Source organism: Diaphorina citri, unplaced genomic scaffold, assembly GCF_000475195.1.
Source record: "Diaphorina citri unplaced genomic scaffold, Diaci psyllid genome assembly version 1.1 scaffold663, whole genome shotgun sequence".
Classification (NCBI taxonomy): Eukaryota; Metazoa; Arthropoda; class Insecta; order Hemiptera; family Psyllidae; genus Diaphorina; species Diaphorina citri.
Genome location: NW_007378096.1, coordinates 63,093 through 128,377, shown reverse-complemented (window position 1 = coordinate 128,377; position 65,285 = coordinate 63,093). Strand labels below are relative to the sequence as shown.

At 40.8% G+C, this 65,285-nt stretch overlaps 2 protein-coding genes and 1 pseudogene across 2 annotated transcripts; 2 read left to right on the top strand and 1 right to left on the bottom strand.

Annotated features, from left to right (window-relative positions):
• Positions 1 to 257: 257 nt before the first annotated feature.
• Positions 258 to 2,452, top strand: LOC103511008 (annotated as a pseudogene).
• Positions 2,453 to 5,376: 2,924 nt separating this feature from the next.
• On the top strand, positions 5,377 to 6,615 carry LOC113468168 (gustatory receptor for sugar taste 64f-like). Its single transcript, XM_026824890.1, has 3 exons — positions 5,377 to 5,508; positions 5,758 to 5,847; positions 6,226 to 6,615. Exons 1-3 carry the CDS (start codon positions 5,377 to 5,379, stop codon positions 6,292 to 6,294), a joined length of 291 nt encoding a protein of 96 aa, XP_026680691.1. The 3' UTR covers positions 6,295 to 6,615.
• A 1,261-nt stretch (positions 6,616 to 7,876) lies between these two features.
• Positions 7,877 to 46,256, bottom strand: LOC103511005 (dynein heavy chain 6, axonemal-like). Its single transcript, XM_026824889.1, is given in 33 exon segments — positions 7,877 to 8,671; positions 11,705 to 11,847; positions 14,035 to 14,188; positions 14,889 to 15,064; positions 15,581 to 15,737; positions 16,361 to 16,624; positions 16,789 to 16,829; positions 17,687 to 17,914; positions 18,319 to 18,421; positions 18,935 to 19,161; positions 19,495 to 19,549; positions 19,588 to 19,712; positions 20,270 to 20,459; positions 20,462 to 20,589; positions 20,951 to 21,289; positions 22,981 to 23,283; positions 23,668 to 23,830; positions 24,710 to 24,894; positions 25,187 to 25,359; positions 35,993 to 36,183; positions 36,347 to 36,371; positions 36,791 to 36,972; positions 37,421 to 37,664; positions 38,070 to 38,325; positions 38,640 to 38,851; positions 39,352 to 39,575; positions 41,732 to 41,935; positions 42,349 to 42,562; positions 42,839 to 43,065; positions 43,873 to 44,127; positions 44,544 to 44,736; positions 45,345 to 45,508; positions 46,224 to 46,256. Coding segments are annotated over 33 exon segments (6,126 nt in total). The 3' UTR covers positions 7,877 to 8,323.
• Between the last annotated feature and the right edge of the window lie 19,029 nt (positions 46,257 to 65,285).

Genomic DNA, 65,285 nt, shown 5'->3' with positions numbered 1-65,285 from the left:
GGAAAAGAAAAATAATAATAATAATAATAATAATAATAATAATAATAATAATAATAATAATAATAATAATAATAATAATAATAATAATAATGATAAGAAGAAGAAGAAGAAGAAGAAGAAGAAGAAGAAGAAGAAGAAGAAGAAGAAGAAGAAGAAAAACACCTTTATAAACAAGGAATATTCCCTTTGATATTAGTCTACATTCGTAAACACCAAAACATCAGGTATTCTAATCTATTTCAACATTCTCCCCTAGGCATCTCGTTGGATTCGTAACATGGAGTCACCCAATGGTCTCAAGATACTCAAGCTAACAGATTCGACCTACATGCGTACCATGGAAGCTTGTGTTCGACTAGGTCTTCCCGTACTACTGGAAGATGTCGGGGAAACATTGGATCCTGCTCTCGGTCCTATACTGCTCAAACAGACCTATACTAAAGGTAAAACACCTCGGTAAAACACTTGAATAAAACCTATTCTTAAAGTAAAACACTTTGGTTAGTAAGACCAAGTATGTAAAACTTATACTATAAAGTAGGTAACACCTCGGTAAAGTCTTAATTACTCTACCACTGCACCACCTGCCTCGATAATATAATGATTCGATTGGTAATCATTAGGACACAGGTTCAATCCCGACCGCGGTATGAAATTGTTATGAATTGGCCAGAAAGTAGGCCACTTCTGAAATAAGAGAACTTTTCAGTCCTATTCCTATTTGCGTTGCGCAGGATGAATGGGCACCATTATTATGTTCTTTCTTCTAACAACACAAGGGCTATTTTTTAAATGTATTTGACACCCACAGAGAGAGCTGTATAGGTACCTGATAAGTAGGTATATGTTTTTCACTTGGGAATCAAAAATCGAACGCAAAACCCTCTCATTTTCTCCCCCATCAGGCGGTCGTACGCTGATCAAGCTTACATACACGGAATGGTTTTTACTAATCGGGCATGCAAAATGACGAAAGGTTTTTTGTCCGTTTGTTTTCTCTCGGAAATCAAAATTTGGACTCGGAATTCTCACCATGGGAGCCTCTTTTACGACGAGACAAGGTATTGTGCCTTGTCTGAAGGAGGGCACATCCTCTTCAGTTTGTGCACCTCAGGCCCTCATTCTCCGCCCATGAATCTCACTAATTTCTTCTATCCCCCATCAGGCGGTCGCACGCTGATCAAGCTCGGTGACACAGTGGTGGATTACGATCCGAAGTTCCGTCTCTACCTGACCACCAAACTGCCCAACCCCCACTACCTGCCCGAAACCTGCATCCAAATCGGCCTCATCAATTTCACCGTAACCTCCTCCGGCCTCGAGGAACAACTGATGGCCGATGTGGTGCGACTAGAGAGGCCAGATTTAGAACAAGAGAGAAACCAGGTGATTGTGACCATGAATAAGGACAAGAGTATGCTGAAAGAGATCGAGGATAATATTCTGCGACTCCTGTTTACTTCAGAAGGTGAGATTCTAGCATAGAATACGAGTAGAATATGATGTATGGTTAAATATTTAAATTGGAGACAAGATTTAGAGAGAGGAGATAAACCAGATCGTTTTCACCAATAATAAGGCCAAGACAACCTCCGTGACCGAGTGGGTATCACACTAGGCGTGCACTCCGGAGATCCCGAGTTCGATTTCTGGAGGGGTTGAAGTTTTTGCGACTCTGTTCTTGGAGTCCGGAGAGCACTCAGCCTCTTGAGGACAATTAAGTAGGTAGCTACTAACCTCCTCCGGCCTCGAGGAACAACTGATGGCCGATGTGGTGCGACTAGAGAGGCCAGATTTAGAACAAGAGAGAAACCAGGTGATAGTTACCATGAATAAGGACAAGAGTATGCTGAAAGAGATCGAGGACAATATTCTGCGACTCCTGTTTACTTCAGAAGGTGAGATTCTAGCATAGAATACGAGTAGAATATGATGTATGGTTAAATATTTAAATTAGAGACCAGATTTAGAGAGAGGAGATAAACCAGGTCGTTTTCACCAATAATAAGGACAAGACAACCTCCGTGACCGAGTGGGTATCACACTAGGCCTGCACTCCGGAGATCCCGAGTTCGATTTCTGGAGGGGTTGAAGTTTTTGTGACTCTGTTCTTAGAGTCCGGAGAGCACTCAGCCTCTTGAGGACAATTAAGTAGGTAGCTATTTTCATTGAGTAGCATTACCAGAGTAAAAAGAAAAATTATAAAAATGACAGAAATAGTGAAAGATCATCATAGTAATGCTATGGTTGATATCCACAAAAATTGTACAGAAGCTTTCAGCTTCACCACAAATTCCACAAATGAATCATGAAAGTAAGATATCTGTCCAGTGTTCAATTGACATGGATTTTTCCCTCCTTTTAGGCGCTTTAAAAAGTTGGATTCTCTGTTGCAGGCAACATTCTGGACAACGAAGAGCTCATCAACACCCTGGGTAGATATTTTACGTAGAACCTACCTACTCTGGGAAGATGATAACGAAGGCTTGTTCCCTCTTTAAAACTAGATTGACACAAAGTATGTTCCTACATAAGTGCGTGGCCACAACGGCGACCATAGACCATAGACCCTCGTCGAGACCATCGACCATCGCAGAAAAAACACTCAGCCCAATTTCTTGGTACTATGGTCAAGGCTCCGTTGAGGACGCTTCTGTTCATTAGCATGGTTTATTTTCTCTTGGGTCGGTACTAGGCGAGGGTCGATGGTCGGTTCTCCCGTTGTGGACGCCTACTAAGGGAATGTGATTTGGATCTATTATTACAATATTTTATTCGTCCTTCCTCCATTGTTCTGCACTCGTCTTCCTAGAAAGGGATTCGCGTATTTCTTGTGATTTGTAATCGTAACGTGATGATGATTTGCTGTACAGTTTTCATGCTTGATGGTAATTTTCGAGGAAGAAAGTCCATCTAATCAATCAATAAATCAATAGGTGCTAAAGCCCGGGGTGAGTCTAGGCCTCCTCAACAATTCGCGTCCATATGATACGGTCATTTAATACATGTAGGTATGTTAATGATATTTTTTTTTTTAATATACCTTATTTATACTGTCGCCTAAGACTAAAAAGTCCCATTATGCCAACAGTTTAAACAGGCCTCATTTATTTACATCAGACATAAGTACATACATAGGTTTAACATTGAAAAGGATGGAGAAAATTATAAATATAAAAAAGATATTAATGGTAATAGCCACCAGGTTCGCCCGGAGCGGATTTTATCCTCAACGGATAATGTTCGTTCTAGGAACGGGCTGCTTTCTAGACCTTAGCAGTTACAGTTCCCTCTATCGAACCTTTTTGGGGGGNNACCTGACAGGTACGGCTGAAAAGGTCCGTCTGTCAGGACTACCTGATGAGCACACTCACTATCAGGTAGACATGATCAGGTCTATCTGATAGTGAGTGGCTGGCCTAAGACAGGGAACATCTTGGTGTCCGAGTTTAATGGTTTTGACTTGTGATGACCACAGCACTGGGTTTGTGGCGTTTCCTTGCATAGGCCAAGACTCGAGAAGATTTTTATTGACCGGAAGTTGGGATAATAACTTGCCATTCAACTAAGTCTAGTGTGAACCATTAGACGAGGTATCTCAGGCCACTAAGTCCACATTAGTGCATCAGACAGTGTGCGTGGACCTTAAAGATCTCGTCTTTAAGGTCCGAAAGAAAGACACACTATCACGTCACGTGAGCTGTGGCTACTATCAACGGATTTACCTAGCTACATTATTAAGGGAAAACTTTGAACTACATCTTTCTTACTCCCCATGAGTACACGTAACCTGCCGTGACGTGATGTGATAGTGGTGTGTTTCTACGTTTAAGGTTCACGCACACTTATTCGTCACGTATACGTTCGGTCACCTTAGTTCATATTACTCCATATCTTGTTCAATATTACTTTACAGTCCGTCTCTGTTGTGGATAAGTATGTTTCTACTTCAATATCTCCACTGGTATATCTCCACATCTTTAAAGATTTAAAGATTTGGGTTTTTAAAAGATGAGTGTTCCACCGCCGTTTTTTTTTCGTAGCAATGGAACAACTGCTACATTAGACGCATGTGGCCTGTGTCGTAGCATGTCCATCCCGTAGTATGCCTCTCATCAGATGGGCGAGAAGAGACACAATACTTCCCATTTAGGTGCTGGGTCAACACGAGAACACCAGAAAGTAACCCGTTGAAATATTTGCAATCGAAAAACGAGTACAAATTTTTGTCGATGTTGGGATTCGAACCCGGGACCTTCTGCATGGCAAGCAAGCGCGTTACCACTGGACCAACCGTGCCCCCGTGACCAACCGTGTTACCTTTGAAATTCATCTTCAAAGCACAATGGAAAGTGCAAGTTTTTGTTCGTACGAAGGCCTAATTATAAAAGTTAGTAGGAAAGTAATAGATTCGAATAAGCTTAACCCATCCCTTAGGGCAGTTGCCCGAACACCTACGCCTCAGAGTGGGCTTTTTTTGTAGGAAGGTGACAAGTATTTTTCCATAGCAATCGTCCACACTATTTGGAACGCCTACGTTTTATTAAATTTAGATTTCCATACATTTTAGACTTACTAGATTCCTTTATTTTATTGAATTTCGTGAATTCCCTTTTTATTTATTTAAAAAAAAAAAAAAAATTAGAAATATTCTTGTTATTTCTCCATTGACACTAAAGGTGTTTTTGAAATGTGTTTTGAATTATCTTGTTTTATTTGCAGACTAGAAGTTTTTATACGTAGTCGTCAATGACCTCAAAAGTCTCAACAAACCTATATTTTACAGCAAAAGAGAACGGCTACCTAATAGATAAAGATACCCAGGTGTGTATCTCAATACGCATTACATACGAACGCTGTATTGTCCCTTCGCTGGTACCTAGTACCTACATTACTTATGTTTCTAAAACAGGTGTATGTGTTCAACATAATTGGCCATTCCTAGCCTCGTATGTTTTGTTTCCTAAACTCCGATTTTATCTCTACCTAAACAAAGGCTATAAATCTGGATTCATCAACAATTCATGCAGACCACAGGGTTAAAGGTATCCCATGTTAAAAGCTTTCTGTAACTTGTAATAGAAGCTACTAAAATCACCTGGAATGTGTATCGGGACATCTATATTAACGGAGTAGGAAGAAAGCACAAAAGAGAGCTTTTAGTACAGGCTTGTCCAACCCGCGGCCCGCGAGCTCATTTTTGTGGCCCGCGAAGGCTTGCTTAAAAAAATGAACAATGGGAAATAACAGTAAATATACTAAATAAAATAATTAATGCATGAAAATTTTCAAATTTATAAAAATTATCCCAGTTTACCTTACAAATTACGGACGAGTCCCTATCACACCTTCTACGTTTGTGTACCGAAGACGTGAATGTCGATATTCACGCACTTGTGTGCAGAGCGTCCACAGAAGATCTGCTGGAATACAGTGAGAGTATATGAATATAGCAAGACACCTCTCAGTGTACTGTATGGAGTACATCAGAGATCCTACTGTACTGAGGTAAGTATTGCTATTCAGTCGTTGGAATATAGCCACTGACGTGTCGTGTTGGGGGTGGTCTTAAGCTGGTTCCACTTTCCACACATAGTCGACACCGTCGATGGACGACCCTTGACTATGTGTGGACACAGCTTTAGAATCCATGTTTCAAAATGTTTCACTCTTGGTCTTGAAAGTGGCACTTTTTTGAGCACATTGTACAAGTGCTTACACATTGTACAAGTGTTAACATTGTCCCACTTTTTACAGGTGGAATTATTCACTCAGCAAATATTGAGAACCAACACGTGTCTCTCGGGAAGTCATATGTTTTCCATGAACAGAAACTTTCTTCTGACGGTAAGTAAGTTATTCTATTTTTAGGAGGGACCCGTCCATTTCTACTTTCCTATCCTATAGGAAGGAAAGTAATGTAATCGGGTTATTTAATTTTTTGCTCCCTCCCAAAGAAAAAAAAATCTGCTTTAGCAGATCTCTCGGGAAGTCATATGTTTTCCATGAACAGAAACTTTCTTCTGACGGTAAGTAAGTTATTCTATTTTTAGGAGGGACCCGTCCATATATACTTTCCTATCCTATAGGAAGGAAAGTACCTAATGTAATCGGGTAATTTAATTTTTTGCTCCCTCCCAAAGAAAAAAATCTTCTTTAGCAGATTTTTTTCTACTCAACGAATCATTTGCCCCTTTCCTAATTAGATATATCGGTTCATTTCAGATTGCTGGGACCATTATCACATTTGAACTTGTTCTGATGCAGCTTAAAGAAATTGCAGCCAGTATCTAAAAGTCGAAGACCAGTGAGGACTTTGTTACCAATCAAGGTCTCCAAAACTGCAAATGTAACCTCTAACCTCAAAACTATGACAGATACCTACCTACTACCCACCTATTTATTTATTTTACCTTGTTTAGACTGCGGAAGTAAAGGGACTTTTCAGTCTCATTCTGGCAGTATATGCAGGGTATATTTCATTCTATTGTATTCTATACGAATCTCGCACCTGGCAATAGGTCAACCTATTCTATGAAATTTGAAAATCGTGAATACGTCACTGAAAATTTCACGTCAATACGCCACTGGAACGGATCAGCCAATCAGAATCGAGGAAAATTTCTACGCCACAAACAGCTTTTGCCTTCGATGCATTTGGCTTGGAATCGGCTAGAAAGTTCAGCACCAAGTACAGTCAGTTCTATGTGGTCAGCCGATCGGTAAAGATTACATAAGCTTTTTGGGGAGTCGAATTTTTTTCTCCAATATAAATTTTCCACGTTTATTTTTTTAACTTTTTAGAAAACAGAAGAGGTAAATTAAATGTTCCTTTTGTGTTTTGTTTTAATTTCTTATTTTGTGTACCTTTATGTATTTTTCGTAGGTCTTTTCATAATACTATGTGTACCTATTTCAATAAAATTTATCGGTCTGTTCTGTAGGTAAGTAAATTTGATCCTTTCATCATAACTATCGAACGGTTTGTCCAGTTTTCATGAAATTTTTGCAAAAATGTCCAAAAATATTTTCCTTTAAATTTTGGTCTCGATTAGGCATTTGACGACCACGACGGCCTCTTCAAAATACTTTGCAGCATCAAACTTCCAAACGCTTTGTATTGTACTGATTTGATTTAAATATTCCCTAAGGGCCGTCTGAAAGCCTGATCAGCCCCAAAATTCCAAGGGAAAAATTGGAATAGTGAACATTTTTACCAAATATCTCATTATTGGACTAACCATTAGGCAAAAGTCAATAGAAACCTATTTCCTTCGTTTTTTTTTTTTATAATGGGTGTCGAATCTGGAAATTTCTGCCTGCCAGAGTGTTACCTCTGGGTTGACAGTGTTTATGTGTCTGCATATTTCTGTACCTATCTACTTTTTTCACCTAAAAAAGGCCCCAAACGATACCCTCCTAGCCTGTGGTGTAGTGGTCAGGACGCTCGCCTGGTAAACAGGAGGGCGGGGTTCAATACTTGTTGAGCATTTGTTGTACCTGTGCTCTTTTTCTTGTATTAGCTACCTAGCTTTGCTCAGAAAATTTTGAATTTTAAGGGGTGGAAGGTGTCAACTCATGAATGGCCATAACTTGGACAGATTGGGACAGATTGTGTTACAGATACCTACCTGATTTACTTTTTTTTTTAGCAACCGAAATCCTTGAGTGCAATTTTTTCCGATTATGGGTGTCGAAGCTGGACATTTCTGCATGCCACCGTGTTACCTGTGGGTTAACCGTGTTTCTATTTACCTATGTGTCAGCAATCTGCATGTTTCTGTAGGTACTTATTTATTCAATGTTTTTTTTTTTAAACTCATTCCCGACTGCCCACCCAAAGTACCTTACTTTGTCAGCATACTGAAAAGTTAAGGGGGAGGAGCCAAGTCTGAGTCAAGAGAGGGGGAAAAGTTCTCCTACGCATGCGCAAGAACATTGAGCTAGGAGAAGCAGAATAGGGGAAAGTTTCCCCTACTCCTCCTCTTTCTGAACTTCGATGTTGTGCTGACAAAGTTAGGTACTCTGGGTGGGCAGTCGGGTGGGAACTATGCTACTCGACGGTTCGAAGCTTAAAAAAATTATCGGATTTTTTTCTGATTTTTATTTTGATATTCTTTCCTTTATTTTTAATTATAGGAAATGTCTTTTTTAAGATTTTTTTCCCATTTCCATTTTAGGCCTATTTCCATTTTTTCCAATTTCCATATAGGATTACACAGGCCAAACTTCTACTATGCCCTCGCTATTTGAAGGAGAAAATCTGCTGTAAATGAGAAAGATTAATTTCTCTTTCTCTGGTCGTTGATTTGAGATGAATAATCTAGTCTGTAATCTGAGTAAGCAAGGCGGTTCCCTTCAGTACCCAGTAAGCCTCCGGTTGCATAGACGGCAGCAGCACAGTGATGACAAAGTTCGTACTATGCCCAGTAGTAGACAAAGTCCCCGCTCGCACCGAAGTCTTGTACAGGGGACACGGGTAGCGTGGGGTAATTGTGTCCACAGTAGTGACGGATTTGAGTCGCATCACGGGCAGAGGGGGGTTAATGATGCCGGGCTCCGGGTCTGCCAGATTGTCACTGATTACGTCATAGCTGGCAGCGTCCAGGAATAGACCGTGTACGAGAAAATAGTCAGGGGACGGGGAGAGACCGCCGTAGCTTGAGGACACCTGAGGAATAATAGATCAAATGGTCTGATAAGGGACATGCTAGCTAGAGGATCGGTACAATACGGCACAGACCAAACGAGTCCAATGTAATTGGGAGATTAGGCATATCTATGTATATAAATAAAATTGTAGATTTGACTGTACATTGCTTAGAATCGTGAAATTTATAGTTATTCTTACTCCTTATGCATCCACGATTCCAAAAATCACATTGGAAAAATTTGTCTCTCCGTCTGTCTGTCTGTGGGTATGTCTGTCTGTCACGTAGTCTCTCAGACGATCTGAGCGTGAATGGCTGTCAAATTCTTGCTGTCTGGCTTACAATAAAAATAAATTAGACTACATTAACATTACTTTCCTTTCTATAGGATAAGGAAAGTAAAAATGAAGCTCTAGTGGGGCCCCCTTTTTCTCCCCTAAATATCGCCCTGCCCCTGAATCAAATCCCTAAGAAGCTCTGATATATCATAACTTTATCTCCGCAGATACCATACCCTGGGAGGCCCTCACCTACACTTTCGGTGAGGTGAACTACGGAGGCCGAGTGACAGACTACTGGGACCAGCGCACGCTCAAAACCATCCTCCTCACCTATTTCGGCTTCCACACGCTAGCCCCAGACTATGTCTATTCTGCCTCGGGCACTTACTATTGCCCCGAGACAGAGGAGTGCAACACGCTAGAGATGTATAGGGAGTTTGTGGAGGAACTGCCCATCATTGAAGAGCCAGAGATATTTGGCATGCATGACAACGCGAATATTGCTTTCCAGATGAAGGAGACTAAGAATGTAAGTTGTTTTCTTTGGTTTTCCCCTAGATATTTGGCATGCATGACAACGCCAATATTGCTTTCCAGATGAAGGAGACTAAGAATGTAAGTTTTCTTTGGTTTTCCCCATAATACTCGTATCTTCTTTATCTACATAAAGTATTTGAAGAAAAATAGAATACAATACACCCTGTTTATACTGCCGAAATGAGACTGAAGAGACCCTTTACTCCCGCAGTCTAAACAAGGTCTCAAGTATTTGGTACAGATTAAATTCACAAATTATAAATAAAGAACCTAGAACGCGGGTTCGATTCTTGCCCGCGGCGGACTTTATCCTTAACAAATAAGGTTCGTTCTCGGAACGGCTGCCTTCCTCCTATCCTTTCCTTCCTCTATTTTCGATTTCGGGGCGATAGGACCTTAGTAGTTAAAGTTCCCTCTATCTCTATCTTAAGCAAAGACTTAACAACCATTTATTTTCTTCTCTATATGTCCTCAGGTAATACAAACCATAATGGAGGTTCAACCCAGGGAGGGTGGCAGTTCAGAAGGCAAAAGTCCAGACGAGCTAGTGTTGGAGCAATGCGATAGTGTGATCGAACGAATCAAAACCAAAATAGACAAGGACAATGCTCACCCTAGTCTGTTGGAGAAAGGTAAGCACGGTGTAGAGTTTAGGTAGGTCTTACAGATTGTAAAACCATGAGAAATCTGAAGTCCAAGAGCAGTAAATTTTTTGCCTCTGTAAGGGATTGAATCTGTAACCTCCAGCGTGCAAGCCTAAGAACAATGCCATAGAGTTTGCCTTCAAAAGTAATAAATGAAATCAAATGTACTGTTTTGGGTGCAATAGTCCTACATACTGTACTCCGCACATAGGAATTTCGTCAGAAAAGACCCCCATTTCAATGTAAATGCACTGTTAGTCTAGACATCCAGTGGTAACGTACCTTCTTGTCATGCAGAAGGTCCCGGGTTTGATGCCCGGGGCGGTACCAGTAATAAAATGTAGATATTCTAATATATTCCCCGTCTTTTCTCCCTCAGATGCCAAGGGTCGCCTACCATCACTCACCACGGTACTTATGCAAGAGACTGATAGATTTAATAAAGTTCTGCTTAATATACATACATCATTGGAGAGTCCCCCCCCCCACACACACCCCACCCCACACCCCACACGCACACACACCACACACGCACACACACACCCACCCACACACACACACACATTCCACCACACACACCCCACCACACACACGCACACACACAACCCACCACACACACCCTACCACACACACAGACCCACCACACACCCCACCACACACATACATACACACACGCACACCACCCACCACACACACACACACCCCACACACACACACACATTCCACCACACACAACACACACACCCCACCACACGCACGCACACACACACAACCCACCACACACACACACCACACACACACACACACCACACACACACCCCACCACACACACACCACACACGCACACACACACACACACCCCCACCACACACGCACACATACACACACATCACAAACCCACACACACACCCACACAAACAACACACACCACACACACGCACACACACAACCCACCACACACCCCACCACACACATACATACACACACACACGCACACCACCCACCACACACACCCCACGAGCTACATTTTTCTCCTCTACTGTCAGACTCCGAAAAAATTGGGTTTATTAGGCCATTTTCTTCGCGTTTTTGAACCGCCGCCATTTTGAATCAGGATGGAATTTGAAAATTTCAAGTAGCCTATGTCACCCGGAGTTCTTTTCTTAACAACCACAAAAAATTTCATCAAAATCGGTTGAGCCGTTTTCTCGTGAAAAGAGGACAAAAACGGGTGTATTAGGCTATTTTCTTCACGTTTTTGAACCGCCGCCATTTTGAATCAGGATGGAATGTGAAAATTTCAAGTAGTCTATGTCACCCGGAGTACTTTTCTTAACAACCACAAAAAATTTCTTCAAAATCGGTCGAGCCGTTTTCTCGTGAAAAGAGGACAACCAAAGGTCTATTTAGCGTAACAGACAGACATACACACATACAGACAGACAGACAGACAGACAGACAGAAATTTTTCTAATGTGATTTTTGGAATCGTGGATGCATAAGGAGTAAGAATAACTAAAAATTTCACGATTCTAAGCAATGTACAGACAAATCTACAATTTCATTTATATATAGATAGATAGAGACTCACCTCTTCACCCCCTGCCTTCCTGTGGGCCAGTTCTATTTCCTCTTGACTTAGAACTACATTGGTCATTTGGAAATCTATCTTGAGAGTATCTATGGCAATGTCGTGACGTCTAGCATGTGTTTGTAGACACCCCGTCATGAAACCTGAGGGTAAAACATAAATCAATTAACACTTTAAAGTAGAAGGTATAACTACACCTATTGTATCTAGTCTCTGTATTAGACCTCTGTATCCAATAACATTTGCAAGTATCACTACATAGTGCATAACAAGTACAAGAAACTTTGCTGTGAACCTTGATCTCCATTTGAAACTAGTGGACATGCTATGACCTTTGACCCAAACTCGTAAAAGTCCAAGTTTAGGTTTAAATGATACGAAATGTATAAATAGGTGAAAAGCCCATCTTTTTTCGTTATTCAATGACCGCCACTCACGCTCAGACAGTCTGACAGTTGGGTCTCTCAGACAGTCTGAAGGTTTTCCCGCCACACATGTTCCGACTATCTGACAGACCGTCAGACGGTCTGAGCGTGACTGGCTGGCATAAGATCCTAGTAGCATACTATTCATCAGAGTTTTTACCTTGAGGGAAGAAGAAGCCAGAGATCCAAAACGACACGGGTGGACCATGGTTAAGCCACACGGCTATGAAATCAATACGTAGCGCCAGATCCTTGATCCAAGAACCTAATGATTTCAGCGAGGGGTAACATTTGGCGGACCAAAGTTTTGGAACCTGGGGAGAGAAAAAGGGTGGATGTTAGGCCAGACACTATCAGGTAGACCTGACAGGTACACCTGATCAGGTGCGCCTGTCAGGTCTACCTGATATCTAATGAGCACACACATCATCAGGTAAACTTGACAGGCGGACCTGATCAAGTATACCTGTCAGGTCTACCTGATAGTGAGTATGAGCCGTTCCAAGAACGAACATTATCTGTTTAGGATAAAATCATACCTGGGGGGGAATCGAACCTACGAAATAGCGCGTACAAGCCAGGCGCGCTACCTTCCAAGCTAACTACCTAGAGAAGTGGTACAATGTTGCTTTAACTTCAGTGATCCATTGAGAATTGGTTCAACGAGCTATTGCGGCTGATCTTCATAACATTTGGTTGGGCTCTATCTTCTATAACTATGTTACTCACCTGATTATTTAGAAAGCTGTTGTATACTTCTTCCAGCTCATCATTCATGACTATAAAGCCTCGGATGGCTTTCTTCAAACTCTCCAGACTGAATAACAATATCAAAGTCCCCCACAGTCAACCCGATTTGGTGCGTACAGAGACTCGGTAACTGTTTGAACTTGGCCGGGAACATCAGGGCCAGATAGTTCACTGAGGACCACATGACGTCCGTCAATTTCACCACGTTAGGTTTAGGGGGGAGGGTCTTGGTAGAGCCCACAGGACCGCGTAGGAGAAAGTTCCAATAGGGCTCGGGCAGGGATCTGGCCTGACGTAAATCTATCAGTCTCTTGCATAAGTACCGTGGTGAGTGATGGTAGGCGACCCTTGGCATCTGAGGGAGAAAAGACGGGGAATATATTAGAATATCTACATTTTATTACTGGTACCGCCCCGGGCATCAAACCCGGGACCTTCTGCATGACAAGAAGGTACGTCACCACTGGATGTCTAGACTAACAGTGCATTTACATTAAAATGGGGGTCTTTTCTAACGAAATTCCCAAGTGCGAAGTACAGATACCGCCCCGGGCATCAAACCCGGGACCTTCTGCATGACAAGAAGGTACGTTACCACTGGATGTCTAGACTAACAATGCATTTACATTGAAATGGGGGTCTTTTCTGACGAAATTCCCATGTGCGGAGTACAGTATGTCGGACTATTATACCGCCCCGGGCATCAAACCCGGGACCTTCTGCATGACAAGAAGGTACGTTACCACTGGATGTCTAGACTAACAATGCATTTACATTACATTGAAATGGGGATCTTTTCTGACGAAATTCCCAAGTGCGGAGTCCAGTATGTAGGACTATTGCACCCAAAACAGTACATTTGATTTCATTTATTACTTTTGAAGGCAAACTCTATGGCATTGTCTATAAAATGAATTTTAAAAATTGCCGCCGGGACAGCTATCTCACGTTGTCCGAGCTCATCTCAGCCCTGTTCATAAACACACCCTAAAGGGGCAAAAGTAAAAGACAGTCTGAGACATAGGTCTCTCCGACGGTCTGAAGCTTTTCCCACCACACATGTTCCGACTGTCTGTGGGTCTGACAGACCGTCAGGTCTGAGAGTGAGTGACTGGCATAAAATCCCCGTAACGTACTATTCATCAGAGTTTTTACCTTGAGGGAAGAAGAAGCCAGAGATCCAAAACGACACGGGTGGACCATGGTTAAGCCACACGGCTATGAAATCAATACGTAGCGCCAGATCCTTGATCCAAGAACCTAATGATTTCAGCGAGGGGTAACATTTGGCGGACCAAAGTTTTGGAACCTGGGGAGAGAAAAAGGGTGGATGTTAGGCCAGACACTATCAGGTAGACCTGACAGGTACACCTGATCAGGTGCGCCTGTCAGGTCTACCTGATATCTAATGAGCACACACATCATCAGGTAAACTTGACAGGCGGACCTGATCAAGTATACCTGTCAGGTCTACCTGAAAGTGAGTGTGAGCCGTTCCAAGAACGAACATTATCTGTTTAGGATAAAATCATACCTGGGGGGAATCGAACCTACGAAATAGCGCGTACAAGCCAGGCACCAAAGTTTTGGAACCTGGGGAGAGAAAAAGGGTGGATGTTAGGCCAGACACTATCAGGTAGACCTGACAGGTACACCTGATCAGGTCCGCCTGTCAGGTCTACCTGATATCTGATGAGCACACACACCATCAGGTAGACTTGACAGGCGGACCTGATCAAGTATACCTGTCAGGTCTACCTGATAGTGAGTATGAGCCGTTCCAAGAACGAACATTATCTGTTTAGGATAAATCATACCTGGGGGGGAATCGAACCTACGAAATAGCGCGTACAAGCCAGGTGCGCTACCTTCCAAGCTAACTAGGGTGGTAGAAGTGGTACAATGTTGCTTTAACTTCAGTGATCCATTGAGAATTGGTTCAACGAGCTATTGCGGCTGATCTTCATAACATTTGGTTGGGCTCTATCTTCTATAACTATGTTACTCACCTGATTATTTAGAAAGCTGTTGTATACTTCTTCCAACTCATCATTCATGACTATAAAGCCTCGGATGGCTTTCTTCAAACTCTCCAATGATGTATGTATATTAAGCAGAACTTTATTAAATCTATCAGTCTCTTGCATAAGTACCGTGGTGAGTGATGGTAGGCGACCCTTGGCATCTGAGGGAGAAAAGACGGGGAATATATTACTGGTACCGTCCCGGGCATCAAACCCGGGACCTTCTGCATGACAAGAAGGTACGTTACCACTGGATGTCTAGACTAACAGTGCATTTACATTGAAATGGGGGTCTTTTCTGACGAAATTCCTATGTGCGGAGTACAGTATGTAGGACTATTGCACCCAAAACAGTACATTTGATTTCATTTATTACTTTTGAAGACAAACTCTATTGCATTGTTCTTAGGCTTGCACGCTGGAGGTTACAGATTCAATCCGTCAATCCCTTACAGAGGCAAAAAATTTACTGCTGTAGGACTATTGCACCCAAAACAGTACATTTGATTTCATTTATTACTTTTGAAGGCAAACTCTATGGCATTGTTCTTAGGCTTGCACCCTGGAGGTTACAAATTCAATGCCCCACAGAGGCAAAAAATTTACTGCTCTTGGACTTCAGATTTCTCATGGTTTTACAATCTGTAAGACCTACCTAAACTCTACACCGTGCTTACCTTTCTCCAACAGACTAGGGTGAGCATTGTCCTTGTCTATTTTGGTTTTGATTCATTCGATCACACTATCACATTGCTCCAACACTAGCTCGTCTGGACTTTTGCCTTCTGAACTGCCACCCTCCCTGGGTTGAACCTCCATTATGGTTTGTATTACCTGAGGACATATAGAGAGGAAAATAAATGGTTGTTAAGTCTTTGCTTAAAGGTGGATTTTCACCAACGCGACCTGTTTTCACTTGCAACATTTGTCGCGCGACGTGACCTGTTTTCACTTGCAATTAAAAAATATTTTGATTTATTTTTTTTAAGCTGTGTATTCAACGTGATATAGGGTGATAAAAATTATAGTTGAACCTCCATTATGGTTTGTATTACCTGAGGACACACAGAGAAGAAAATAAATGGTTGTTAAGTCTTTGCTTAAGATAGAGATAGGGGGAACTGTAACTACTAAGGTCCTATCGCCCCGAAATCGAGGAAGGAAAGGATAGGAGGAAGGCAGCCGTTCCGAGAACGAACCTTATTTGTTTAGGATAAAGTCCACCGCGGACAAGAATCGAACCCGCGTTCTAGGTTATTTATAATTTGTGAATTTAATCTGTACCAAATACTTGAGACCTTGTTTAGACTGCGGGAGTAAATGGTCTCTTCAGTCTCATTTCGGCAGTATAAGTAGGGTGTATTCTATTCTATTTTTCTTCAAATACTTTATGTAGGTAAAGAAGATATTATGGGGAAAACAAAGAAAACTTACATTCTTAGTCTCCTAAAACTTACATTCTTAGTCTCCTTCATCTGGAAAGCAATATTGGCGTTGTCATGCATGCCAAATATCTCCGGCTCTTCAATAATGGGCAGTTCCTCCACAAACTCCCTATACATCTCTAGCGTGTTGCACTCCTCTGTCTCGGGGCAATAGTAAGTGCCCGAGGCAGAATAGACATAGTCTGGGGCTAGAGTGTGGAAGCCGAAATAGGTGAGGAGGATGGTTTTGAGAGTGCGCTGGTCCCAGTAGTCTGTCACTCGGCCTCCGTAGTTCACCTCACCGAATGCGTGTTGCACTCCTCTGTCTCGGGGCAATAGTAAGTGCCCGAGGCAGAATAGACATAGTCTGGGGCTAGAGTGTGGAAGCCGAAATAAGTGAGGAGGATGGTTTTGAGCGTGCGCTGGTCCCAGTAGTCTGTCACTCGGCCTCCGTAGTTCACCTCACCGAAAGTGTAGGTGAGGGCCTCCCAGGGTATGGTATCTGCGGAGATAAAGTTATGATATATCAGAGCTTCTTGTGGTATGGGAAAAAATGTATACCTCGGCACCTATACTTTAAGGCACATTCTTTTACATCCATGCCTATCCAAGAACGGAAAAGTTCCGCCCTGGCCGGGATTCGAACCCAGCACCAGTCAGTGCTCTTGACCATTCAGTCACAGAGGTGGGCGGGGAATGGTATCTGGGGACAGTTCATTATTAAGAGCCTCCTACAATATTATTTTTTACACTTCTCTGTCTCCACTAGTTGCAACACTTTCCGCTACTCAACCGTACATTTTCTCTCACTCTTAGCGTTCAAACCTAGTGTAATTCCCACTGAACCACAAGGGCTACTAAGGGTACTACATATATGTACTGTAAAGTGACATTAATTTGGACAGAAAGACTAGTACTCACCCTGAGCGCAATACATCTTGAGCGTGCCTAGAGGGCACTCTAGGTCACTATCCTGAAGGGATAATGTTCGTTCTCGGAACGGCTGGCTTTCTCCTATCCTATCGTCTGAGAGACTAGGTCTGAAGCTTTTCCCGCCACAGTCTTGTCGGTCCGAGTGTGAGTGGCTGGCATTAGATATTCCCACTTCTCTATGCTTATTTGCCACTAAGAGCTACTTCGCGGGTTCAATGCGGGCCCAGGACAAACTTCATTGTAAACAGATAAGATTCGTTCTCGGAACGGCTGGCTTTCTTATATCCTGTTTTCGATCTTTCTTCGATTTCTCTACGAAACCTAAGACCTCCGTTGTTAATGTTCCCTCCATTCTCTATTCTTTGTGAGATTACTATGCACTGTAAAGTGACATGAATTTGGACACAAAGACTAGTAGGTACTCACCCTGAGCGCAATACATTTTGAGCGTGCCTAGGGCGCACTCTAGGTCACTATCATTGAACTCATACAGAATATTCCAGCCTAGCGGTCCGAACTTCTTCCTCTCCTGAATTACAGCATGGAAGAAACACACCCCGAATACCATCTTACGCCATGCGCCCTCTAGTGAGTGAGTGTTGAACACTTGTTCGTCAATAGTGGCTAGGGAGCGTTTCAAATTGGAACGAATGCCTGGAATAGATGGGAAATGTTATACGAGATGTATTAATAAATGCAAAATTTTTGTTTAGGAAAGCAATATTTAATTGTGTTGAGCATACCTAAATGTTTGTCACCGTTATCGTTCCCCGCTTTACACTACGCTAAATTGTATGACTTGACTTGGACTCGAACTACCAGCCTCCAAATCCAGAGTCCATCGCGTGAACCACTACACCACTGAGGTTGGTAAGATAAGAAAATAGAATATACATATACCTTGTTCATCCTAAGTAGAATAAAGTTCGTTCTCGGAACGGCTGGATTTCTCCTATCCTGTCTCTCTTCTCTCTTCGATTTCGGGACACTAAGACCTACGTTGTTACAATTACCTCTATCAAACCTCTAAAGAAACTAACAGGTTTGCATTGTTTTACCTTTAGGCGGCTCGTTGGTAACTTTGACCGAGTTCTGGAGTACTGATACTGGAAACGTGGGAGCTGGCAGCGAACTCATGTAGAGCCGGAAATCTCTGTGAACCTGAAAATAAAAACACGTTTGTCTTAGATCAAATAAAATAAAGCAATTTGTCTTAAGGTGTGTCCCAACGTAGTCGACTGGCCGTCGATCGACGAGGTGAATCTATGTTGGCGAGGTAGTGTGGACGGTTCAATCGAGGTCGATCGACGGTCAACTATGTGTGGACACACCTTTAGAAATAAAAGAAGATGATGCATCTTGAGCTTTAGCAACTTTAACTTTTTCACCTTTTCTAGTATATACCGGGATCGGTCCAGAGGCAGCTTTTTCCAGTGAGCTCTATTTAGCCATTCGTTTTAAATTAACCCTTTCTCCCGTATATCCTTTAAAACGCAATTTTCCAAAGTCTGCCTCTCTTCCTTACTCTCTGCACTTCTGTTCTCTCGACTTTTCCACATAATTATGTAGTCGTAATTTCATTACAAACACAAAACTAAAGAAAAATAAGTAGGTACCTATCTGAGATCATTTTAGGAGCATAAATTTTTGTCCAACCCTGGGAATCGAACTCACCTCCTCGTTATCCTCGGCCAGATCCAGGATGATAGTTTCCATAGCGACCATCCAGGAGCTAGCTACATGACAGTTCTGGAGAAACACCCAGTCCCCTACTTGTACGGCTTTCTGTATCATACGTTCTGCTAGTACCCCCTGACCTTGCCCTAGGGAAATGGCATGTACTCGGTCCTTATAGCCAACCTCGGCTGCGAACCGCTGGAAATTCCCGAATGGGTCCGACCCTGTGGGGAAATGGAAATATGGAGATTAGAATCCGAGCCTGGGCTGAAAGCAAGCTTCGCCAAAAATAATATTCATGATTTTGTAGAAAAAATCACTGTTGATTTTACTTCCCCTCCCCCCCTAGATTTTTTTTATTTTTACTTTCCTTATCCTATAGGAAGGAAAGTAATGTAATCGGGTCAAAATTTCGATGGCAGACAGACAGACTGACGACACGAAGCGAATACAATACCCGATTAGCCCGGTCCATTATATATCTTTTTTTTATTACTATACGTAATAATAAAGGAAAGGACGGGCTAAAAATAAACAAACACAAATCTTAATCTCACCTGGACTAAGTACAAACCACAAGTGGAGTGGTATTGGACGTACATCCTTGCTCATCTCATGTTAGATTAAATAGAGGGACTCTCACAGAACGCTTTCCCCAGCTTGATCTTAACATATTCGGTAACTCCAAACACCAGCTTCTCTCCTTCTAGACATTTCAGACATTTTGAGACCATGAGCTTTTCAAACTCGTCTAGCAGGGTGTTAAAATCCACACCTGGTAGAACAGAATATAATACTTTGTTTATCCTGCTCCGAATAGGACTGAAAAGCTCAGGAATTACAGTTCCCTCTGTCAAACCTCTTTTTAAAAAAGTTGCGGTTCTTCAAAAGGATAAATAATTACTACAGGTGGGTCTGTTTTTCATTCCTACGCCGCATCGATGCGGCGTCAACTTGACATTTACCTACTCTGCGTCAGGAGTGGGGGTAAAATCTGGAAATTCAACAAACATGACGAACATCTAGTGGAGAAATTACGAAACATTACTTTTTTCATTTTCCTCAATACAATAAAATTACAATATGGCGGAACCTGAGCTACTCGGAGACTCGCATCAGGGATTTAAGACGCAGCGTTGACGCTAAAGAAGGGGAAGTGGAATGAAAAACACGCGTCCACTTCACGTCGGGTTCGCATCGCACCTACGTCGAATGAAAAACAGACGCTACAGAAAACATTACGATTAGATACTTGAGTTTTGGTTCAATAATAAATGTGAAAGTACTTACTTAAAAAAAAAAAAAAAAAAAAAAAAAAATGGCTATAATCACTAAGATCCCTACCTGCAGGAGAGGCCGTTTCATCCAGCTTGAATAACAATATCAAAGTCCCCACAGTCAACCCGATTTGGTGCGTACAGAGACTCGGTAACTGTTTGAACTTGGCCGGGAACATCAGGGCCAGATAGTTCACTGAGGACCACATGACGTCCGTCAATTTCACCACGTTAGGTTTAGGGGGAGGGTCTTGGTAGAGGCCACAGGACCGCGTAGGAGAAAGTTCCAATAGGGCTCGGGCAGGGATCTGGCCTGACGTTGTATGCTGATACACAGCATGAAACTGTCAACGAGCTTGTGACGCTCGAATAGCCCTGGGGGGGGGGGGGGAGGGTAGATAAGTGACACAGACTGGCTTGTAAGCGCTAGACGCAGGCGCGATCTCAGAACAGTCGGCTTTTTCCTACCTCCGTTTTAACTCTTTTCTCTTATCAGGGGGGAGGGGGGGCAACATGAAACTTCTACATTCCAGAGAGCCATAGACCCATAACAATATCCAATTGTTCTTGGTTATTTGAGATGTGAGATACATAGTGTTGAAGTTAGGGCTGGCTTTCTCCTTTCCTTTCGGGACGATAAGACCTTAGCAGTATAGTCTTACAGTCCCTCTATCAAACCTCTTCAAAAAAGTATTGAAAAAAGAAGAACAAAAATTAATATAACACATCAACTCACCACGTGACACATTATTATACGCCGCCAGCGTAATGGCCGCTAGTAGAATCTCAATCCGTTTCTCCAGCTCAGGATTCTTCTCGCTCTTCTCAATCACGGACACAAACAGCTGATTGAAATACTTCAGACTGAACTGATACATGGGGTCAATATCCGCGAGACACGCCACTACAAAATAGAGACAGCTCCCCCTCTGAGCTACGCCACGATACTTCTCTCGAGCGATGGAAATATTGATGTCGGTTTCTTCAGCGATGATCAGACGTTGAGCGATAGCGGTGGAGGTTTCCTTGCTTTCGTTGAGTGTGTTGATGAGCTCTTCGTTGTCCAGAATGTTGCCTGCAACAGAGAATCCAATTTTTTAAAGCACCTAAAAGGAGGGAAAAATCCATGTCAATTGAACACTGGACAGATATCTTACTTTCATGATTTATTTGTGGATTTTGTGGTGAAGCTGAAAGCTTCTTATTTGCATGGTGGCCACCAAGTCGTTGGTTTCGAAGATTTTGTTCAGACCATTCTCGATGCGATCCTTCATTTCTTTCACCTGAAATTTACACATAAATGTCATTGTTTTCTCTTTTCCTCTTCTCATTATTATATTTTTTTTTCTTTTTTTTATAACTAAGCAAGGTCTATTGTATTAATTATGTATTGTACCATGTTAAACCCATAAAATACACGAGACCTTGTTTAGACTGCTGGGGTAAAGGGACTTTTTAGTCTCATTCGAGCAGGATAAACAAGGTATATTCTATTCTATTCTATTGTCATTGCATATCACAATCTGACATATCAAAAGAATACTAAACGCAAGGCTGAAGTTATTTTTCATCCTTCATTGGTTTAGATCCGAGGCTCATTCCTTATGCCACTTACGCTCAGATGGTCAGATAGACCCGGGTCTGTCAGACGGTCTGAGCGTAAGCGACGGGCATTAGAGGATTTCTCACTCTGAAATAGACTCCTGCAACATCTTTCAAACACAAAAAAGATGTCCTTAGAATGGCATAATAGAGCTTGTTAACTTTACAAAGAGAGTACTTCAACATCTCATAGTACCTATAACAAACTTGGGCCTTAAGAATACATAGGAAGCAGTAGGCAGCGGCTGCACAGCTCGGCAGCGCTGCCGGGTCGCGCTGCCCGGCAGCTAGGATCGGAACGCCACCTTTAGAAATCTAGATACCTACATACGCGGACCACAATTTGAGTTTAAACTTCGCTTTTCAGTTTAACTTTTGGATTAAGCAAATCTGGTTGGTTGATTACGAACTTTTCAGCCAATCAAATTACTTCATCAAAGAGTTAAACTCAAGCCAAAGTCAAACTCATTTTGTGGTTGACGTCATTCCTCATACCTTGTTGACATTATCATCCAACAATGTCAAATACTGTTTCAACATCTCCAAATAGCTATGTCGGTTTCTTCAGCGATGATCAGACGTTGAGCGATAGCGGTAGAGGTTTCCTTGCTTTCGTTCAGGGTGTTGATGAGCTCTTCGTTGTCCAGAATGTTGCCTGCAACAGAGAATGCGTTTCAATAGAACAGATATAGCGAGTACAAAGGGGTTTTTCACAAGTTAATATCAATTATCAGGACATGAGGTACACAATAGCTGCCTGGAAGAGACTGACAAGAAACGCCGACCCTATTTAAATAGAAAAAAAGGCTAGGAAGAAGAAGAGTATCCGACTTCTAAGAAATGGAATAGGAAATAATTGTATTGCAAAAAAAAGCCTCAGTGGTGAAGCGTTTAGCATGGAGGACTTTTGATCTGGAGGTTTGTGGTTCGAGTTCAAATTAAGTCATAAAATTTAGCGTTCATCAATCGGGGAACGACATTTGTGACAAGCATTTATGCTTAACACAATTCCTTAAAATTGCTGCGTAGGTACGCAAGTTGAAATTCAATTGGAGGTAGAAATGTAGAGCAGAATACTTTATAACTCACTCCAGTCTCTCCTGTTCTAAATCTGGCCTCTCTAATCTCATTACATCCGTATTCTATTCTATGCTAGAATCTCACCTTCTGAAGTAAACAAGAGTCGCAGAATATTGTCCTCGATCTCTTTCAGCATACTCTTGTCCTTATTCATGGTCACTATCGCCTGGTTTCTCTCTTGTTCTAAATCTGGCCTCTCTAGTCGCACAACATCGGCCATCAGTTGTTCCTCGAGGCCGGAGGAGGTTACGGTGAAATTGATGAGGCCGATTTGGATGCAGGTTTCGGGCAGGTAGTGGGGGTTGGGCAGTTTGGTGGTCAGGTAGAGACGGAACTTCGGATCGTAATCCACCACTGTGTCACCAAGCTTGATCAGCGTACGACCGCCTGATGGGGGAGAAAATGAGAGGGTTTTGCGTTCGATTTTTGATTTCCAAGTGAAAAACATATACCTACTTATCAGGTACCTATACAGCTCTCTCTGTGGGTGTCAAATACATTTAAAAAATAGCCCTTGTGTTGTTAGAAGAAAGAACATAATAATGGTGCCCATTCATCCTGCGCAACGCAAATAGGAATAGGACTGAAAAGTTCTCTTATTTCAGAAGTGGCCTACTTTCTGGCCAATTCATAACAATTTCATACCGCGGTCGGGATTGAACCTGTGTCCTAATGATTACCGTAGTTTGCATCAAATTATCCTCTAAAAGATAGTAAACGAAATGACTGAGTGGATTTCAAATTCATAAATATTCCCTGATATTCACGTACCTGAATTGAGAATATTGTTCACGTCCTCCAGGAATTCTTCCTGCAGGATCTGAGTGTCTGTCAACAGGAATACAGTGTCCTGATTCCTGGCACCGGCTAGCAGATAGAAACGACGTAGATCCTCATGGAATGAACTGTAGTCGTACGTACGGGTGAGCTCTATCTGGTGACATCTGGGGGTAAAAAGGAAGATACGTTCCGTTAAGAAAGGAGAAATAGTTAAGATTCACGCACACTTCGCATACATCTAGCTTGTTCCATCTATCACTTTACATTGGACCAAATGACCATTGGACCGCACACTTATCCAGCATGGATAAGTGTGCGTGGACCTTAAAGGCCGTTTCCACATATCCGATTTTTTTTCCAAATGTCCTGTAGATAACGTCATTTAAATGAGAGTGTTCCCACTACACACGACGCGATTTTTTCCGAACAAGAAGGGGGAACGGGCCTTTAGAATGGGTGATTTTATTTGCCCGATTCTGATTAGGCGCCCTGTAGGGTCCCCTTTTAAGAAATTCTTTGTTTCATGTCCGTGATTAAGTCACCGGTTATGTTCTTCTTCTTCGCCTTTTCCCATGTTCAGATGGGGTCGGCGTTTGTCGTCGGCCTCTCATTCAGCTTTGGAGTGATCGCATGGAATATTCTTTTTTTATAAAGGTTTTTTTTTTTTTTTTTTTTTTTTCTTCTTCTTCTTCTTCTTCTTCTTAGAAAACCGGAATTCTGTCAGAAAAGTTCACTCCTGTGCAACTACTTTGGGGTCTTTAGATGAGCACTTTAGATGATGCCAATCAAGATACATACATATATCTTCCTGCCTACTTTACAGTAAACTACTGGCTACAAGGCAACACATAAGTTATAATCACCTGTTCCTGTTTACATCATAATGCTTACATAGTTGTAACTTATTATGATGATGTGGTTAAATTCTCAAACAAGTGAGGACAAATTTCCATACCTTGGTTGGGATTGAACTCAAGGCTTCCTGATTACAAAGCCACTACACCACCGAAGCAGATATCGAACAAAGAACTTACCGGAAGTTATCTCCTACAGGACTCATGGATAGTACGACATGCAGCTTATTTCTCACTCTCCCTATGAAGAACTCATATACCACATCCCTGTCACCTTCATTCAGACCTGCCTCCTTGGCAGGCTGTCTGCATTGGGTCTGAACTTTCTCGTATTCGTCTGCTTCGAATAGATTGGGCACCTCACCTAGAGAATGAGACGAAAAGAGACGAATGGCCAATTGGAAAAAAAGTTGGTTTTAATCTAAAATCATGGTATAAGAGGTAAATAAATGTTGTGTTTTCGGAGCAGCGCCAGCCTAGTTAGCTTGGAAGGTGGTGCGTCTACGTTGTAAGCAGGTTCGAGTCTCGCCCGGGGCGGATTTTATCCTAAACCCTTGATATTTTAAGTAGTTTGCATCAAATTATCCTCTAAAAGATAGTAAACGAAATGACTGAGTGGATTTCAAATTCATAAATATTCCCTGATATTCACGTACCTGAATTGAGAATATTGTTCACGTCCTCCAGGAATTCTTCCTGCAGGATCTGAGTGTCTGTCAACAGGAATACAGTGTCCTGATTCCTGGCACCGGCTAGCAGATAGAAACGACGTAGATCCTCATGGAATGAACTGTAGTCGTACGTACGGGTGAGCTCTATCTGGTGACATCTGGGGGTAAAAAGGAAGATACGTTCCGTTAAGAAAGGAGAAATAGTTAAGATTCACGCACACTTTAATCCACCACTGTGTCACCAAGCTTGATCAGCGTACGACCGCCTGATGGGGGAGAAAATGAGAGGGTTTTGCGTTCGATTTTTGATTTCCAAGTGAAAAACATATACCTACTTATCAGGTACCTATACAGCTCACCGGCTAGCAGATAGAAACGACGTAGATCCTCATGGAATGAACTGTAGTCGTACGTACGGGTGAGCTCTATCTGGTGACATCTGGGAGAAGAAAGGAAGATACGTTCCGTTAAGAAAGGAGAAATAGTTAAGATCCACGCACACTTATCCATCACAAGTTGAAATTCAATTGGAGGTAGAAATGTAGAGCAGAATACTTTATAACTCACTCCAGTCTCTCCTGTTCTAAATCTGGCCTCTCTAATCTCATTACATCCGTATTCTATTCTATGCTAGAATCTCACCTTCTGAAGTAAACAAGAGTCGCAGAATATTGTCCTCGATCTCTTTCAGCATACTCTTGTCCTTATTCATGGTAGTTCCATCTATCACTTTACATTGGACCAAATGACCATTGGACCGCACACTTATCCAGCATGGATAAGTGTGCGTGGACCTTAAAGGCCCGTTTCCATACATCCGATTTTCAAATGTCCTGTAGGTAACGTCATTTAAATGAGAGTGTTCCCACTACACACGACGCGGTTTTTTCCGAACAAGAAGGGGTCATTTTATTTGTCCGATTCTGATTAGGCGCCCTGTAGGGTCCCCTTTTAAGAAATTCTTTGTTTCATGTCCGTGATTAAGTCACCGGGTATGGAGTTAATATTCTAAGTTGACTTCATCATAATATTGTCTGGTTCACCTGACAAATCTCAAACGGTTTATCCCAAGAATTCACTGAAGAGAGTAGTTCTTTCTTGACTCACTCCCTCATGGTTGGTTGATTACGAACTTTTCAGCCAATCAAATTACTTCATCAAAGAGTTAAACTCAAGCCAAAGTCAAACTCATTTTGTGGTTGCCGTCATTCATTATCCCATCAGGATAAAATCCGCCCCGGGCAGGAATCGAACCCGCGGCCTAGCGCTTACAAGGCAGACGCACTACCAACTAAGCTTAACTAGGCTGGCATCAAAGAGTTAAACTCAAGCCAAAGTCAAACTCATTTTGTGGTTGCCGTCATTTCTCATACCTTGTTGACATTATCATCCAACAATGTCAAATACTGTTTCAACATCTCCAAATAGCTGCTGGGGGTCACGTAGTAGTGCTTCCTCATTTCCTCGTAATATCGGAGCGTCATTTTCGACACACTCTCATGAATGGTATAGCACATTGGACTCAACTTTTTCACGAGCTCGTCGTTTTCGAGGGATTTGAGAGAGTTGGCAGCTACGGATTCGAGCGCCTCTTGTGGCCAATCGACGAACCAATCTATAGTGCAACAGTTCACCAGAGAGGGGAACATGCGACAGCGACGGCTGGAAGAAGAAACAGATAATCTCTGTGGCTTAGGATGTAATACTTTACATTTCTACAAGGACTCAGTTCAATAGGACGTAACGAGAACCACCTATCTGTGCTCATTTATAGTACCTACTTAAGTCGAATATACCTCATATAACCTATAGGGGCCGGTAATGTTCTTGTTTCCTCCTAGCTCTCGGTTGGCCATCTCAACCGGCCACACATATTCTGAAACAGAAATACCAGAGGCCGATAAATAAATAGGACCGGAAAATAAATAAAAAACATTCAGAGCCACAAAAAAATAAATTAAATAAATAAATCAATCAAATAAAAGTAGCATTAAGATGAAATAATAACTAATAATAACTCTTCACTTGAATAAGAGCATTAGTTATTATTTTCATCTTCATTCTTCATTCATATGGAACTTCACAAAGTTACAGAATCCTCCATCAAGAAATAAAAAGTAGGTCGGTAAAACATGTGGTAACACAAACTTTTAAAAGGTTTCTTCAGATATTTTGGACACAAACATTGCTCGAATCATCAGACATCACCAATATTGCAAGACGGGATTATGGGACACATTATGGGACCCGGAACGGAAACCATCCGAAAATACCCAAACCACGTCGGTGTATTCAGATAACCACAGAGTGCTGCCTATGTCTGTGGTTACGCCGCAAATAAACGTCTCTACCGCCAACAATACGTCAGTGCTTCTCAAACTTTGTGCCGTGAGATTTGGATTTAAAAAAATAAAATAAAAGTAAGAGAAATATCACAAAACTGATGAGATAAAGAAAGACAGAATCCCAAATTGAGGAAAAAAAAAGGCTTTAAAAAAATAAAATAAAAGTAAGAGAAATATCACAAAACTGATGAGATAAAGAAAGACAGAATCCCAAATTGAGGAAAAAAAAAGGACTGCGGCGCTATTAAAAGAGTATTTGTATCCACTCTTATACACCATATAAGTGCTGGAGGAGGGGGAGGGGTGCCGCGGAAAGATTGGATTCTTGAAAAGGGTGCCGCGGTGGTGACAACTTTGAGAAGCACTGCAATACGCCAAGAGTAGAATCGCGGGAAAAACTCGGGAAAAATATTTGAACGTAACAAACTACAATAGTGTATCGATCTACTCTATTTGACTACCGTAATATTCGGCGGTCAATGAACCCTGAGGTCTGCTGAGAAGTCTCAGAATATTGCCTATACTATTGGTACAGACTACAGGTACATACATAAGGACAGGCGTGGATTTGCGTTGGTCGTTACAATGTAAATTATTTAAATAATTTACATTGTTTATATAATAACAATATATTATTTAAATAATATATTGTTTATACGATATGGTGCCGGCCGGGAATGTCGACCCTATTTAAATAGGAAAAGGCTAGGAAGAAGAAGATTGTTTATATGTTTATATCGCAGGTTTCAACAGAACTGTTCTGGATAACACTCACCAAAGATCAACTAGCATGATGATTACCCGGATAGACACCATATGAAAAAGAAAAAAATACGCTCACCGAGCGTTGGGATCAACTCCTTCAGAGTTCCTTTAATCTTCCAGTCTGATAGACACCATATGAAAAAGAAAAAAATACGCTCACCGAGCGTTGGGATCAACTCCTTCAGAGTTCCTTTAATCTTCCAGTCTCAAGTTAGTGTCACATCAGACCCTTCCTAATTATGAAGCAGCTTCTCATTTCGATCCCTCTCTCAGGAGATCCCTGGAAACCTTTCCTCTCTCAAAAAGATCCGAAAGGGAATTCACTGGAGTCGAGTACTACTATTAATTCAGTATAGTTTCATTTTATTGCTCTGTATTCCATGATATCTACAAAAACGTCCTTGTTGAAACTTCATGAGTACAAGACCTTACTTCAGTCCCACCCTGTCAACATAAACAATCGGTATTTCCTAATTCCATTATTTTTCCAGGCCTGTTCAGTTGTCTACGTAACATTATGTATTATATCATCAATTCATTAACAGTATGATCGGTATGATTTAAATTTCCATTTCGCCTCTTTTGATACAAAATGATCACTGTTTACATTGCATCTTGTCTTACAAAGCGATGCTTTATTGTCAATTGCAACTTGGTGTGGCTGACAGGCTCTAAAAATCTGCGTCATTCAGATTCACATGGACAAATTCTTCTGATAAGGCCTGTTCAGTTGTCTACGTAACATTATGTATTATATCATCAATTCATCAACAGTATGATCGGTATGATTTAAATTTCCATTTCGCTTCTTTTGATACAAAATGATCACTGTTTACATTGCATCTTGACTTACAAAGCGATGCTTTATTGTCAATTGCAACTTGGAGTGGCTGACAGGCGCTAAAAATCTGCGTCATTCAGATTCACATGGACAAATTCTTCTGATAACAATTATTACACATTGATTACACCAAACACATTATCGTTAATTTGTAATCAAGAGTCTCTCTCTCCTAATGAACTTGACAATTTATCACCGCGCCGCTGTGGAATGAAAACAAAGGATGTCAAATGTGATCGATCATGTCGCGTACTATGATTCCATCATTTTGATTCAAAATCTGGTGTGAACATCACACGACTTTCTTTCTCCTATTGAATGATGCTGATTTGGGTGTTCTTCTCCAGTAACTTTTACAAGATCTCTACCTGAAAAACGCCAAAAAGCGGTTAAAATACCGCCAACCGTTGCATTGATCTTAACCAAGTTTCGTGTCGCATCCTTGTCATATTTGACAGCTGCATACCAAATTTCAAGTCTTACCGTTCTCGAGATATTTTGTTTACAGACAGACGGACGGGCATACACACACGGACCAATGGCTGAAAATTTGGATTTAGACTTGCATACCAAATTTCAAGTCTTACCGTTCTCGAGATATTTTGTTTACAGACAGACGGACGGGCATACACACACGGACCAATGGCTGAAACTTTGGATTTAGACTTTAGGGACCTCAAAACGTGTTTTGGCACTAAAAACTGACCATCGAAAAATTTGACCCGATTACATTACTTTCCTTCCTATAGGCATAGGTTAAGGGAAGTAACAAGACATGATGAGTAACGAGCCAAGATCTGATTTGTGACCAAACACGGATGTTTATGACATGACTATTTCTCTGACGCCCGGTAACAGAGTTGCAGATGACTACTACTATTTTCTGCAGTTACACTCAAAAACAAATGAGTAATCACCGGCCTACCTCTATGAGGTAATGGGTTATTTTCAAATGAAAAGAGAAAACTCAATGAAATGACAAGTCGACTCCAAATGCAGATGACCCCCTTATAGCCGTCATTACTTACGCTTGATACACATCTAATTAGAATGAGGAATTATATACTCTAAAGCTGTGTCCAGTTGTCCACACATAGTCGATCGACGACGACGAGATGAAGAGGTGAATCTATGTTGTCGAGGCAGTGTCCGATTTTAGTCGAAGTGTGGACACAGCTTAAGATCGCCAAAAAAGAGAAGGACAAACGAAAGAAAATGGTGAAAACAAAGGATAGACATCAGGGAAAAAGAAAAATGCGTACAAAAATAAACAAAGGGAATTCAGCCAAAAATGTGAGAACATACATAAATTCAACTCCCACATTGACAATATGACGACAGTGCACATCACATATCCTCAACTGAAAACCTACTCGTAATTCAAACATTTCACATATACTCGTAATTCAAACATGTGATCACTCGATATAAATTCACATGAGCTAATGAAGGCTACTTGTCAGCATGAAATATGAAAGGGCTAACCATCAGGAATGCGCCGGTCTGGTCCAGTTTCACATGGTCTGACGTAGATAGGAATGTTGGAGACTTAGTCATAATATAAATAGGCATACATCACACATGACATGCCAGTGGAGGGCACACCGAAATGGCAAATATTCCGAACGACCGCCACCGGCACTCTTCGGGATTCTTTGCTCAAACAAGGTCAGTTTTACAGGGAGAGAAATTAGTTTGAAGATCAATTCAAACCAACGCCTTTTCTACTTTTCTCATCTCTTTAGTATTAAAGAGATAGCAATCGAGCAGAAATCTTCATAGTGTGTTCCACTTTTCAACCTTTCCAAGCGAGAAAGTGTGGGTGAAGAAATGCAGAAAAGGAGCAGGAAAAGGGCAAGATGCACTAAAAAACTCAGTTTACCCTTCAGTGAACAACAAAAGAGAATGAAAATGATACAGAGAGAGGGAGTCAGGGAGGGAGAGGAAGGGATAAATTGGCACGGAGGAAAAATGGCAAATAAATGGCATCGAAAAGTAAAGTGCAGAGAAAAACTCACGCAAGAATAATGGCGGATAAAACAGACGAAGAGAAACAAAAGTTTGAAAAGTTGTTCCTTCACAAAAGAAACGAGAAAGTCGTGTAGAAAGTCATCCACGAGACAAGGAAAGTTTGCGAAAAAGACAATTAAAATGCAAACTAAGTATGATACTAATTAATCCATATTCTACGAGGTCACATCACGTTCTTGAAGAAAAGCTAAAATATGCACACAAGATAATTAACTAAAAAAAAAAGGTCATTTTCATCCTCCGCCGCGCCGTTCTTATTTCGTTGAAATGAAACAACTTCTACATTAGACTCGTGTTTCTTATCAGATGGGCGAGAAAAGACAATACTTCCCATTTCGGTGCTGGATCAACATGTGGTCTTAGCAAAGACTCAGTTTTGAAACAGAATACATAAAAAACATGCACGAGATCATTTTCATTCCTGCACCCTGACAAAGAAATAAGAAATGCATAACCACATTTTCCCACTTTCTACACGAAGGGACACAAGTAATCCGTCACTGATTTCCCAGACTACATCACCTACATCACACAGGAACAGGAAGACAGACCCGGGATGAGGCGACCCCCCCTATTCGCCACGTGCTGACCTAGATTCGTCAGCAGTTCTGAGGTGATATCAGGTTATGTGTTTCGAGTTCCTGCTCCTCAATCTTCCTCCCGACGCACGACGCAATGTCGACGTGACAGACAGCTGCTCTTGGGGATGACATTGAGGGGAAGAACGAAGGAATGAGGAAAGCAAAGTCGGAGGAAAAGTAGAAGAAAGATGAAGAGGAGGATAACAAGGTGGGCCCGTCCCTCCGGGATACGACGCAATGTCGACGTGACAGACAGCTGCTCTTGGGGATGACATTGAGGGGAAGAACGAAGGAATGAGGAAAGCAAAGTCGGAGGAGGAAGTAGAAGAAAGATGAAGAGGAGGATAACAAGGTGGGCCCGTCCCTCCGGGAATTTTCTAGCCCCTAGTTTATTCGATCGTGAGTAAAGAAAATCAGTACCTATGTACCTACCTAATTTGTTTAATATTCAGTTTATTATTATTCTTTGATTTTTCGATTTTACTTTCATGTAATGATTATTTTTCTACCTGTCTTTTTCCTCTCCATGGTATTTTCTTCAATTACGTCTCTATTTTCCTTCTTAATACGTGTTTTCCTTATTTCATTCGAAGCTTTTTTCCTCTCATTTTTTTTAATGTACTCTTCTCCTCCTTTCTTGTTCTAAACGTTTCTTCCTCCCTTGTTTTCCATTCCAGGCGATGAAGAAATCCCTCGGTTTTTTTTATATTTTACCAACTTTCCTAAGCAACAGATCCCAGCTTTTCCCATGGGTATCGTTTTATTTCTTCTCGAGCAACAAGTAAAGCAGTTGAAACTGGAAACTCTTTAAATTAAGAAAAAATATATAACAAAAATAGAACAATTAATCTACGATAATTAACCCAAATTGAACAAGACAAAATACTTAAATAGGACAACACCCTCAGTGGTGATATGAGTTGTCATAATATGCTGAAGCATACTCGTGAATTCATGGATAGAAAGAAGGCAATGAACTTATTAATCTATGATAATTAACCCAAATTGAACAAGACAAAATACTTAAATAGGACAACACCCTCAGTGGTGATATGAGTTGTCATAATATACTGAAACATACTCGTGAATTCATGGATAGAAAGAAGGCAATGAACTTGGGCTTTCCTGTCAAAATAATGCTCGGTGGATTACAAATGATTACTCCATTTCAGAGTACATTTCACTTGCCAATTTTTTCAAAGTTATAGGTCTGGATAAGGAGCCGACTCCAAACCACACAAATCACATTAACACTGGTGAAACCAGACACCCCATCAATGCAAGTCTAGACCAAGCACACCGTTTCCTGTCAAAATAATGCTCGGTGGATTACAAATGATTACTCCATTTCAGAGTACATTTCACTTGCCAATTTTTTCAAAGTTATAGGTCTGGATAAGGAGCCGACTCCAAACCACACAAATCACATTAACACTGGTGAAACCAGACACCCCATCAATGCAAGTCTAGACCAAGCACACCGAGCAACCTAGCAACCTACCAGATCCCAGACACAGTTGCAACGCACGCGGTCATATCAAACCAATTAGCTGATGCAAGTTAAAGCTAATCAACTGTGATGGTTGAAACTCTACACCCAGCCAATCACAGAGTATCAATGGCACCTCAAGATCCTCCTTCTAATGCTGATTCTTGTACTCGTACTTACCGGCAAAGTAAAAATTCTAATCACAGAGTATCAATGGCACCTCAAGATCCTCCTTCTAATGCTGATTCTTGTACTCGTACTTACCGGCAAAGTAAAAATTCTACACCTGTCTCCGTGAAAGTAAACATTACGTAAGAGTATGCCGAACAAGGAAAATTCAGAGAAAAATTGAGCAGGTTCAAAATGGCAAATACTTCCTTGTGTTGACCAGCAGCGAGTTGCTTCACCATTGTGTTGTTGACCCCGCGTAAACCTTTTATAATAGTGGAATGTAAACACTGGGCAAGGTTAAAGCCTAGGGCATTCTCTACCATCCTACCTACAGGCCGTTTTTCGGAAATACTTGATATTTAATTTAAATATTTTAAATTTTTGACCGGGTGGCAAATTCTTTTCCAGGTTTTCCAGGTCACGTACAAACCCTGTAATATCTATGGACATAGAGTCATGGACACAATATCTATGGACCCAGACTTCCAATATCTATGGACACAGTGGAGAGTTCTCTTCGTGTCTGCGCCACAAGTCACAAGTTCAGCTATGCCATTCATTCGAGCTACCTACTTCATCTTCCGAGACGAGGAATGCGAGTATGTGTACTAGTGCACTCTATTCCATTAGTCAGAATAGTATCTTGGTATCTTTATACAGGGTGAGCCATTGCTGCCGTGGAATAGTAACACGAGGTTTTTTGGCCTGTGGGTTAGTCTGAATAGTATCTATCTTTATACAGGGTGAGCCATTGCTGCCGTGGAATAGTAACACGAGCTTTTTGGCCTGTGGGTTAGTCAGAATAGTATCCTAGTATCTTTATACAGGGTGAGCCATTGCTGCCGTGGAATAGTAACACCAGGTTTTTTGGCCTGTGGGTTAGTCAGAATAGTATCCTAGTATCTTTATACAGGGAGAGCCATTGCTGCCGCGGAATACTCGCAGAGGAACATAAACTTTAATCTTCGTCACTCCGTGTGCTGTCGTTTTCCCACCACGCCGTCTATCGTCATAGAGTTGTTATGCTCTGCACCACATTTCTAAGCTAAAACCCTGTATTTAGATTTTTTTCAGCAAGAGTTTGATCTCAAGGTAATTCACATCTAGGAGGACTTGTTATTTCCTTTTGTGATTATCTGTATCATAATGGTGCGTGGGAAGGGGAAAGGGAGGCGGTATATCAATCTAACATCTGGCGGACCGATGTTGTGATTCCATAATTCCAATTGAATGAATCAAAACACGGATCGGCTATAGACGCTACGTGTTGAAGGAATGGGTAGTTTGGAATGTTGCTAATGGTTTTACTTGCTACTCCTTGTGAGATCTGATATCATGCTGGTGTGAACACTCCCCCAGAATCCCCAGATCACTCAAACGTTTCAAGATCAAAGAAATCAATTGAATATGTAAGAAGAGTTCATGGGGTGTCAAATAAAACCAACATGTTGTGCCAACCAACCATAGTGAAGTACCACTCAGTGTTAGCACCACAAATAAGACTTGAGATTAGAAATTCTTGGAGTGGCCCGGGTTTCCCTTTTTACGGAAATTTCCTTTGTAGAATCATGTCTTCCGACTGTAAAGGAAGCAGTAATGATCCTCCACCCAAGAAGGATAAACCAAAATGTGAGAGCACTCGACATGAGCCTACGAAAGAAAACAAACCATGCAAAGAGACCAAACCAAAGTCTAAGAAATCTAGTGAGCCAACTCAGAGTAGTCAACATAGCCCTGATAGTTTAGGCAAAACAGAAAGACAGACGTATGAGACGGTCGACTGCTAAGCGCAAGGGTGCTGGTTAGAATCCCAACCACAAGGCATGAAATTTTATCCTCATTTCAAACCTTTGTACAAGGACAGACAGAATGATTGTCCACGACTAGAACCTATCTGTTGCACAGCAATTAAAAGACTTTTTTTCTTTCCCAAGGATAATTTGTTTAAATTTCTGAAATCTACTTCGCCCCTAAGGCTAAATAGGTACAGTACAGAGTGAAGCGGAGAGCAAAGAGCATTTAAATAGAACTTTTTGCTCTCAGTTCTTTGCGGTTTGAAGACGTCACTTCCCTCTGTCGTTGTTTTCCTTTACTAGCTCGATTCTTCTTCTTCTTCTTCGCCTTTTCCCATGTTCAGATGGGGTCGGCTGGGGTTTGTCGTCGGCCTCTCAATCAGCTTTAGAGTGATCGCTTTGAGGCCAACTGGTTTTGGCTAAAACAAAATTTTCCGAGTGGGATGCCCTTCGCACTCAACCTTCGCTATTGATATAGCGTGAGGAAATTTGGACTAGTCTACTCCCTGTTTATAGTCCCCTAGCTAGACGCTGATCTACTCTCTGTTTTTAGTCCCTCAGCCAGACAGTCACCGGGTATGGAGTTAATATTATAAGTTGACTTCATCATAATATTGTCTGGTTTACCTGACAAATCTCAAACGGTTTATCCCAAGAATTCACTGAAGAGAGTAGTTCTTTTTTTATGACTCACTCCCTCACTGACTGACTGATTCAATCACTGACTAACTCACCCACTCAATCACTCACTCTTTATTCTTCTCGACTAACTTACTGATAGTCATTGATATGTGAGGCCAGAATGGTAAGCGACTGTTTGCCCATTCCACTGACTCCTACCAGGAGTGCATTGCCTCGTTCTGATCTCAGAATGCGAGCTATTCTAGTCACGTGACATACAGCGTCCATGAAGAACAGGAGGGACATGTCTTTCGAATACACGAGGTTGAAGTTCATGAGAAAATCCTGGAAATAGAGATAGAATAGAATATACCTTGTGGTATCCTGCTGGGATAGGACTGAAAAGTCCCTTTACCCCCGCAGTCTAACCAAGGCCTCAGATATTTTGACATATTATAGGGAACACATATTACAATTACAGTAAGAAAGTTTCAAGTGTATTAAGCACGAATGATTGTCCCAAACGATATTCCCTGGAATAGAAGAGAATATCTCCAGGTTTCTAATGTTAGAAATGACCTAAATGGGAATTAAGGAAATAAGGGCGAATCAAATCGAAATACCCCCTATTAAGAAATATGGGAGCATTAGTTAGTTGTTAGTTAATTAGTTGGTCTAGTGATAACGCGCTTGATTGCAGAAAGTTCGGGGTTTGATTCCTAGAGACGACAAAAAGTTTGCACAGGTAACTTTTTTCAACGGGTTACTTTCTGGCGTTCTCGAGTTGACCCAGCACCTGAATCGGAAGTATTGTGTTTCTTATCGTCCATTTGATGAGGGACATAACTACGGGATGGGCATGCTACGACATAGACCACATGCGTCTAATGTAGCAGTTGTTTCATTGGTATGACATAGAAACGGAGGTAAAAAAGAAACGCTAAGTACTTACCTAACATTGGGTTCGTCAGTAAACTGTTCCCTGGCAAACGCCTCGAATCGATCCCGCGACTCGTCGGTTAGATTTCCACCTACCGCCCATAGATAGGACCACAGGAATGTTTGGACCAATAGAGGACCGGTGTTTTCGCTGTTATGAGATCGATCTAACATGCCAGGCTCTATGAGGGTGGACTCCATCAGGTAAATGGATGGGTGACTTAAACATTATATTGGGAATAAAGGGAGAACGGGCTCTAGTCTTGATTTTCAATCATTACATAAGAAATTTGTATCATGCAAATGATTGATTCCGTGACTGACTGTTGCGGGGCCCACTCAGCCTCGTGAGGAAAATGAGTAGCTATGACACATAAATGAGCATAGCGACCGGTGCCAGCATGGTAGGTAAACATTGGATTTTAGGATTGTTGAGATATTGGGAAAATCCTACAATGCTGCAGTCAGGACCAAAGTTGTGACATAATAACACAAAGAAACTGCATTTACATATAAAGTTTATAAAGGTAAGCTGTTCTCTACCGCCTAAACCTTTAAAGCTCTATTATCAAGGTCAAATCCTTAATTGACTCGCAAGGTAGCGCCCCTCCCTAGTAAGCGCTAGGTAAAAAAAAAATCATGCCTCGGCTAGAATTGAACTCGTGCCTTCCTGTTTACCAGGCGAGGTTCTCACCTTGAAAATGACTTTCAACGTATCCTCAGTAGGTGACGGCAAGGAGAGAAGACCAAAGTGCCGCACGAAGCGTGGTGTGAGCGGCATTCTACCGCCGCCAGGGGGTGCACATGCCGTACATAGTACCACATCCTGGAGTGTCTTCCAGAACATCTTATCCCGATCATACAGGCCGCCGAAATCCAGGAACTGTCTGGAATAATTGAACGAACGAATAGAGGGTGTCGAAATGTCGATATTTTAACATCAGCCATTCAATAGTTTTTTTATGGCTTTCTTTTAAGTGGCAGAGTTCTCCTGGAGGCTCTTCCACCCAACCACTAAATGTTTCTTTCACTGTGAACCTTCAAGATATTTCACCTGAGAGGTCTTGAAGGCCCCTAGACTTTATCCCCCTTCATAAGGTGTGTCCAGACATAGTCGACCGGCCGTCGATTGACTAGGCGAAACTTATGTTATCGTGGCAGTGTGGACGGTTCAGTCGATGTTTATCGAAGGCCGGTCGACTATATTTGGAGATTTGGACACACCCTTATAATGTAAGTATAATTTATCAAAGGAGAGGTCTGAACCCCCGCCTTAGACGAAATGTGTTTACCTGAGCAGTTCAATAGGGGGTTGAGCCCCATAGGTTTCCAGCTTGGGCATATTGACATCGTCCACAAACACAGCCAGTCTCTTGCCCAGTGGCGCGCCTAGCAAGGTTTTGGTCCGCTTGTCCAGTTTGCCCTCTAGAATTTCCTGAGTGCGGGCACTGGATGTCTGAGCGGAGAAGTTAATGGTCAGGGCTGCCCAAGTGTTCGACGCGAGGAGCTTGTTCAGAATGGACCGCGCCACGACGGTTTTACCAACCCCTGGAAATAGAGATGTGAGAAATGCGCTTTTGACTGTTCGGTTAAATTGGAAGGGACGCCTTCTTTCAATCATCGACATTAAGGGACTACTTTAAAAAGAACAGTGGGAAGAGGGGAGAAAAAAAAGTGGTACTTGTTCCGAAGTCACGTCAGTGGATAATTGCTACAAAAAGGAGCTATCACAATTTGAGCAGTGACCAGTGTTATTATAGGGTTAGGTTAAACAAGAGCTTTCTTTTTCATTGTCGTGGCTTCTGAATATTCACCCTAACTTAGGATAGGAATACTGAAAAAGATGCGGGAAGACATCTTACCAGTAACTCCAGTAAACATAACCGGATGATTGACTAGCAATAGCTTCTCCATGATGGAACCAAACCGAATGGTATCTATCGTAGGTACCATCATGTCGAAAAACGGCATGGTAGGGTCGTAGGTAAATATGGGGGTGATAGTGGTCCATGGAGTAAGCTGTTTGGTATCCTTGCTCACGAAGTAAGACCGCAGGTCCGGATCTTTACCAAGGCTGAAAATAAGTATTGGAAAACAACTATTTTTTAGAATGGAATAGCGTTTCTCCACATAAGAATAGAATAGTTTCCCTGTATTACAATAGAAGAGAATATCTCCAGGTTTCTAATGTTAGAAATGACCTAAATGGGAATTAAGGAAATAAGGGCGAATCAAATCGAAATACCCCCTATTAAGAAATATGGGAGCATTAGTTAGTTGTTAGTTAATTAGTTGGTCTAGTGATAACGCGCTTGATTGCAGAAAGTTCGGGGTTTGATTCCTAGAGACGACAAAAAGTTTGCACAGGTAACTTTTTTCAACGGGTTACTTTCTGGCGTTCTCGAGTTGACCCAGCACCTGAATCGGAAGTATTGTGTTTCTTATCGTCCATTTGATGAGGGACATAACTACGGGATGGGCATGCTACGACATAGACCACATGCGTCTAATGTAGCAGTTGTTTCATTGGTATGACATAGAAACGGAGGTAAAAAAGAAACGCTAAGTACTTACCTAACATTGGGTTCGTCAGTAAACTGTTCCCTGGCAAACGCCTCGAATCGATCCCGCGACTCGTCGGTTAGATTTCCACCTACCGCCCATAGATAGGACCACAGGAATGTTTGGACCAATAGAGGACCGGTGTTTTCGCTGTTATGAGATCGATCTAACATGCCAGGCTCTATGAGGGTGGACTCCATCAGGCTACATATCATACGAGCCTTGCTGACGTCAACCTGCCGGCCAAAAAGTATCCAAAAATAAAAAAATTTTTTTTTTTTTTTTTTTTTTTTTTTTTTTTTTTGAAGCGTTCATTTTCCCAAAAACTTTGGTAGCGTTCATTTTCCCAAAAACCCAAAAACTTTGGCAAAAAATTATACAGAGAATAAGCGACAAGAAAAACCACGTTTTTATTATTATTATTATTTTGTCCTAATTCAAGCTGGAGAAAAAAGGGTATTAAAAAATAATAATTAAGAAAGAATGAAAAAAAAACACGTATTTTATTTACTTTTTAAAAAGGTAATAGTTGAAATTCAGAAAAAGGGAAGAAAAGATTAAAAAAGTAAAAAAAAAAAAAAGAAAGACGATTCACTCCTGAAAGCTTCTGAACAATCTGAACCAGTCGGCTGACCACATAGAACTGACTGTACTTGGTGCTGAACTTTCTAGCCGATTCCAAGCCAAATGCATCGAAGGCAAAAGTGTTTATGGCGTAGAAATTTTCTTCGATTCTGATTGGCTGTCACATCATCCAATATCGTTTGGGTCAAGCTGACTCCAGACGGTCGGGAAATCTGTCTTAAATTTTACACGGGTTCTCACTTTCTCACGTGGTTAATTTAAGACCGGTTTTAGCGTCACCTATGCTAAGCCCAGCTAAGCTACGCCGAGCAAGGCCTATAAATGGATGGGTGACTTAAAGTCAATTGAGTAATTGTGGGAATCCAGTGTGTTGTGTTCAACTGTTCAGACACTTTGGATTACAAGGTAAAGGTTCTTCTGTTCAGATAAGTATAATTAGAATAGAATATACCCTGCTTATACAGCCGGAATGAGACTGAAAAGTCTTTTTGCTCCCGCAATCTAAACAATATATTTGTAACTCATATATTTGTAACTTGAGCCTGTAGTGCTTAGGACTCTCAGCTTATAACAAGGAGTCCCATTATGCCAAAAATCGGTCAAGACGCTCGTCTGGTTAACCGAAGGGCGTAAATTCAATTCCAACCGTGGCGTGGTATGAAATTTCGTCCTCGATATAATATTATGAGAATTGGATCACACTAATAGTAGTAATTCACTACTGCTCTAAAAGGACTCTTTAGTCCTATTTGAGCAGTATAAACAAGCACTTTATTACTTTCTATTACCAACATTTTTATTTTCATCTCTTCTCTATTTTCAGATCATGGGCCGATTTTTCGGTGGCATGGCACAGTCAGGTGCTTGGATTTGTTTTGACGAGTTCAACCGTATTGATATTGAGGTGCTGTCTGTTATAGCTCAGCAGTTGATTTGTATTACCAACGCCAAGATGGCCGGAGTTAGCACGTAAGTAAAAGGGAGAAATACATGTAGGTGCAATAGTCCTACATACTGGACTCCGCACATAGGAATTTCGTCAGAAAAGACCCCCATTTCAATGTAATGTAATGCAAAAGGAAGGAATTTTAATGTTAAATTATTTATGAAGCACGACAAATGCTCTCCCAAATGTTTTTCCCCGATTAATTTACTATGCTAAATTTTATGATTTGACTTGGACTTGAACCACCAACCTCCAGAGGTACCCTCAAAAGAGCCAGTGTTATTGTCTGTGGCTTGACAGGGCTGGTTTTGTCTCAGTTTTACGTCCTCCAGCGAGACGAAACGGACACCTTCAAAGAGCGGGCAAGTTTTGGGGGGACATATTATGGGTCTGAAAAGGGAGACACCGAATAACGGACACCTCTAAAATAGCGGATAATTTTTGGGAAACAGGGATAAAATTGTGTCAATTAAGCGAACACCTCCCGCTTAATAGATTCTCAAAATAACAAAGATTTTTTTCCTCTTATAGGGTTCTGATAATTTTCAAAGATTTTCCAACGAATCACTAAGGTTAAGCAACGTTGTGCTTTTTATCTGGACGGATGTCCTTCCTGGTACCGCTAAGGTATTTCATTCATAGTGCACTTAACCTCGCGAGAACAATAACTAAGTTGATTGCCTCGAGTTGATGACTTTGAAATCGTCCCGAAATCGAAGAGAGGATAGGAGAAAGCCAGCCGATTCGAGAACGAAGCTTTTGTGTTTAGGATAAACATCTCCCAGGTCCCGTTTCAATTTTTGTCACGCCAGCAAACGACGACAGTTTAAATCGATAAAGCTAAAAAGTCTATTTACAAACCAGAAACAGTCCAGCATCATCAGCCAGGAACTTGGGCAGGTTGGAATCCCTCAGAGCCCGAATGAGGACCACATCTTCATTCTTATCAGGATTAGCTCGCTTCAAACTCCCAGCCATGACTAGAACTGACTTCACAGCTCTCATACCGAAGTCATAATGATCTTGCTGGGATAACTGCTCGCTACATAGCTTGTACATGTTTACCTGCAAGGAAATGTGATCCAATAGCTTTCGTGAGTTTTTTTTTTTTCTCGAACGGATGTGTTATCGTTCCAAAACTTAAGAGGGATAGTCAGCTATTCCAAGAGCGAATGTCTGTCTAGGGGAACAAAAGTGGACGCGGCACACAAGGGATCAAGAAGAGACATGGTAATATCTGTTTAGGTTTAGGGTAAAGTGCGTCCCAAGCAAAAATCAAACCCGCAACCCAGCGCTTACAACACAAACGCGCTACCTTCCAGGCTACTAAGCTTGTTTAAACCTTTCGTCTAATTAAGGTTTTTGGTGTCTATTTCGTGTTAATATAGGCCGGGCGGTGCTTCGAACTCTTGACGTTCGCGTGGCTCCCGGCAAGCTTGATGATATCGGGGACATTGACAAACGCTTCAAAAACTCACCATTTTCTGCGCCAAATTTTTTGACGACTCGAAGCCCTCCGAGTACAAAACGACCTCGGCTATCAATCCATAATCCGGTACCATCATGGCCATCGGCCGGAACAAGGCCTTCAAATTATCCGGCAGCTCCGTACGGCCTGCATAGCCAGGATTCATAGTAATGAAGGCCGCACATGACGGCACCAAGTTGATCATCTTACCCTCGAATAAGAACCTGAGGGAGTGAACATGTTGATGTTGAACTAAGCAGTCTTCTTCCTATCTTTTCCCTACTTCAATAGAGCTGGTGTATGTTGAACTAAACAGTGAAGGTGTTAATAATAAAAGTTATTGTTGAGATACATATTATTGTAGTTGTCCCAGGGAAAGAGGGACCCTATACTTATGCAGAAATTTTCATGGATTTTTTTTTTTTTTTTTTACTGAATGCACCTTGAAAAAGAAGGAAGAGCAAAAAACACTCACCTGGTGGATGGCAGTCGCACAAAACTTCCGCACAAAGTTCAAGCCAGGGTCCACATATTTCTCAAACAAGGCCAGAATCACCTCTTCAAACTCTTCCCGAATCAGGGGTACTTTATCAAACAGGAGGTTCAGCCATGATTTGACGTAGGGTGTCCATCCTAATGTTTTGGCATCTACGTAGACCATACCACAGCGACTGACCGTGGCCGGCGAAGCCTGCGAGAGGTCTTGTACCTCGAACATCATGTGAACCTGAGAATATGATGGAACGAACGGAGTGAGGTCTGAGTTTTACCTCGACAGTTTTGCATTTGTTTTGTACATGGGTATGTCGGTTTATTCTACCATAACTTTCCATTGATTAGTTTGATTGTGATGAAATTAGTCAAAAATTAAGGTAATTTGCTTGGTTGTTTAAGGGCCAAGTGGTACCTTTTTCATTACGTTTCTTTCCCATCGAGTAAGCTTATATCAGTCTGTGCGTTTCCTATCATTTGATCTAGTCCCATTTAACTTGATGATTTCTAAGGCCAGCCTCTCACTATCAGGTAGACCTGTTCAGCCGTACTTGTCAGGTCTATCTGACAAGTACGGCTGGCCTCTCACTATCAGGTAGACCTTTTCAGCCGTACTCTACCTGACAAGTACTTCTTCTTCTTCTTCTTCTTCTTCTTCTTCTTCTTCTTCTTCTTCTTCTTCCTCTTTTTTTACCACCTTTTCTCGTGTACAGACGGGGTCGACGTTTTCGTCAGCCTCTCAATCAGCCCTAACTAGAGTGGTTGCTTTGGGCTGACATTTGGTTTTGGCTACAAATTTCACTCCCTTTGCCATTTCTTTTGCAAGAGAAATTCAGGCTGGTATACTTCCTGTTTAAAGTCCTCCAGCCAGACAAAGCTGATCTACTCCCTGTTTAACGTCCCCCAGCCAGACTTCATAGAGATACATATAAGAGACTCACAAAGTCTAGGAGGCAGGAGAACCTTGCCACTCAAAAGAAAGCCATAAAAAAAGCTGACAAAAACTAATTCTACCCGTCTCTAAATTCCGTATCTCACCTGCTATCCCGTCAAAACATTTGCCCAGATGTGGCTGCACGGCCTGGGGGTTTCTCGCCTGTCCCAATATCTCCAGAAGTTCTTCATTCGACAAGAAGTAGAAGCGAGGGAAGGCGGACCTCTTCACGTCCAAATAGGACTCTAGGCTCTTCAGAATACTCTCCAGATGGGCGTTGTTGGTCTGGAAGGCCGGCAGAAAGTCGGGGGAGGTGGCCGTGGAGAAGGCCTGAGGCTTTTCGGCCGTTTTGGCCATCGTGTCCTTTGAGGAAGAGAGAAATGGAAGTTGACAAATCACACTAAACTAGAACCTGCACCCAGTAAACCTTAGGTTTCGATTAAAACCTCAGGTTTGTTTCCCACCCGAATTTTATCCCCAACAAATAAGGTTCGTTCTCGGAACAGCTGGCTTTCTAATATCCTGCATTCCTTCCTTCTTCGCTTTCGGGACGATAAGGTCTTAGCAGTTGCAGTTCCCTTTATCAAACCTTTTAAAAATTATCTTTTTCTTCGCCTTTTCCCGTGTTTTTGTGGATGGATGGTGGATGCCCTCCGCACTCAACCTTTGCTATTTCTTTAACCTCCTAAAATCAATCCTCTTAAAAAAAAAAAAAAAAAAAAAAAAAGGGAAAAAAAAAAAAAAAAAAAAATGGTTGATAAAAGAACAGAGTAGCTTACCTTCCAGAATTTGTCCACCTCTGTAAACAGTTTACTCTCATTAGGCAGTTGTTTCTGTATATCAGGCCCAGTGAATATGGACTCCAGATATAGCCAGTTGTTCTGGAAGTTAATCCACTCATCCAGGGTTTTCGAGAAGAGGAACAACATTTGCCGCCATTGTTCTGCACTCTCACGGATTTGGGCGACTTGCCTAGGGAGGAAAAATATGAAAATTTTTTTAAAAAAAAAAAAAAAAAAAAATCTGGTGTTATCATCACACGACTTTCTACCTATTACGGGTAGGTAGATTTGCGGAACTGGAAAAAAAATCGTTGACAAAAGGGAGTATCGAGCCAGTAACTTCTTAACTGTAAGTCGGATTAGTGATAAAAGTTGCCGTATTCGATTTTTCCACATATTATTGCAATGATCGAATCTCTGTGTCACGTTCAAGTGGTCTGAGGCTAAAGGTAAAGGACTAAACAAATCAGACAAAACAAAGGACAAATATTCAGGTGAAAACTTGGAACTCGCATCATTAGTGAACGCGTTCCATCTGGATTGACTTAAGACCGCGTTTTACGAAGTCGGAGTTGGCTTCAATTCTGGATTGAATTTCAATTCTGGATTGAATCTCAATTCTAATTTGGTAAACCCCGCTCTTAATCTTACCTAGAGCTTTGAAAACTTGGAACTCGCATCATTAGTGAACGATTTCCATCTGGATTGACTTAAGACCGCGTTTTACGAAGTCGGAGTTGGCTTCAATCCTGGATTGAATCTCAATTCTAATTTGGTAAACCCCGCTCTTAATCTTACCTAGAGCTCAGTATAGTGGCAAGACTAATAAGGGATTCGTCCAGAATGGTTTGCACTTCTTCCAGACCTGCCAGAATAAACACGTTCTTCGAATCCCGGTGTGGAATGCACGTGAACTCCAGGTTTTTCCAGGTCGTTTCAATCTGGAAGTCGGAAATAATAATCTCTTAAGTACTTATGTTCCGTGTCCGAACCATCAAAATGCCAATCAAATGATATTTTCCCAATGGGATGCCATTCTCGTTGGTTCCTCCTTTGTATAACTTTCATTATTATTATCTTATTTTATTTTATTTATTATTTTTTTTTTTTTTTATATGGATAACTGTTACACGAGGAAGAATTAATGTCATAGGATCTTGCAAAGTGCTCAATATCGGAGTATTTTAAAAAACGGTGATTGTTGACTTTCATCGAACAAAATGTCATTTTGTTAAAAAAAATTGCCAAAAAGCAATTCCCCATAGTTCAATTACTGGGTTCAGAGCACCATCCAAGGTTTATCTGTTGTTCAACAACTTGGATGCCCGTGTACAACACAAGAAAAGTCGACTACCTGACCCTGTATGGTATGGTAATGTTTTCATTTGATTGCTTTATGGAGTGATTATGTAATCATCAAATGATATTAACAGCGGTGGTATATCTTAATAGAATATTTTTTTTACTCCACGTTTCAAACCAATTTCTAACCAGCCGGTTCCAGATTGATCTCGCTCATTATTAATTTAAACATTGTGGATACACTTTGTAATAACTTTCCGAGATGAATTGGTCTGTCTGGAGAGATAGCTTGATGTCTGGCCATCTTGTGGTTCATATACCAAGGAGTTAGTTGAGTTCTTTTCTCCAATGTACAAGGTGAATCGATCAAATCACCGTGATCAAAACGGTGACGTCATCCAACTTCATGATAGCCAATAGGCAGCTTTGGTATACTTTATTTATTACCTGGAACTGCATTTTCTACAATAACATCATCTGTTAACTATCAAAGGATTGCCTTGTGAATTCGAATCGATCAAATCACCGTGATCAAAACGGTGACGTCATCCAACTTCATGATAGCCAATAGCCAGCTTTGGTATACTTTATTTATTACTTGGAACTGCATTTTCTACAATAACATTTTCGATCTGTTAACTATCAAAGGATTGCCTTGTGAATTGGAATCGATCAAATCACCGTGATCAAAACGGTGACGTCATCCAACTTCATGATAGCCAATAGCCAGCTTTGGTATACTTTATTTATTACCTGGAACTGCATTTTCTACAATAACATCATCTGTTAACTATCAAAAGATTACCTTGTGAATTCCATGTTGAGTGTTTGGGGACATAATTACCATCATAGAATGCAAATGATTGTATCAATTATGCTCGCAAAATCTGAATTTATTACACGCACAGGGCTCAACTGGCAAAACACACGAGGCTCATTCTTAACACGAAAATCCAAATTTTACTTCCTTCCTGTCTTCTTATTAAAGAAGAACTTGGAGTTCTTATTAATGAACATCACGTTAGCACCAGGTGATGCTACTACAGGTAGTGGGTATTATTTCATTTTGTAAACAAATGTGGATTATCGTTTATATTCTTGCCATGTTGACTACAGAAAGAGAAAACGAAAGAGATGTGGAGGAGGATCAGCGGGAGCGGGAGGGAAAGAGAAACAGATGGATGAACGGACAAATAGATAGACAGACAGACAGACAGACGGACAGGAATCAGACAAACTGAAAAACAAAATTTCGGATTTCGGGGTGCACTCAGCCTCGTGAGGACGATTGAGTAGCTACTTTAGAAAGAGAAAACGAAAGAGATGTGGAGGAGGATCAGCGGGAGCGGGAGGGAAAGAGAAACAGATGGATGAACGGACAAATAGATAGATAGACAGACAGACGAACGGACAGGAATCAGACAAACTGAAAAACAAAATTTCGGATTTCGGGGTGCACTCAGCCTCGTGAGGACGATTGAGCGGATTGAGTAGCTACTTTAATCAAGTAGCGACCAGTGGCGGCATTACCAGTGTAAAAAGATTATTGGAATATGGAAAATGATTGCAAATGAGGCACTTAGTAATGTTGTGATAACCACAAAAGTTGTGAAAGAGCTCTGCTTTAATACAAAAAATTTGAGATTTGATTTTTTTCTTCTTAAAAAAAAAAAAAAAAAAAAGCTCTTCTTTAAAAAAAAAAATTTGAGATTTTATTTTTTTTTTTTTAAAAAAAAAAAAAAAAAAAAAAAAACTCAATTAATAAAATAAAACAGCATCAAAGTAATAAACATGTATTAATAACAGGAATACGAACTAATAATAACACGGGCAAGTTTACACGAGCTTTTCATTAAGGCCATGTTCAACATGAGACAGAGACATGTTTCTGTGATGCTGTCAATAGCAATTATTTTTTTTTTTTTAAAAAAAAAAAAAAAAAAAAAAAAAAAAACTCAACTGATAAAATAAAACAGCATCAAAGTAATAAACATGTTTGTATTATAATAACAGGAATACGAACTAATAATAACACGGGCAAGTTTACACGAGCTTTTCATTAAAGCCATGTTCAACATGAGACAGAGACATGTTTCTGTGATGCTGTCAATAGCAAAGTGTGAGTAGGATGAAAATAATGACGAGAGAAGAAGAAAGGGGGAGAGAAAAGAGGAAGGACTGGAAAAGGGAAGGGGGGGCTTTCGATAACTAATAATTAGGAAAACTTATTAATAACATCAACAACCTCATCAGTAAAGGCAACAACAATGGCGTTAAAATTAACAACATACACGCGACAGGGCCGGATTTACTGTGGAATATCAGAGGACAGAATACAACAGACCTTGTTGGTACTGGCGAAATAAGACAAAACCGTAAATTCCACAGTCTAAAGGGAGAAGAAAAGAAGAGAACTGAAAAGTTCTTCTCATCCATCACACTAAGGACACATGAAAAGTTGGAGACACCTAGGAGGAAGTATGTACGATATTTCCCAATTTACTCTGCAAAATAAGAGGACTTGGAATGTCAAATTGAGACAAGAACCCCGAAGCCTCGTATTTGCCACGCTATGGCACCTAAATCCGATCCTGAATCTCCAATGGCAAGGAAACTTTGACACGAGTTTAATATTTTAGAACAAAGGAAAGCTGCTGTATATGGAGCCAGCTATTCTTCGAGCCGTTGCCCTTCAGAACAGCGACTCCATGGTTGACAAGTGAGAAGTAAATTGAAAATGATAAGGTATCCCCGCCAGCATCAAAGATGGAAATTTGGATTCATCAAAAAAAAAAAAAAAGTATTGAACTAGTCCATATTTGAAGTTATTTAAGTTCTTATTTCTTTCTTAAGGTGTGTCCACATAGTCGACGGCCCTCAATTGATATGGTCGATGTCGATCGACGAGGATCGACGGCCGGTCGATAATGTTTGGACACACCTTCAGATCATTTTTTACGAAAATTTTCTTCTATTGCATTGAAAATTGGGGGATTCCAAATTCTGCACTCACTCACTATCTTTCACCCTAAAGTCCCTGGATAGTATGGATACCCTTCAAATTATCTACAACTCATCAAAAAAAAGTATTGAACTAGTCCATATTTGAAGTTATTTAAGTTCTTATTTCTTTCTTAAGGTGTGTCCACATAGTCGACGACCCTCAATTGATATGGTCGATGTCGATCGACCAACGATCGATGAGGATCGACGGCCGGTCGATAATGTTTGGACACACCTTCAGATCATTTTTTACGAAAATTTTCTTTTATTGCATTGAAAATTGGGGGATTCCAAATTCTGCACTCACTCCATATCTTTCACCCTAAAGTCCCTGGATAGTATGGATACCCGTCAAATTATCTACGGTTCTTTACCACTGAATGGTTGACCTCAAAACACCACAGCTCGCACCTATTAGATAAAATGCATTCCTTGAGTGCTCATCTCAAAACCCAACTACAAACTTCAGACAAAAATAGTTCACGTCTAAATGTTCACACAGACACACACATGAGAAGTGCACATAAAATTTTCTAGCTCCTACACGTGTGGCGAAGATCCTTGACAAAAACAAAAGCAGAGGCAATGTTAACGACTGTGTGTAATCGCCGCCGCGAGACCTTCAATAATTTACAAAGCTGTGCGATATCGGGGAATGCATTGATTACTGGTTGCAAGGAGGAGAGATGAACAAATTCGTGATGGGCCACTGAGATTTTAACTGACTTTACACTGACTCCTCTTGTCTTTCAGTGGCCGTGAGATAGGCCTGGTACCTGTCTTACTGTGTTGGAAGGATTGGGGTTTGAACCCTTTGAACGCCCAGAAAAAAAAAAACATTTGGGCTCCTTCCATATCTAAAATAAGGTGTGCCCAGGGAATTTGGGCAGGTGTATCCAATGTCATCGGGGGTACCTGAGCGCACCGCAATGCGCCAGGTCAAGTTTCCATTAATTACTCAGGAACCGTCACGATAAAATTAACGGTAAGTAAGAAACATTGAAAGAGACAAGACCGTTAAAACCAATTAGAAGACACAGGATTCGAAACCTTCAAATCCACATCTAAAAGTACCAACCAGGAAAAACCACCATGTTTTTCACAATCTTTATAACTTTTATGGGATTACCCAAAGCTCACTGTATGCCATTGAAAGGAGGAAAACTTAGCGAATATAAACCCTCTCATCAAGATATTCTTACCGAGAGAATGCGTGATCTTTATAAAGCAGGAAAATTCAGGTATCAAAATAGCTCGAATCGCAAATCCACATCTAAAAGTACCAACCAGGAAAAACCACCATGTTTTTCACAATCTTTATAACTTTTATGGGATTACCCAAAGCTCACTTTATGCCATTTAAAGGAGGAAAACTTAGCGAATATAAACCCTCTCATCAAGATATTCTTACCGAGAGAATGCGTGATCTTTAACAAGCAGGAAAATTCAGGTACCAAAATAGCTCGAATCGTTGAAACGAGATAAACGCCACAACAACCACTAATTTTACTACAATTTCCAGGCCATTTCCAATTTGGTGACAATCGCGTAGGGGGGCCCAAAACAAGATTTTGACAACGACTGAGCTAGACCTGATGACAGCGCGTTCCTATTACACATCGTCATAAATATTGTCATTTCAAGTGGAATGATAAGTGATAAGTTATAGTAGAGACCTCCCCGGGACTAAAATTAGCAAGGTTAGACACGAGATCGCGAAAAGAGAATAGAGGAGGAAAATTGTGGTACACGAAAGCGAAGCTGAAATAGAAAGAGAATGGATGTTCAGGAGAAAAACGATGACAAGGCTGATAAATGGGAAAGCGACATGGAAGAGACATGAGAAAGAGATAGGTAATGGTAGAAACACACTACTATTAAACAGAGTCGACGACCATCGATCGACGTTGACTGAAACCGTATACTGCCCCGACAACATAGATTCACCTCTTTACCTCGTCGATCGACGAAGTCGACTATGTGTGGACACAGCCTAAGGACATAGGGAACGTGGACATGAAGATAACAACATCAAAGGTTCTCAAGTACTCAAGTTCTCATAATAGACATCTATTTTCCTTTCTATTTACATATGTTACTATCTACTTTTCATGAAAGTTACAATCTCTCTCAAGTGACATTGGAGACATAAAAATGCAGTGGTCCTGGGATACACTGAAAATTTGTACAATAATAAAATTCCGCTCGAAAAATTTACTACAGTAAAATTGCGCTGGAAAATTTACTACAGTAAAATTGCACTGGAAAATAGTAGTACAATAAAATAACCAGAAGCATTTAAACAATATTGCTAGCACGCACTCCATGTTGTGCACTTTATAAGTGTACAATGTACAAAACCTCACATGATTATCATGCATCAAGTGCACTCTGCTCAAGTGACATTGGAGACATAAAAATGCAGTGGTCCTGGGATACACTGAAAATTTGTACAATAATAAAATTCCGCTCGAAAAATTTACAACAGTAAAATTGCGCTGGAAAATTTACTACAGTAAAATTGCACTGGAAAATTGTAGTACAATAAATTACACAGAAGCATTTTACCAATATTGCTAGCACGCACTCTATGTTGTGCACTTTATAAGTGTACCTACATAACCTCACATGATTATCAAGCATCAAGTGCACTCTGCCAACATGTGTAAAGTATATTCTACCATCTTAATCTAGGCACTTGGGAAAGTAAAGTGCCAATAAGAGAAGTAGAGAAGTGCATTTCTGAAAAACTACCTCTCATCTTTTACGATAATTTGTACGAGTGATAAAATACTATGCATTAAACTGAATACTAATACCAAGTTGTTTCAAGAGTGCTTTCTTTGGGACACATAAAAATCAGGAAATGCCTTAGGTATTTCATAGATTTAATTTTAATTTGTGTCCAGAGTAATCGATGAAGAGCTTTTCTCAACCATTTTTGGCATTTTTTGGGAACTTTTTCCTTCAATCTAATAGTGATTAATCCGGTAAACACTACCTACTCCGATTCGAATTGTGCGGAAGTGCCATTTTATTTCCTCTTAAACAATTAATTATACCGGATGACCCATGGACAATGAGTGTACAGTGTGTACACTGCCCAATTAACAAGAGAGCTACGGATGACATTCTTTATTCCACTTGAAACAGCAGGCAGGAACCATTTAGCGACACTCAAAAATAACATCACTCTTTTCGCTCTCCCTCTTTCCCTTCCTCTTTCTTCTTCTCTCAACCCTCCCCCCTTTCGCGCGCTCTCTCTTTCTCTCTCTCTTGTCCACTGCCCAATTAACAAGAGAGCTACGGATGACATTCTTTATTCCACTTGAAACAGCAGGCAGGAACCGTTTAGCGACACTCAAATATAACATCATCAAAACTGTATCTACTCTTTTTGCTCTCCCTCTTTCCCTTCCTCTTTCTTCTTCTCTCAACCCCCCCTTCCTCTCTCAACCCCACCCCCCCTCTCGCGCTCTCTCTCTTTCCGTGAACAAAGCTGTTTGTTTTCGCGTTGATTTGGCAAAGTTGCAAAGTAGGTAGGTATAGGCTCACACACTGGATGGACAGAGAGAGAGAAAGGTCAAAGATTACTCGGCAATCTACAAAGAGCAACTAATGACAAAGAGATAGAGAGCGAGAGAGAGGGAGGGAGGGAGGGAGGGAGGGAGAGAGGTACGAAATTTCGGTTTTGAAAACACAAGGACCGAGGGTATAGAAGGGAGAGAGAGAAAGAAAAAAGAAAGAGGAGGAGGAGGAGGAAGAAGAGAGAGAGAGAGAAGGGGGCAGACAAGCCTATAGCAGAACTGTCTCGACAATTAAATGTCAATTGAATAAGATGATGAACTAGGAGGTTGCCAAAATACCTAGCCTCCCCCCCAACCCCCTCTCATTGTGAACTGATGTCAAACTAAGTTCAATAGACAATAGTCCTGTAGGTCGTAACGAGATGCAAATATCGAAGCCTATAGCAGAACTGTCTCGACAATTAAATGTCAATTGAATAAGATGATGAACTAGGAGGTTGCCAAAATACCTAGCCTCCCCCCAACCCCCTCTCATTGTGAATTGATGTCTACGGGGGGGTCAAACTAAGTTCAATAGACATAGACAATAGTCCTGTAGGTCGTAACGAGATGCAAATATCAGGAAGGGGAGGACAAAGAGGAACGTATAAGGGAGAAGGGATGCGTTTGTAATAGTACAAAGTGAATATACTGATCATTCAAAACACTGCACCAGTCTACCAGTGCAGCAGAGGAGACAATTTAGAGATCAAAGCCCGGGCTGATTTTATCCTAAACTGATAAAGTTCGTTCTCGGAACGGTTGGTCCTGCCTTCCTTCTCTCTTCAATTTCGGAACGACAAGACCAGTTGCAGTTCCCTCTATTAAACCTCTTTCCCAAACCAACTTATTCATATCGTTGCGAAGATTTTTAAAATCCTGGGACCTGACGAGAAATTTGGCATGTATAGGTATAAAACTTGGGAACTTTTGGAGGGAACTTCTGCCTTCCTTCTCTCTTCAATTTCGGAACGACAAGACCAGTTGCAGTTCCCTCTATTAAACCTCTTTCCCAAACCAACTTATTCATATTGTTGCGAAGATTTTTAAAATCCTGGGACCTGACGAGAAATTTGGCATGTACATAGGTATAAAACTTGGGAACTTTTGGAGGGAACTTTCGGGGAACTTTAAGTCTCAGTCTCATTCCGACGAATTTCAGACCTAATCATAAATGGCATACATAGACAACCAGTTCCATCATAATGTATTAATATAGGCCAATTAGCGCGTGGCTAATAGTCTGCACAGGTCCGACTAGTCTAAAGCCACCTGTCCAGAGAAAAGAAAACAAAGCACTGTTTACAAACAGAACACGGCATACATAGACAACCAGTTCCATCATAATGTATTAATATAGGCCAATTAGCGCGTGGCTAATGGTCTGCACAGGTCCGACTAGTCTCAAAGCCACCTGTCCAGAGAAAAGAAAACAAAGCACTGTTTACAAACAGAACACATTATTTGATATTGGCAAAATTCCCCGAAACTACTAAAAATAGCACACGTAAACAAAATGTTGGAAAAGCTTTTCTTTCTTGAGAATTGGATGGACTCTTCATTTGAAGAAAAGAGGAAGCATGAATTGCAGGCAAAATTGACGGAGAGAGAAGCCCAGAAGGAAGATATCCGGAGAGGAAGAGCACGCAAGGATTTTCAACTTATTGTTTGATTACAAATTTTCATCAGTGGCTTCTCCAAATAAAATCGATCCCAAGGGCAAGGTAAACCTAGACCCTTGACAAATGGGGGTCTGTTTGAAGGTGCATATGTGGTGTGTTCCAATTCACTCGACCCCATGAGATGAATTGCAGGAGCACGACTTTAGAGCTCCGGCCCTGGCTTACTTCTCCCATAGAGAACACGGAGAAGCACGGGGAAACTAATTGTTATTTATACGACGGAATGGTACTGCATTTTGCACTGCCGTTTGGGCTTCAGACGTCGCCTAGTTAATTATAGACGAGACATTTGTCAGTGAAATGTCGAATGCCCCTAGATCACACAATGCCTGATACATATTTGTATTTATAGTGAGAGATTTTAGTTCTCATGATTCCTGAACAAAGGCTGATTTTACAGACAAACAACGATCCAACAGTCAACAACATTGTTCTCACAAGAGGTTGACATTTTAACAGAGAACCTATAAACACAATCCGTTACCGTTCTAATCAGAATACCAATGACAGTCCATTAGGTTGCTACTAAAACAAACAACAACAATTCGAACCAACAACGACGCATGTACACACAAAATGCCTTAGGTATTTCATAGATTTAATTTTAATTTGTGTCCAGAGTAATCGATGAAGAGCTTTTCTCAACCATTTTTGGCATTTTTGGGAACTTTTTCCTTCAATCTAGTGATTAATCCGATATGATTCATCTAACACCGCCTGTGACGAAACTTACAGCATTCGGCTAGTGCACCATCATTCAGATCTATTTTTATGAAGTTCATTTTCTTTTACCCTTCTATTCACCGTTTTATCTCAGATAGTAAAACGGAACGATAAAACAGTTTCTCTTACGTTTTTTACTAGGCCAAGTGTCAGGTGAGTTGAAATTGTCGCGTCATTGATGGTGAGGAAAATCGCGAAACATACGAGAAATAACCAATGGATAATTTTATTATATAGGTGTATTCTTGTATGTTGTCTTAATCAATAACATTATTAGATGGGGGGGGGGGGGGGAGAGCATTTTGTTCGCGTGTTATCCACTCTTCGACAGGCGGGTGCAGTCCCCCGCACATGCAAAATATGTGAACATGAGAGGATTTTGTACCCCCCTTGTTTTGTCCGTTCCTTCGATAGGAGAGGCATAAAAAATCCGTACATACGGGATGTTTCAGCGATTCAAATTTTACCTTTTCGGTAGAAAAGGACTTAGAAGCCGGCTAGTATTCTGATTCTAACTTATCTGTACACTTTTTCCCAATTTTATATTTGGGGTTCGTGTTACCCTCCTTTATTCTGCTCCTCCATACCCTCTAAAACTCTTAAGCCTTCTCTCTTCTGCATCTCTCAAGCCCCTACTTTCACCGTTTCTCTGATTCTCTCATTTCTCACTCTATCCTTTCTTGTTAACCCACACATCCAGCGCAATATTCTCACATTCTCATTTCTACAACTAATGTTTTTTCTTTTGCTGGGATCACCCTGTATAAAACCTCTTCCTTCCCCAAGATAACCTACGTCTCTGTTAGGGACACCGTATAACGTTTGCTGATTTACACTAATGATAAAGTCCGGGGTAATTATACTGACGCATTCATTACTCTTTCCTTCTGCTCGGACACGAGGTTTCACTAAGTTATTAGGGTAACTTTTTAGTAATTATACCCTGTGTAGTGGAGGTAGAATGTTTACTACCGAGGAGATACGAAGGAAAGAAAATATAGTGGAGAGAAAATGAAACCAGCTACTTGTGGGAGGAAGAAGATAATAAAGAAAAGAAGTACTTAATGGAAATGAGAAGAAAATGACACAGGATAGATTTATAGTTTTATTGGGAACAATAAATTTAATATTTTTCCATCAAGGAAGCTTTTTTTGCTTTAGGGAATCTTTTGCCATAATCACTGACGATTTGTAGTGCAAATTGTATTTGCTCTTCATTTTTAGTCAAGCAAAGACAATTTGCACTACAAATCGTCAGTGATTATCGCAAAAGATTCCCTAAAGCGGGGTAATTATACTGACGCATTCATTACTCTTTCCTTCTGCTCGGACACGAGGTTTCACTAAGTTATTAGGGTAACTTTTTAGTAATTGCGCATTCATTACTCTTTCCTTCTGCTCGGACACGAGGTTTCACTAAGTTATTAGGGTAACTTTTTAGTAATTATACCCTGTGTAGTGGGGGTAGAATGTTTACTACCGAGGAGATACGAGGGAAAGAAAATATAGTGGAGGGAAAATGAAACCAGCTACTTGTGGGAGGAAGAAGTTAATAAAGAAAAGAAGTACTTAATGGAAATGAGAAGAAAATGGCACAGGATAGGAGTAAATTGAAGAAGGCAAAGGAGAATGAGGGATGAAAAAGCTGTGCAGCGAATATAATGGGAAAATAGTAGAAAGCGTGTACGAAAACAGTCACAATAGCTTACCTTCATTTTCTTCAGGTAACCTTTCTTCACAATTTCCCCATTTCGGGGCAACTTGCGCCCGGGTCTGGGCCCATTGGGCCCCGGCCCCGAGGTCATTCCTGATTTGGACATCGGTGGTGTTCTCTTGGAAACGTCACACTGGAACAAAAAGAAAGAGAAGGTATTCGGTGCCCTCGTTGAAATCTTAATGAGGACCTATTGTCTCAGCCAAGTGAGGACAACCCATGGTGGTGATCTCAGACACGGGCAGAGATATAGCACAGATGGTCCACTTCTCAGCTGATGGAGGGGACATTCTTCAACGAGGCACTGAGGGTACACGTGTCATCATAGCAGACGATGGATATATGACAGATGCTGACGACCTTGGTAGAAACAAAATCAACTGACTTCAACAATAATTTCTAATGAGATCGTGTCTAGCCAATCTTGGATCTGCAGTAGTCAGTAACATTATCAAAATAACCTGAGACAAGGGGGCATGGGTAGCAGCAGCATGGTATTATACTGCTACACGTGGCTTCAGAACATAAATTATGACCATAACAAACGGGAAACAGTCATGCTATTTCCCGTAGAATCAGTGATTCCCAACCCACAAGTGCACATCATTTAAGTGTCTCTAGAACTACATGTCGAATATGAATGTGGTAGATGTTGCCATTTCAACGTTTCAAAACCCGACCTGGAAACTTTACTTTAAATTTGAATTTCTTGATAAAGGATGTTTTCAAGAAGAAACCCGCGAAAAAAGATATGTACTTTAAATACAAGACTAAAAGTTCCTTTATGAGGTTAAGTAAAATTAACAACATACACGCGACAGGCCCGGATTTACTGTGGAATATCAGAGGATAGAATACAACAGACCTTGTTGGTACTGGCGAAATAAGACAAAACCGTAAATTCCACATTCTAAAGGGAGAAGAAAAGAAGAGAACTGAAAAGTTCTTCTCATCCATCAAACTAAGGACACATGAAAAGTTGGAGACACCTAGGAGGAAGTATGTACAATTTAAAGGATGTTTTCAAGAAGAAACCCGCGAAAAAAGATATGTACTTTAAATACAAGACTAAAAGTTCCTTTATGAGGTTAAGTTTTTTTTATCTATTCAAACATGTATAGGCATCTGTGAACCACTTTTCCTAAATAAACCAACCAATACCTACGAAAGCAAATAATTTCCAGGCCATTTCCAATTTGGTGACAATCGACCAACCAATACCTACGAAAGCAAATAATTTCCAGGCCATTTCCAATTTGGTGACAATCGCGTAGGGGGGCCCAAAACAAGATTTTGACAACGACTGAGCTAGACCTGATGACAGCGAGTTCCTATTACACATCGTCATAAATATTGTCATTTCAAGTGGAATGATAAGTGATAAGCTATAGTAGAGACCTCCCCGGGACTAAAATTAGCAAGGTTAGACACGAGATGGAGAAAAGAGAATAGAGGAGGAAAATTGTGGTACACGAAAGCGAAGCTGAAATAGAAAGAGAATGGATGTTCAGGAGAAAAACGATGACAAGACTGATAAATGGGAAAGCGACATGAGAAAGGGATAAATAATGGTAGAAACACACTACTATCGCTGAAATAGAAAGAGAATGGATGTTCAGGAGAAAAACGATGACAAGGCTGATAAATGGGAAAGCGACATGGAAGAGACATGAGAAAGGGATAAGTAATGGTAGAAACACACTACTATCACGTCACGTGAGGGCAGTGTGACTATCATGAACGAAATTACCGACAATATTATGAGAAAACTTTTAACTACATCTTTCTTACACCCATGAGATTACGTGAGCTCACGTGACGTGTTTTTACATTAAGACTATTGGTCCTATGTCCAGTGTCCATGGACGAAAAGTAATCACAAACAGAAGATACTTTTCTTACACCTGAGGTATTGCTGGCCCAACAATAAACAAGATTTCCTGAGAAACAAACCAGACATTCCAGAGAAACTCGCGAACACATAGCAACAACATCAACTTGAAAGTTCCAAGACACATACGTGTAGTATTCTAATGCCTTAAAAAGTCTCTCATTCATTTGGTTATCACCAGTTTAGCACGTTCTCAGCAAATATAGATCACGAGAAAACAAGCTCGATTCTCAAGACCCATCCCCAGAAGTTGTGTTACAATACGGTAATTAGATCGGAAGAGCCTAGGAGTTGTTAATATGAAATTAATTTGCCCATAAGGAGAGATAATGAGGTAATAAGCCTTCTAATGAACGCATCAGACACACAGAGGTTGGTCCAATTATTTTTCTAGTCTAGTCTTCTAGTCTATAAAATGCTGGAAATACAGGATGGACTATATCTAGAGTGAATATCTATTGGGGGGTTCCAAAATACCTAACCATGCCGAGGTATTTGAACACGAATAGGGAATAGGTAGATCCCACATGGTTGGGTAGAAAATAACAAAGTTTCCTAATCTTGCTTGCAACTTTACATACACAAATACACATTCAATGAGAACGAAAGCGATTAAGCCCCGTTTTCTGTAGCAAATACTTCACAAAATATTCAACATAGGAGGTTTTCTATGCTGTTTACCGGGTTTGACGAAACACCCTATATCCTAGTTGACAAGAGCCTTCACAGTACGTTCCAAAATACCTAACCATGCCGAGGTATTTGAACACGAATAGGGAATAGGTAGATCCCACATGGTTGGGTAGAAAATAACAAAGTTAATCTTGCTTGCAACTTTACATACACAATTACACATTCAATGAGAACAAAAGCGATTAAGCCCCGTTTTCTGTAGCAAATACTTCACAAAACATTCAACATAGGAGGTCTTCTATGCTGTTTACCGGGTTTGACCGAACACCCTATATCCTAATTGACAAGAGCCTTCCCAGTAACCTGAACAAGTGAACACCTTTGCCTCTCCTACTTTCTACCTGTGAACACGGGTGACTACTCGAATCAAAACCTATCTGCTAATTAACGGGCAATTATGAGCATCAGACAGTTTTATACTCATAAAACACCGAGTTTTATACTCGTAAAACACCGGTCAACTTTTACAGGCAATTAATGAACACGCTGATGTACAAGATACGCGGTGGTAATTCAATATGAGGAGGAAGTGAACGCATCGTCAAGTACATTCATCTCTTGACTTACCAATCTTACCAAAATGAGTGGAAACTTTTTTTTTTTTGCAAATCGAAATTTACACAGGTGGTCTCGAATTTTCAATTCAGGAATCAAAAATCGAATTATACCCGAAAGTTCTTCAGATGAGGACAAATTTTAGGAGCGTTAAAGACAAATACAAATAATAATATGGATAGACTGATAGACACTATAGGCAGTTTAACTACAAAAGAGTTGGTCAAGAAAAAAGAGAAAACCCTAGACGAAAACTACAAAATTCAAGATCCAAAATAGAGACATCAAACTAATTGATGGACATTGGACAAGGAAATCTGTTCTAAATTTTCAAAAGAAACCGTGATGGTTTGAGAAAACTGTAATAGTCAGCGGTGCGCACCACATTGACAAAAAATTCCTTCTTTGAAGTTGGCAAAATTTCCCTTTGAAGTTTTTCCTCCATAGAGACATCAAACTAATTGATGGACATTGGACAAGGAAATCTGTTCTAAATTTTCAAAAGAAACCGTGATGGTTTGAGAAAACTGTGATAGTCAGCGGTGCGCACCACACCGCCAAAAAATCCCTTCTTTGAAGTTGACAAAATTTCCCTTTGAAGTTTTTCCTCTGTCCACTATATTGAAAAGAAAAGGGGGCATTCAATTCGGATGACTGGATAAGTCCTCTCAGTACTTGCATTACTTTAACAAGTTAATCCCTGACAAAAGGGATTAATTACTTTGGCTTCCCCTGCCCCGGTCCCACAGCAGAACATGGCTGCCGGGTTCAATACTTCCATAGAAGCTATGACTTGACTTTATTTCTCCATAAATATGATAACGTCGCGTCTATTGCAGTTCTACAAAGACCCGGACAATCGAACGGAAGGTTAACAGGGCTTTAAGCTAACAGGCTGTCAGGGGCTAAAAAGGTCGGTGAAACCCACCCTCCATCTTAGCGCTAGTTCTTCTCCTTAGAAGGACTTTCAGTTCTGAAGTAGTAGCACTATAAACAACCTATGTAGATAGATATATTCCATTTTATTTTTCTTCCTTCGCCGGAAAACAAGACGATTTATGAGCGTCTGAAAGCATCTTTAGTTAACACCTAGAAGCATTCTAGATTCTAGTCTAGTGCCAAAACCTGAAGAGGCCAGAATCTAGAACTCGTCATCTATTTGCCATAGCCATAGCTCTCCCAGAGGTAGTAGCACTATAAACAACCTATGTAGATAGATATATTCCATTTTATTTTTCTTCCTTCGCCGGAAAACAAGACGATTTATGAGCGACTGAAAGCATCTTTAGTTAACACCTAGAAGCATTCTAGATTCTAGCCTAGTGCCAAAACCTGAAGAGCCCAGAATCTAGAACTCGTCACCTATTTGCCATAGCCATAACTGGCTTACAATTTGGAACCGATATATTTCCACTTCCGACATGTGAACATCACATGAAGAAATTGGAGGCGCCACACAAGATACCTGAACAGGTAAACACGTAATATTTGTACAGTGAATACACAACTGGCTTACAGAACACACACTTGTTACAAACAAAAACAAGTTACACGTTTTCCACTTAACACCGTTTTTCTTTCCGGGAAAAAATGTGGAACAAAAATGGACCCATGGAAAATATTAGCTGAGCTTTTCTCCTCCCAGGATTTCGAGAGGTTTACACGAGTTTTTGGCGCCCACAGGAATATTTTCTGGGCAAATAAAAATTGAACCAAACCATACATGTGGGTTAGCGATTAAATAAAACAACAAATATGAATGGGAAGGGGAGGGGAGAAAGGGAAAGAGGAGGAGATAAAAAAGAGAGGAAAACAAGACGGAGGGAGAGACTCATGTGAGCTTGAATAGGAGAGTAAGGTTCGGATGGAGGGAAAAGTAAATATAAAGAGAAAATGAAGGAAGTGTGTGAGAGAAAAAGGGAGGGAGAGGAAAGAGGAGAAACCGAAGGGAGGGATTGAAAAATAAATGTTAAGAGAAAGTAGGTAAAGACCGGAAATAAGCGTGTGTTAGAGAGAGGAGGGTGGGAGGGAGAGGAAAGAGGAGAAACCGAAGGGAGGGATTGAAAAATAAATGGTAAGAGAAAGTAGGTAAAGACCGGAAATAAGCGTGTGTTAGAGAGAGGAGGGTGGGAAAGAGGAAGAGAGAGAGAGAGGAAGAGAGAGAGAAGGAGGAGGATGAAAAGAGCCTGACGGTGGAGAAAAATAACGAGAAAGAGAAAAGAAAGAAAGAAAGAAAGAAAGAAAGAGAGAGAATAAGAAGAGGTGGGAAGGAGAGAGAATATTATTAACAGAAAATTGACTTGTTCATTATTTGTGCAAGGGTTTGGGGGTTAAGTGGGCGTGGTTTACAGAAATTAATGTAAAGTGTAAATGCAGTTTCTTTGTGTTATTATGTCACAACTTTGGTGCTCACTGCAGCATTGTAAGATTTTTCCCAATATCTCAATAATGCTAAATCCAATGTTTACCTACCATGCTGGCACCGGTCGCTATGCGCATAGCTACTCATTTTCCTCACGAGGCTGAGTGGGCCCCGCAACAGCCAGTCACGGAATCAATCATTTGGATATGGCACCGGTTTTATATGTCATAGCTACTCATTTTCCTCACGAGGCTGAGTGGGCCCCGCAACAGCCAGACACGGAATCAATCATTTGGATGATAAGTTGTGAAACCCATCCGTTGTCAAATTAGAGTGGAAAAATGAAATAGGTTTCAATTTTTGTTTGTAATTGAGTGAAAAGAAGGAGCGAGACAAGAGAGAAATGATGAAGATATAAAAGGAGAGAAGCATTTGGATAGTACAAATTTCTTGACCCCGCCGGGAATAGAACCCGGGTCTCCCGCGTGCCAGGCGAGCGCAGTGACCACATGGGAGCTGACTCTACAGAAATTAATGTAAGGGAAAGAATAAATATGAAGTTGAAGGCACTCAAACCTAAAATTGAAAGGCGAAAGCATCATCATAACATTGTGAAAGAATAATAAAATGCTGTTGAGCTTTAGGATACACGAGATATTCCGCAGAATGCGTGGGATTGAGAGAGAGGAAGAGTGGTAGACAATGACGTGGGTAAGAGAGAGAAGGAGAAAGGGGAGAGAGAGGAGGAGACAGAGAGAAAGAGAATTAACCTCAATCAAGTTGCTTGAAATTGTAAGAAAAAAAATACATGAGACAAGTGAAATAAGTTGTGAAACCCATCCGTTGTCAAATTGGAGTGGAAAAATGAAATAGGTTTCAATTTTTGTTTGTAATTGAGTGAAATAGAAGGAACAAGACAAGAGAGAAATGATGAAGATATAAAAGGAGAGAAATTTTTTAAAAAAAAAAATTTGAAATTTTTTTTTTTTTTTTTTTAAAAAAAAAAAAAAAAAAAAAAAAAACTCAACTGATAAAATAAAACAGCATCAAAGTAATAAACATGTTTGTATTATAATAACAGGAATACGAACTAATAATAACACGGGCAAGTTTACACGAGCTTTTCATTAAAGCCATGTTCAACATGAGACAGAGACATGTTTCTGTGATGCTGTCAATAGCAAAGTGTGAGTAGGATGAAAATAATGACGAGAGAAGAAGAAAGGGGGAGAGAAAAGAGGAAGGACTGGAAAAGGGAAGGGGGGGCTTTCGATAACTAATAATTAGGAAAACTTATTAATAACATCAACAACCTCATCAGTAAAGGCAACAACAATGGCGTTAAAATTAACAATATACACGCGACAGGGCCGGATTTACTGTGGAATATCAGAGGACAGAATACAACAGACCTTGTTGGTACTGGCGAAATAAGACAAAACCGTAAATTCCACAGTCTAAAGGGAGAAGAAAAGAAGAGAACTGAAAAGTTCTTCTCATCCATCACACTAAGGACACATGAAAAGTTGGAGACACCTAGGAGGAAGTATGTACGATATTTCCCAATTTACTCTGCAAAATAAGAGGACTTGGAATGTCAAATTGAGACAAGAACCCCGAAGCCTCGTATTTGCCACGCTATGGCACCTAAATCCGATCCTGAATCTCCAATGGCAAGGAAACTTTGACACGAGTTTAATATATTTTAGAATAAAGGAAAGCTGCTGTATATGGAGCCAGCCATTCTTAGAGCCGCTGCCTTCAGAACAGCGACTCCATGGTTGACAAGTGAGAAGTAAATTGAAAATGAAGAGGTATCCCCGCCAGCATCAAGGATGGAAATTTGGACTCATCAAAAAAAAGTATTGAACTAGTCCATATTTGAAGTTATTTAAGTTCTTATTTCTTTCTTAAGGTGTGTCCACATAGTCGACGACCCTCAATTGATATGGTCGATGTCGATCGACCAACGATCGATGAGGATCGACGGCCGGTCGATAATGTTTGGACACACCTTCAGATCATTTTTTACGAAAATTTTTTTCTATTACATTGAAAATTGGGGGATTCCAAATTCTGCACTCACTCCCTATCTTTCACCCTATAGTCCCTGGATAGTATGGATACCCTTCAAATTATCTACGGTTCTTTACCTTAGTCTCAATATTTTTTTTAATTTTTATAGTTTTTTCTGAGATAATAAAAAAAAATCATGAGAATCACCAATTATGAGCATCAGACAGTTTTATACTCATAAAACACCGAGTTTTATACTCGTAAAACACCGGTCAACTTCATTATCTACGGTTCTTTACCACTGAATGGTTGACCTCAAAACACCACAGCTCGCACCCATTAGATAAAATGCATTCCTTGAGTGCTCATCTCAAAACCCAAATACAGACAAAAATAGTTCTACTTCCGCAAAAGAGAATACAAATTGCAAATGTCTCGTCCAGACAAAAAGGGGTCTGGGGTGGCAGACGGAAGAGAAACAATGATTTTCCAAATGCGGAACGCACGAAAACTGGGTTACAAGAGCAAGGATAAGTGGGTTAGGAAGAACTCCCTCCCCAACAAGCAGACAATGGAAGGAAAACCGTGTCAGAACTGGGTTACAAGAGCAAGGATAAGTGGGTTAGGAAGAACTCCCTCCCCAACAAGCAGACAATGGAAGGAAAACCGTGTCAGATAATAATGTGGGTATGGGGAAGGGCGTCAAATAATATAGAGAAGTTCCCCATCTGAACTAGTTCAATGGATTTGAAGAATTATAGGATGATGGAAACATATTATTAGGATAAACAACATTGGAAAAGATCTCGCGAAGTTGTGTTAAACAAGTTTACATTAGAAAAGATCTTGCTAGTTTGTATAAACAACATTATCTACATTCCAAAAGATCTTGCAAGTTTGTATAAGCAACATTACATTAAAGGATCTTGCAAAGTTGTTCCATTTTGCAAGGGTGTTTCAGGGAAAGATGAAACTTTGATCTAAATATTACTAGGGCGTGAATAGTGCTCATTTTATACTCCTTTGTGTTATAGTTGATGTGGGTGTGGATCAGTGGTAGAATAAGGTTAGTGGTGAGAAGATCTTGCAAGTTTGTATAAGCAACATTACATTAAAGGATCTTGCAAAGTTGTTCCATTTTGCGAGGGTGTTTCAGGGAAAGATGAAGCTTTGATCTAAATATTACTAGGGCGTGAATAGTGCTCATTTTATACTCCTTTGTGTTATAGTTG

Bases quoted from the DNA above. Each gene is read 5' to 3' on its own strand.
- LOC113468168 (XM_026824890.1), top strand. From the start codon at position 5,377: ATGTCGATATTCACGCACTTGTGTGCAGAGCGTCCACAGAAGATCTGC. The intron at 5,509-5,757 runs GTAAGTATTGCT...CACTTTTTACAG, and splicing joins AGAGATCCTACTGTACTGAG to GTGGAATTATTCACTCAGCA. The intron at 5,848-6,225 runs GTAAGTAAGTTA...GGTTCATTTCAG, and splicing joins ACAGAAACTTTCTTCTGACG to ATTGCTGGGACCATTATCAC.